At 42.4% G+C, this 72089-nt stretch overlaps 1 protein-coding gene across 2 annotated transcripts; it reads left to right on the top strand.

The window, feature by feature from the left end:
- Positions 1-20432: 20432 nt before the first annotated feature.
- Positions 20433-60163, top strand: TNFSF11 (TNF superfamily member 11). Of its 2 annotated transcripts, none has more exons than XM_049853138.1 (5): positions 20433-20755; positions 28374-28541; positions 54058-54103; positions 54182-54280; positions 58351-60163. In XM_049853138.1, the coding sequence occupies exons 1-5, from the start codon at positions 20531-20533 to the stop codon at positions 58770-58772; spliced, it is 960 nt and encodes a 319-aa protein (XP_049709095.1). In that variant the 5' UTR covers positions 20433-20530; the 3' UTR covers positions 58773-60163. The 2 variants fall into 2 exon arrangements, with proteins under 2 accessions (XP_049709095.1, XP_049709096.1); XM_049853139.1 differs by lacking the exon at positions 20433-20755 and adding an exon at positions 23631-23742.
- The last annotated feature ends 11926 nt before the right edge of the window (positions 60164-72089 follow it).

The following is a 72089-nucleotide window of genomic DNA, read 5'->3' as shown; positions in this document are numbered from 1 at the left end:
AGTGGACCTCTCCACAGCTGTCTCTCTCTTCTGAGCACAATGGTGAAAATATTTACAGTAATTTTATCTATAGCTTTCAGGAAGCAACTCTGTCTGAAAGGTTTTCACTTAATTAGTATTATTCTAGCCCAGAGGCACCTCAGAAGAAAGTCCTGGCAATCTACTTCCGAAAAATCAGCCACTGAAAGCCCTACAGAGCACAGTTCTACTCTGACATACATGGTGTTGCCATGCATCAGAGTCGACTTGATGACAACTGGTTTGGTTATTTATTTATTTTTTTTACTTGTTTCTAAAATACAGTTATTTGAATTATTAATTTAAATAAACATTTGGGAAAAGCAGAAATCATTCAGAGAGATTTATAGTTGTTTTGGAAACATAATAAAAAGATATTTAAAAAGTCTTATTGTATTCCTGTCCTAAATGTTCCCTGATTCTGTCCCTTTTCAGTTTTGTCTAGGAAATTTTTTAAATTATTTCTTCATTCTCATCTCTTCCTTTGCTTCCTTCTAAAACTCCTAATCTCGGCATATTGGATCCTAGCTCTATCTTCCATAATCCTTATTATTTCACTTGTAATTTCCATTTATTTCTATTTTTGTTTTTTTAATCATAAATACATTTCCTAATTTGATCTTCTAGATATTTATTTCATTTTTCAGCAGCTTCTATTACTTAGGTCATCAGTCAGATTTTTCAGTTAAGGAATAAATTTTATTTCAAGAAATCTATTTTGTTCTCCAACTGATCTTCTCCAGTATCTTCCTGGAGCTGATTAAGAATTCTCCTTACAATCATTTTAAAATTTCATGTCTGCTTCTTTATTAAACTGGCCTCTGTAGAGAAACTATTCTATTTCTTTGGATTGGGTTTGTCTTTTAAGTTCCTGAGACCCTTTAAATGACATACGACCTTTCTTTTTCCACCAATGTCCACTAGTGTGAGTCCCCATAGTGCCCGTGCATGCCAGGCTACTGGAGGTGTCTTGGACAATGGCTGACACTCTTGGAGTGAGGGGTCAAGAAGGTGCTTTCTCAACAGGAGGATCAGCAGGATTCTCTGAGAACTAGGAATTTCAAGTAGATTCCATATAGCCCTCAAGATACATAGAGATCACCTGATCACAGCCTCTCCGTAAGCTATGGAATTGTTTCTCTTTTCAGATTTTTCAGAGTCTATTATTTTTTTATTAAGACTAGGGTATTCTCATTACTAGAAGTAATTCAGCCTAGAGCTTGCCTTATGCTCTTCTATTCCCATGCTGCCTCCTCAGAACCTGATACTATTGTGTTTTATTGTTTGAAATGGGAGTGAGAGGGTACCAGAGTTTGCTTACACTGCCATCTTCCCAGAATGCTTGCTCCCTCCTGTCTGTCTCTAAATCAGGCTCTCATTGTTTCCTGCCTTTACTACTAAAATGGCTTCCATATTGTCCTCTTAACCACCAAACTTCTCCTACAGAAACCCATCTTCCAGAATGATCTACGGAAATCCTTCAGTGGCCTATTAATACTTAAGATAAAGTCCAAGTAGCTCTTTAAAATTCCTCCTTGAACTTGCTCCATCTACCTCTTTAGCCTCATCTTTCACCACTCCCCGCCTTGCACTCCAAGTTCTAGTTTTAGAACATAAAGAATAACTTGTAATTTCCCCTATACATTTTGCAATTTATTTGAAACCTCTGTCTTTACTCATGCACACGTTTTTTCTAAAAATCATTTACTGAGCACCAACTCTGAGTCTGGCACTGTGGTAGGCATAGGAGGTATAACGCTGAAGAAGATACAGTTGACACTCATTATTCATGGATTCTGTATTTGGGAATTTCCCTACTCGCTACAACTTATTTGTAACTCCAAAGTCAGTACTCGTTGTGCTGTCATAGTCATTTACAGACATGTGCAGAGTGATGAAAAATTTGGGTTTACCAACATATGCATTCCCTGCTGAGATCCAATAAGACCATGCTTCTCGTTCTTGTTTCAGCTCTCATACTGTAAACAAGTGTCCTTTTTGTGGTCTAGTTAGTGCCACACTTTTTGCATTTTTACACTTTTTTGGGTCATTTTATTATTTAAAATGGAGCCCAAGCATAGTTCTTGGGTGCTGTCTAGAGTTCCTAAACACAATAAAGCTGTGATGTGCCTTGTGGAGAAAATATGCGTATTAGATGAGCTTGGTTCAAGCATGAGTTACAGACAGGGCTGTTCCAGTTAGAACCCCTGCTGAGAATTCACATTTCTAATAACTTTCCAAAGGGCCCTGGTGGCTCAGTGGTTAAAAGCGCTCAGGTATTGACCGAAAGTTTGGCAGTTCGAACCCACCAGCCGATCCATGGGAAAAAGATGTGGCAGTCTGCTTCTGTAAAGATTTGTAACCTTGGAAACCCTATGGGAAAGTTTTACTCTGTCCTTTTTTTGGTGTAGGGTCCTTGGAAACCCTGGTGGTGTAGTGGTTAAGTGCTACGGCTGCTAACCAAAGGGTCGGCAGTTCAAATCCACTAGGTGCTCCTTGGAAACTCTATAGGGCAGTCGTACTCTGTCCTATAGGGTCGCTATGAGTCGGAATATACTCGATGGCACTAGGTTTGGTTTCTCATAGCGTACTCATGAGTTGAAATCAACTCGACAGCAGCGGGTTTTTTGGTTTTTAACAAGCTCCCAGGTGATGCTAATTTATGTATACTAAATTTTGAGAACCACTAGTAAAGCAGTGGTTCTCAAAATTTATTATACATAAGAATCACTTGTGGATCTTGTTAAAATGTAGATTCTAATTTAGTACATCTGGGGTGGAAATGCAAGTTCCCAGCAGGGATTCAAACCAGAATGAACCAGCCCTGGTTACAGAGCTGTTGGCTGTGAGTTCAATGTTAATGAATCAACAATACAGTGCATCCTGGACAAGACAGAGGAAATTCATTGATCTGCATGTGAAGTCACTCCAGAAAGTGCTAAAGTAACATCTATAGTGTGTGATGAAGCTATGGAAAAGACGGAAAAGCAGCTAAATTTATGGATTCATGAGATGACAACTGAGAAGTTCTCAGCATTCCATTGCTCTTATCATAACAAATAGACAAAACCAAATAAACTTAAAAACAGGAAAGGATATATTTTTAAATGGCATCAATGAGCTGATGATGCAAATAAACCTAAAGGAATGGAATTCTATGAGAAAGCCTTTCCTAGGGAAGGAAGGATCAACAACCACTTTCCTCCTTAGGGGCATTTGCCAAGCCTGGACACCAGCAGGAAGAAGATCAAGCTTGCCACAGGCAGAGAGACCCTACTGGGGAAGGCATATGACTGATTAGAATCTGGGGAAAATCCAAATACATAGCTAGTTTTCTCCAGCTACTGATTTTCTCTCCCAGGATTTTTAGCGAGGGCTTGGCAGCTAAGAAACTGGGGAACTAGCTTGAAAACTAAAGAGAGATCTCACAGTGTATAGGAGAGAGCCCTGACGGAGAGAGCGATCTTCAATAATTACAAAACAGACACAGCATCCAAGATACTTGAAGTGAGAGTTGCACTGAAATGCACTAAAGCTCCAACCCAGTTCAGCTTCTGGTGAGACTGAACTAATGACTTCTTTACCTTAGCTGAAAAGTAACATCTACATTGTTTTGTTGTTGTTGTTGCTGTTGAGAATATACGCAACAAAACATACCCTAAGTACACAGTTTCTACATGTACAATTCAATGACATTGATTACATTCTTTGAGTTGTGCAACCACTCTCAACCTCCTTTTTTGAGTTGTTCCTCCGCCATTAACATAAACTCGCCACCCCATAAGATTCCTATCTAATCTTTCAAGTTGCTATTGTCAGTTTGATCCCATATAGATAGTTCTTGGAGCCTTGGTGGTGCAGTGGTTAAGAGCTTGGCTACTACCCAAAAGGTTGGTAGTTCAAATTCACCAGCCGCTATAGGGCAGTTCTACTCTGTCCTGTAGCATCGCTGTGAGTCAGAATCAACTCAACGACAAAGGGTTAAATAGTTCTTAAAAGAGCATAATGCTCAAGATAGACATTTTTTTACTAGTTAAGCTAAACTATTGTTCAGTTTAAGAAGACTTCAGGGAATATTTTTGGTTTAAGGTTCTTTTGTACACAATAGCTAGTATACAATAAAAAAAAAATTACATGACATGATAAGAGCTGAAACATGTGATTCATAATCAAGAGGAAAACATACTCAGTAAAAGCAGACCAGCAGATGACTCAAATGTTGGAATTAGCAGGCAAGGACTTTAAAATAATGATTTAAGTATATTAAAGAAAATAGAAGACAGATAGCCAAAATGAATAAAAGATGGAGAATTTCAACAGAGAAAATATTTTAGAAGTAAATGTACATTCAAGAACAGAAAAATAAAATATCTGAAATTAAGAATTCATTGGATGAGCTTAAAAGCAGACTGAACACAAAAAAAGGAGCAGTAAATTGGAAGGTAGTTCAACATAAATTGTCCAAACTAAAGCAGATGGGGGGGGACCCAGAATATAACCTGAGAAATATGTGGGACACTTAGTCTAACATATAGGTAATTGGAGTTCTGGAAGAAGGAAAAGAAGCAATATATAACAAGATTATGGTGATACTTTTCCAAACTGATTAAATACATCAACTCACGGATTCAAAAAGTCAGAGAATCTCAAACAGCAAAAAAAGAAAGAAAGAAATCCATACCTAGGCATGCCATAATCAAACAGCTGAAATCCAAAGATAAAATCTTAAAGTCACTCAGTAGTTCATATTTTTCCTTTCCCTTTAGATGGAAATCTCAGATAGCTCTCATAATTTCTTTGTGTTGTTGCGTGCCATTGAGTCAATTCCAACTCCTAGCAACCCTGTAGGACAGAGTAGAACTGCCCCATAGGGTTTCCAAGGCTATAATCTTTACAGAAGCAGACTGCCACATCTTTCTCCCGAAGAAAAGCTGGTGTGTTCGAATTGCCAACCTTTTGGTTAGCAGTCGAGCGCTTAACCACTGCACCAGCAGGACTCCACTTTCCAGTACAGTCTGCTCCTAGCTGGAAGTCCACTTGAAAGGGGTTCCTTCAAAAATTATCCTCAGTGAAATAAAGAAATTCATAGAATCCAATGAGAGTGAAAACACTTCCTATCAGAACCTTTGGGACCCAGCAAAAGCCATGCTCAGAGGCCAATTTATATCAATAAATGCACACATACAAATAGAAGAAAGGGCCAAAATCAAAGAATTATCCTTACAACTTGAACGAATAGAAAGAGAACAACAAAAGAAACCCTCAGGCAACAGAAGAAAACAAATAATAAAAATAAGAGCTGAACTAAATGAAATAGAAAACAGAAAAACAACTGAAAGAATTAACAAGACCAAAAGCTAGTTCTTTGAAAAAAATCATCGAAATTGATAAACCATTGGCCAAACTGACAAAAGAAAAACAGGGGAGGAAGCAAATAACCTGAATGAGAAATGAAATGGGCGATATTACAACAGACCCAACTGAAATTAAAAGAATCATATCAGATTACTATGAAAAATTGTACTCTAACAAATTTGAAAACCTGGAAGAAACGGATGAATTCCTAGAAACACACTACCTACCTAAACTAACACAAACAGAGGTAGAACAACTAAATAGACCCATAACAAAAGAAGAGATTGAAAAGATCATCAAAAAACTCCCAACAAAAAAAGCCCTGGCCCAGATGGCTTCACGGCAGAGTTCTACCAAACTTTCAGAGAAGAGTTAACTCCTCTACTACTAAAGGTATTTCAGAGCATAGAAAAAGACGGAATACTACCAAACTCATTCTATGAAGCCACCATCTCCCTGATACCAAAACCAGGTAAAGACACCACAAAAAAAAAAAAAAATGACAGGCCAATATCCCTCATGAACTTAGATGCAAAAATCCTCAACGAAATTCTAGCCAGTAGAATTCAATAACATATCAAAAAAATAATTCACCATGACCAAGTGGGACTTATACAAAGTATGCAGGGATAGTTCAACATTAGAAAAACAATTAATGTAATCCACCACATAAATAAAACAAAAGACAAGAATCACATGATTTTATCAATTGATGCAGAAAAGAAAGACATGTGACAAAGTTCAGCACCCATTCATGATAAAAACTCTCAGCAAAAGAGGAATAGAAGGAAAATTCCTGAACATAATAAAGTGCACTTATACAAAGCCAACAGCCAACATCACCCTAAGTGGAGAGAGCCTGAAAGCATTCCCCTTGAGATCAGGAACCAGACGAGGATGCCGTTTATCACCACTCTTATTCAACATTGTGCTGGAGGTCCTAGCCAGAGCAGTTAGGTTAGATAAAGAAATAAACGGCATCTAGATTGGCAAGAAAGAAGTGAAATTATCTGTATTTGCAGATGACATGATCTTACACACAGAAAACCCTAAGGAATCCTCAAGAAAACTACTGAAACTAATAGAAGAGTTCAGCAGAGTATCAGGTTACAAGATAAGGATACAAAAATCAGTTGGATTCCTCTACACCAACAAAAAGAACATCGAAGAGGAAATCACCAAATCAATACCATTTACGGTAGCCCCCAAGAAGATAAAAGACTTAGGAATAAACCTTACCAGAGATGTAAAAGACAAAGAAAACTACAATACACTTCTGCAGAAACCAAAAGAGACCTACAAAAGTGGAAAAACATACCTCGCTCACGGACAGGAAGAGTTGACATTATAAAAATGCTTATCCTACCAAAAGCGATCTATACATCTAATGCAATTCCAATCCAAATTCCAATGACATTCTTTAACAAGATGGAGAAACAAATCACCAGCTTCATACGGAAGGGAAAGAGGCCCCGGATAAGTAAAGCATTACTGAAAAAGAACAAAGTGGGAGGCCTTACTCTACCTGATTTTAGAACCTATTATACTGCCACGGTAGTCAAAACAGCCTGGTACTGGTACAACAACAGATACATGGACCAATGGAACAGAATTGAGAATCCAGGCGTAAATCCATCCACATATGAGCAGTTAATATTTGACAAAGGCCCCAAAACACTTAAATGGGGAAAAGACAGTCTTTTTAAAAAATGGTGCTGGCATAACTGGATATCCATCTGCAAAAAAATGAAACAAGACCCATGCCTCACTCCATGCACAAAAACTAACTCAAAATGATCAAAGACCTAAATATAAAATCTAAAACGATAAGATCATGGAAGAAAAACTAGGGACAACATTAGGAGCCTTAATACATGGCATAAACAGTATTCAAAACATTACTAACAATGCATAAGAAAAACTAGGTAATTGGGAGCTCCTAAAAATCAAACACCTATGCTCATCCAAAGACTTCACCAAAAGAGTAAAAAGATTACCTACAGACTGGGAAAAAATTTTTAGCTATGGCATTCCCGATCAGCACCTGATCTCTAAAATCTACATGATACTGCAAAATCTCAACTGCAAAAAGACAAATAACCCAATTAAAAAATGGGCAAAAGATATGAATAGATACTAAACTAGACATTCAGGCAGCTAACAGATATATGAGGAAATGTTCATGAGCATTAGCCATTAGAGAAATGCAAATCAAAACTACAATGAGATTCCATCTCACTCCCACAAGGCTGGCATTAATCCAAAAAACACAAAACAATAAATGTTGGAGAGGCTGTGGAGAGATTGGAACACATACACTGCTGGTGGGAATGTCAAATGGTACAGGCACTTTGGAAATCAATTTGGCACTTCCTTAAAAAGCTAGAAATAGAACTACCATACAATCCAGCAATCCTACTCTTTGGAATATATCCTGGAGAAATAAGAGCCTTTACATGAATAGATATATGCACACCCATGTTCATTGCAGCACTGTTTCCAATAGCCAAAAGATGGAAGCAACCAAGGTGCCCATTAATGGATGAATGGATAAATAAATTATGGTATACTCACACAATGGAATACTATGCATAGATAAAGAGCAGGGAGGAATCTGTGAAACATTTCATAACATGCAGGAATCTGGAAGGCATTATGCTGAGTGAAATTAGTCAAAACGACAAATATTGTATAAGACCACTATTATAAGAACTCAAGAAATAGTTTTAACAGAAAAGAAAATATTCTTAGATGGTTACAAGAGCGGGAAGGGAGAGAGGGGGAAGAGAAGTATTCACTAATTAGACAGTGGATAAGAACTGCTTTAGGTGACGGGAAAGACAACACGCCATACAGGCGAGGTCAGCACAACTGGACTAAACCAAAAGCAAAGAAGTTTCCAGAATAAACTGAAAGCTTTGAAGGCCAGCGTAGCAGGGGCAGGGGTTTGGGGACCATGGTTTCAGGGGACATCTAAGTCAATTGGCACAATAAAATCTATTATGAAAACATTCTGCATCTCACCTTGGAGAGAAGCGTCTGAGGTCTTAAATGTCAGCAAGCAGCCATCTAAGATGCATCAATTGGTCTCAACCCACCTGGATCAAAGGAGAATGAAGGATATCACGGACACAAGGTGATTACGAGCCCAAGAGACAGAAAAAGCCACATAAACCAGAGACTACATTAGCCTGAGACCATACGAGCTAGATGGTGCTCGGCTACAACCAATGACTGCCCTGACAGGGAACGCAACAGAAAACCCCTAAGGGAGCAGGAGAATCGTGGGATGCAGGCCCCCAAATTCTCATAAAAACACCAGACTTAATGGTCTGACTGAGACTAGAGGGACCACAGTGGTCATGGCCCCCAGACCTTCTGTTGGCCCAGGACAGGAACCATTCCCAAAGCCAACACTTCAGATAGAGATTGGACTGGACAATGGGTTGGAGAGGGATGCTGGTGAGGAGCGAGCTTCTAGGATCAGGTGGACGCTTGAGACTATGTTGGCATCTCCTCCCTGTAGGGGAGATGAGAGGGTGGAGGGGGTTAGAAGCTGGTGAAATGGACACGAAAAGAGAGAGTGGAGGGAGGGAGCGGGCTGTCTCATCAGGGGGAGAGCAATAGGGAGTGTGTAGCAAGGTGTGTATAAGTTTTTGTGTGAGAGACTGCCTTGATTTGTAAACTTTCAGTTAAAGCCCAATAAAAATAAAAAAAAACCATATGGAACACAGTTCTACTTTGACACACATGGGTTTGCCATGAGTCAGGGTTGGCTTGAAAGCAGCTGATTTTTGAACGGGTCTCTGAGACCTCCAGAATTATTGAAGACCACATTTTAGAACTCCTAACGGAGCACCTAGTGACAAAGGTCTACATAGTGTAGCCTAGTTCTATTAGACATAGTGAATACTCAGTCCAAAGGTATTCTTGGAGTCACTAAAATCTGGGCATCATGAAGCAAAGAAGGGAGTCCCATGGCCCAGAGAAAGAAAATAGGCCAAGGGGAAAGAGTTGAAAAACACTGAGCATTGAGCCCCCTCCAGAGACCCTTTTTTATGCGGAGTTTCATATTCTTGAGCAACCAGTTGTCTCTCTGGGATTGCTTCTCACCTGACTAGTTGATACAGGGACTGGTGGTCTGGCTCACTTAAGCACATCTCATGCTGCTTTAAATCTCCACCTAAGAACTCCTTCTAGAATCATCAGACCCTTGCAAGGACAGAGGTTACTGTTCACATCCCAGCTCCAATCTGACCCATCCAAATTTAAATCTTTTATATATCATGCTTTCTGTTAAGCTTTCCACTGGGAGAAAAACCTCTGTGGCCAAAATCAACAAGCACTCAAGCAAGCAAACTATTTCCAGCAATAACAGAAGTAAAAACAAGTTTAAAATAGGAAGCCACTGTTGCATTTTAAGTGTGGAAGTGGTAGTGGATGGGCAATTTAAATTATCACTCTGGGCCCTGAGGTGAGGTTGGTTTGAGAGGTGACTGACTGGAGACAGGCAGACCTGTTAGAAGGATGTATAGGAATCTAGGTGAGGGATGGTGAGTTAGTGAGGGCAGAGAGGGAAGGCCTAATCCTGGGCTGACTGGAGCAGGAGGCCTCAGGAGAGCCCTCAGTAGAGTGTGGCACTAGGGAAGCTGACTAGAGCCTGTCTGTCTGGGTTCAAAGCACAGCTCTGCCACTGGCTATCCCTGCAGCCACCGGCAGTTTATTTATTTTTTAGTTCTTTTTTGTGTGCGTATGGTATTTCTTTCTTTTTTTTTTTTTTTTTGTACTTTAAATGACGGTTTACAGAACAAACTAGTTTCTCATCAAACAGTTAGTACACGTATTGTTTTATGACATTGGTTAACAATCCCATGACATGTCAACACTCTCCCTTCTCAACCCTGGGTTCCTTATTACCAGCTTTCCTGTCCCCTCCTGGCTTCTAGTCCCTGCCTCAGGGCTGGTGCATCCCTTTTGTCTTGTTTTGTCCTGTGGGCCTGTTCAATCTTTGGCTGAAGGGTGAACCTCAGGAGTAGCCTCATTACTGAGCTGAAGGGGGCCATACTCTCAGGGCTTCTCCGGTCTCTGTCAGGCCAGCAAGTCTGATCTTTCTGTTTGTGGGCAGTTTATTTAAACTCTCTGCACTCTCATTTATAAAATAGGGATGATAGTAGGAGTAGCTACCATCACAGAGTTATGATGAGGACTAAAGAAATGAATATAGATCAAGTGCTTTAGAATCATGCCAAGCGGAGAGTGGGCACTGTATGAGTGATCCTTATTTTAAAAAATATTTAAGAGATAAAATAAGCAGAACTTGATTGTACAGGAGAGGTGGCCAAGGAGAGGGTTGACATTCAGGTCTTTGGTTTGCATGACTGAGTGAATGATAGTGCCGTGAATCGAGGATTTGGTAGTGGTACAGAGGACAAAGTCATTGTGCATCAAAGACCACACTTTACTTACATTTCAATGCTGCTTTTTTTTTTTTTTTTTAGTTGTAGTAGTCTATACAAGCCATTTATCTCTCTGTTGCCATATTTTTCCTCATTTTTATGTAAGTTTTATATCTTCCTTCTATTTATTGCATTTCTTTAATATATGTATACCCATATGTATACATATGCTGTGTCCTAAAGGTTCTGATAGGAAATGTTTTCATTCTCATTGGATTCTATGAATATCTTTATTCCATCCTTAATATCTTCTATAATCCAGTCTTTTTCGAGCAGGATATTGTTCAGTTTCCAAGTGTTTGATTTCTTTTGCCTGCTTTTTCTGTTATTGATTTCTACTTTTATGGCCTTATGGTCAGAAAAGGTGCTTTGTAATATTTCAATATTTTGGATTCTTCTAAGGCTTGCTTTATGACCTAATGTGTGGTCTCTTCTAGAGAATGTTCCATGTGCACTAGAAAAGAAAGTATACTTGGTTGCTGCTGGGTGGAGTGTTCTGTATATGTCTATGAGGTCAAGTTGGTTGCTTGTGGCATTTAGATCTTCCGTGTCTTTATTGAGCTTCTTTCTGGATGTCCTGTCCTTCACCAAAAGTGGTGTGTTGAAGTCTCCTACTATTATTGTGGAGCTGTCTCTCTCACTTTTCAGTGCCGATAGAGTTTGTTTTATGTATCTTGTAGCCCTGTCATTGGGTGCGTAAATATTTAATATGGCTATATCTTCTTGGTATATTGTCCCTTTAATCATTATATAGTGTCCTTCTTTGTCCTTTATGATGGATTTAACTTTAAAGTCTATTTTGTCAGAAATTAATATTGCCACTTCTGCTCTTTTTTGATGGTTGTTTGCTTGTTATATTTTTTCCATCCTTTGAGTTTTAGTTTGTTTGTGTCTCTAAGTCTATGGTGTGTCTCTTGTAGGCCGCATATAGACGGATCATGTTTTTTAATCCATTCTACCACTCTCTGTCTCTTTATTGGTGCATTTACTCCATTTATATTCAGCGTAATTATGGATAGGTATGAATTCAGTGCTATCATTTTGATGTCTTTTTTGGTGTGTTGTTGACAGTTTCTTTTTCCCACTTAATTTTATGTGCTGAGGGGATTATCTTTATATATTGTCCTTTCCTCATATTTGTTGTTGTTGATTTTGTTTCTGCTGAGTGTCTATTTTTTTTCTTATATTTTACTTTGATGAGTAGGGCAGTTTGTCTCCTTTGTGGTTACCTTATTATTTACCCCGATTTTTCTAAATTTAAACCTAACTGTTATTTCTTTGTATCGCCGTATCTTCCTCTCCATATAGGAAACCTATGAGTACATTTCTTAGTCCCTCTTTATTATTTTAACATTGTCTTCTTTTATGTAATTACATCGCTGTTACCCTGTTTTGAGCTTTTTTTTTTTTTTAATCTTGCTTTGTTTTTTTGATTTCCCTGTCTGGGTTGACTTCTGGTTGCTCTGCCCAGTGTTCTAGTCTTGGGTTGTTAACTGATATTATTGATTTTCTAACCAAAGAACTCCCTTTAGTATTTCGTGTAATTTTGGTTTGGTTTTTATGAATTCCTTAAACTGCTGTTTATCTGGAAATGCCCGAATTTCACCTTCATATTTAAGAGACAGTTTTGATGGATATATGATTCTTGGCTGGCAATTTTTTTCCTTCAATTTTTTAAATATGTCATCCCATTGCCTTCTTGCCTGCATGGTTTCTGCTGAGTAGTCTGAGATTATTCTTATTTGCTCTCCTTTGTAGGTGACTTTTCGTTTATCCCTAGCTGCTCTTGAAATTCTTCATCTTTGGTTTTGGCAAGTTTGATTATATGTCTTGGTGACTTTCTTTTAACATCTATCTACCTTATGTGGAGTTTGATGAGCATCCAGGATAGGTATCTTCTCATCTTTCACGATATCAGGGAAGTTTTTTGCCAACAAATCTTCAACTATTCTCTCTGTATTTTCTGTTATCCCTCCCTGTTCTGGTACTCCAATCACTAGTAGGTTATTTCTCTCGATAGAGTCCCACAAGATTCTTAGGGTTTCTTCTTTTTTTTTAATTCTTTTATCAGATTTTTCTTCAAATATATTAGTGCCAAGTGATTTATCTTCAAATTCAGAAATTCCGGCTTCTACTTGCTCAATTCTGCTCCTCTTTCTATTGAGTTGTGTACTTCTGTAATTTTATTGTTAATCTTCTGAATTTCTGATTGTTGTCTATGGAGTTTTTCAGCTTATTAAATTTTTCATTATGTTCCTGAATAATCTAATTTCTTCAGTTGCTTTATCTGTGCGTTCCTTGGCTTGTTTTGTGTATTGCTTCATTTCCTTCCTGATGTCTTGAAGGGTTCTGTATATTAACCTTTTGTATTCTGCATCTGGTAATCCCAGGAATGCACTTTCTTCTAGAATATCCCTGGATTCTTTGTTTTGAGAACTTGTTGAAATGATCATAGTCTGTTTGTTTATGTGACTTGATATTGACTGTTGTCTCCAAGCCATCTATAAGTTGTTGTATTAGTTTATACTTGCTTACTGTCATAGCGTCTTGCTTTGTTTTGTTTTGATATGCCCAAATGGGTTGCTTGAGTGAGCTAGCTTGATTATTTCACCTTTGGAACTCTGACATCCTACCCCCAGATGGCTGGAGCTGTTATCAGGTATATCAGTGTAGGATTCCATTCACTTTTCTTGTATGAATTCAGCTTAGGTGTCCAGGTAGCTGATCATCAAGTGTGTGGTACAGGCTCTGCCTACAGTCTTAGAGGGGCAGGGTTGATTGGTATATGTACCGGTACCTGATTGCAGCATGGGGTCATGCTCTGAACAAGGCAGAGGGCTGAGAACAGACCCCCAAGTGTCTCTGAGGAAAGTGTGTCTCTCTTCCCTAGAGCATGCTCGTGGGTGGGTTCTGCAGATGGATCATGGGCACCCAATGTTTTTGGTTGTAAGGACTGGGAGGTAGCAGGTATCCTTGGACCCCTGTCATGGGTGGCTGGGTGACCTGAGTGGAGCTACCAGTCCTTAGGCCACTGATGTGGGTAGATGAGGACCCTGTTAAATAGGCAAAGCAATGTCAAACATCAAACACCCACCTCTGCACCACACAGCTGAATCGGCTGGAGTCTGCCAACAAAGGCCTATTCTCCTGAAATAGGCTCACACAGGTCCATGCAGAGGGGAAGAGTGCTCAAAGTCCATTGACCATTTATGCCTGGACAGGAGCTGCTTCTGTCCTGAGCTCCCCTGGTTAGTGGAGCTGGCAAATAATCTTTTCACCCAGTTGCAAATTTTTTCCTTCTCCAGGGCAGGAAGGAATGCTCTAGGCGCTCGACAGTGCCTATCTCAGGCCCAGGGAATTCAGCCACTGAAGCCGGCTTGTGGGTGCAGGGGGCACGGTAAAATATACACAAATACCTAGCTTTTGCCGAGAGAGCCGTTCTTCTCTGGTTCCAGAGGTGTGAGTAGGCTGTGTGGCTGGCTGCTTCTCCCTGAGGAAACTGCAGCCGAACGCTAGTACCAGTCTGCAGCCGCTGCTCTGGAATGGTGCCTGAGGGCTCCCTGCAATTCATGTCTGGTAACTCCTCTCCACTTCTAAACTGTCTCTTCCTCCCCCTGCCCCTCTGTTCATTTTCTAATCTTGCCTTTGATGCTCAGGGCTCCTAGCTTGCCATAAATATACCCGTTTCACTTGTTTTTTCAGGTCTTTGTTGTAAAGAGGGCTCGCCAGAAGCATCTGTCTATCCTGCCATCTTGGCTCCGCCTCTGCTCCATAAGGCTTTTTATGGCTGATTTTCAGATGCAGATCACCAGGCCTTTGTTCCAAGGTGCCTCAGAGTTGACTCGAACCACCAATCCGTTGGCTAATAGCCTATCACATTAACAGAAAATAACAAATCATCTGTCTTAGTTATCTAGTTCTGCTATACCAGAAATACCATAAGTGGATGGCTTTAACAAACAGAAGTTTGTTTTCTCAGAGTTTAAAAGGCTAGAATTCTAAATTTAGGACACCAGCTCACAGGGAAGGCTTTCTCTGTCGGTTTTGGGGGAAGGTCCTTGTTATCAATCTTCCCCTGGTCTAGGAGCTTCTCAGCGCAGGGACCCCGGGTCTGAAGGACATGACCTACTCCTGGCACTTCTGTTTTGGTGATATGAGGTCCCTCTCCTCTCTATTCAAGTCTCCCTTTTATGTCTTAAAAGAGACTGACTCAAGACAAAACTTAGTCCTATAGAATGTGTCCTGCGGCATTAACATAACTGCCTCTAATCCTGCCTCATGAACAGCATGCATAGTGGTTAGGATTTACAAAACTTAGGATAATCACATCAGATCACAAAATGGTGGACAATCACCCAATACTAGGAATCATGGTCTAGCCAAGTTAATACACATTTTGGGGGGACACAATTCAATCCATAACATTCCAACCTTTTCTCCCAAAAATTCCTGTCCTTGCCACGTGTAAAATACAATACCCCCTCACCACATTAAGGAGTTTGAAAGTAATTTGATGGACCAGTGGAGTTTAAGGGGCTCCAGGAAGGCCCAGCAAGGGCTGTGAACTGCAAGTCCATGGAATTTTTTTTTTTTTTTCGCCAGCATAATGCTTAGAATGGAATTTGAATGCTTTTGTCCAATTTCCCAGTCCTCAACATTTTCCATAGTCTTGTCTATTGTTCTTCTTCTTCCTGCCCTTTTTCAGTCCTTTTATGACTCCCTGGCCACTAACTATTTTACCAACACTTTGGCCATTTTTGTTTACTGCCCACTCATGTCCTATAAGTCTCTCTCATTTGCTTTTTACCAATTCTTGTTCCTAGAACCCTTAACATGTGATGAAAAAAAAGGATTTTTAAAAATTTGGAAAATTCTGTATACTAAAACCATTTTTTTGAAATTTACAACATACCTTTGCACAGAAATGCCACTGAGAAGTTGTTGCTCTTGTTAGGTGCTGTTGAGTTTGTTCCGACTTAGCCACCCTATGTACAACAGAATGAAACACTGTCCAGTCCTGCTCCATCCTCACAATTGTTGCTACATTTGAGCCCGCTGTTGCACCACTGTGTCAATGCATCTCGTTGAGGGCCTTCCTCTTTTTCACTGACACTCTACTTTACCAGATGTGATGTCCTTCTCTGGGGACTGGTCCTTCCTGATAACATGTCCAAAGTTGTGAGACAAAGTCTCACCATCCTCATTTCTAAGGAGCATTCTGGGTGTACTTTTTCCAAGACAGATTTTTTTTCATTCTTCTGGGAGTCCATGGTATATTTAGTATTCTTTACCAACACCGTAATTCAAAGGCATCAATTCTTCAGTCTTCCTTACTCATTGTCCAGCTTTTGCATGCATATAAGGCACTGAAAATACCATAGCTTGGCACCTCAGTCCCCAACGTTACATCTTTGCTTTTTAACATTTTAGGGAAGTCTTTTGCAGCAGATTTGCCCAATGCAATATGCCATTTAATTTCCTGACCGCTGTTTTCATGGGCATTGATTGTGGATCCAAGTAAAATGACATCTTTGACAGCTTCAATCTTTTCACCGTTTATCATGATGTTGCTTATTGGTCCAGCCGTGAGGATTTTTGTTTTCTTTATGTTGAGGTGTAATCCATACTGCAGGTTGTAGTCTTTGATCTTCGTTAGTAAGTGCTTCAAGTTCTCTTCACTTTCAGCAAGCCCACTGATAACATCTGCATGTAAAAAAGCAAACTAACTATGTTTAACACCACATTTCCCAAGCTAATTTGACTATGGGACTGTCTCTTTTCTTAAATGAATATTGAATAACATCTAGAGTAGCCATCTTCAAAGTGTGGTCTGAGAATCCCTAAGTATCTCTGAGATCTTTTTAGGGGCTCTGTGAAGTCAAAACTATTTCATAGTAATACTAAGACATTGTTTTTCTTTTTTATTCTCAATCTGTCATGAACAGAGTCCAGTAGAGTTTCCTAGAGGCTACATAATGTATGATATTGAAACAACTCAATACAGAAGTGGATATGAGGATCTATTAGGTCAGATATTAAAGAGATTTGAGAAAATGTAAATCAGTGCTATTCTCCTCACTACTTTTTTTGTTGTTTTAAAAAAATTGGTTATTTTTTTATAAAATTGTATTATGTTAACAAGCAAAAAGCTTCTGTGGTTGGAGTTCTCACATGGCAAATATTAATAAAAACAATCCACATAAACAAAGATTCTTTGGGGTTCTCAATTTTTTTAAGAGTGTAAAGGGGTCCAGAGACAAAAAAGTTTGAAAATTTCTGATGTAGCAGAATTACTGATAGTGGACAACGATTATTATTATAGGGATTTAAAGGTACTATTTTTTTTTTATGGGAAGACAACCCATGTTAGGAGAGCAGAGAAGGCCTTCTGGAGAAGTGACATTCAAGCTGAGAGAGGAAGGATGAGTAAGAGTTATCCAGTTGAGGGTAGAGAAAGCAAGTACACTATGCCTACAGACAACATTTTTAAAGGGGGGTGTGCCCTAAGCTGACAGAGAAAAGGAGTTTTAAGCTAGATTGTAAAGAACCATTTGAAGTTCTTATCTTAGGAGTTTTGATGTTATCCTAATAACACTTAGAAGCCATTAAAGGATTTTAAGAATGATGCATCTTTTTTACTTTTAAAAAGATACCCTGATGAGTGTATAAAGAACTGTTCAGAGGAAAGCAAGACTGGAGGCAGTGGGACCAGTTAAGAGAATATCAAAGTTAATTCAGGTGAGAACCAGTGTGGCTTGGACCAAGACAGTAACAGAGGCTCTGAGGACTCTACTCATTTTTTATTCAACCGACATTTACTGTGCAGCTACTAAGTAGTAGGCATTATTCCCGAAAATGAAGAGATGGAGGTGAATAATACAGATAAAATCCTTGAACGTATGGAGATTATATTGATAAATGAATAAATAATTAGAAAGATACATTTACCTTTGAAGGAGCAAGAAGTAGACTGACAGTGGATTTTCCGATAGGGCCTATGGAAGACAGAATACAATGGGACGACATCTTTAGAGTACTGGAGGAAAACAACGGCCAAGCAGTAAAAAAAAAAAAGAAAATATTGGATTCAAGCATACATGAACATGAGTCAAAGACTTGAGGGAACTTCTTGTTATCTGAGGATCAAGATTTTAGGCAATAAAAAAATGTGTATAAAACATTGTTGTATAAAACCTCCTACAGTCAAGTCATTGTGGGTTAAACTGCTGTTATGGATAGAATTGTGTACCCCCCCCCCCAAAAAAAGAAAATATGCATTAGAATTCTAATCCCTATACCTGTGAATCTGTCTTGGAAGAAGTACAGCCAGAATGCTCCTTACAAGTGAGAATAGCAAGACTTCGTCTCATGTACTTTGCACATGTTATCAGGAGGAACCAGTCCCTGAAGAAAGATAAACGTCATGCTTGGTAAAGTCGAGAGTCAACGAAAGAGAGGAAGAGCCTCAATGAGATGGATTGACACAGTGGCTGCAACAACGGGCTCAAGAATAACAATGTTTGTGAGGATGGTACAGGACTGGGCAGTGTTTCATTCTGTTGTACAGAGTCTCTATGAGTTGGAGCCAACTGAAAGGCACCTAACAGCAACAACAACAACATATCTGTGAATGTAATCCAGTTTCAGAATAGGATTCTCTTTGTTGTGTTAATGAGGCCATATACCTGTAGGGTGTGTCCTGAACCTAATCACCAGAGATTTATAAAAAGAGCAGATTAGACACAGAAGTAAGCACAAGGGAATTGCTAAGGAACCAAAGACTACCAGGGTTATAGAAGGTGAAAGAGCCAAGGATCTTCCCCTAGAGAAGATGGGTCTTCCCCTAGAGCTGGGGCCCTGAATTTGGCCTTCCACTTTCCTGAAATGTGAGAAAATAAATTTGTCTTTTTTAAAGACACTCAGTTGTGGTATTTGTGTTGCAGGAGCACTAGCTAAGACAGTTGCTATAACACATTTTAAAAATCTTTGATCTTAGTAAAGACTTATAAAAGGGATGAAATATAGAATGGTTTTCTGAATAAAGGATGAAAAAAACCCTACTTGGTGAAGATGATAAACTGACGGAAAGTAGGAAGGGTGTGCAAGGACTACACGGGATAGAAGATTTGTGTTAATAGTTTCTTTGTTGAAGTTTGGGAGTGTTTTTTCTTTCACTATCAAACTTGATATACACACACATCTAAAAGCCGAAAGCATTTTTAAACTTGAACAAAGCGTTTCATTTGCATGTGTGCTTTTTTTATTCAACCTGGTTGTTTTTTGTCCACACATGCTGAGGTCTAAGTGTTCAATTTACAGGGCACGCTTTAATAACTCTGAGATACACCATTTGTGTTAACTTTTCCCTATGTAAGTGCTCATTAGAGTGCTATGCAGGAACAGGATGCAAAACAGAAAAGCCCTGATAAAAAAGTGGAAACATCCTAAGTGTTATAGGTGTTTAAATCGGCCAGCACTTCCTCCCCTTCCCTCTGAAGATGTATCAGAATTTGTGAGCAATGTTAATATTTTCATTTTCACAACAAGGGGCACAATTCTGAAGAGAAGTTTTAAAAGCTCTGGAAAGTTTTCTTTAGCAAAGAAGCTGACATTTAAGTACACGTTTAGCTTTGTGTGACCTCCTTCTCTCCTGACTGATAGCACAATGAGCCCTCCTGGTTTGCCTTGGAAACTCTGGTGGCTAGTCATTAAGAGCTGTGCTGCTAACCAAAAGGTTAGCAGTTCAAATCCACCAGGCGCTCCTTGGAAGCCCGATGGGGGCAGTTCTACTGTGTCCTGTAGAGTCACTATGACTCGGAATCGACTCCACGACAACGGGTTAAAGGGTTTGCCTACTTCTGGGGTGCATAGTCCTCCTCTTTCTCTGCCCCATTTCCTTTTTAAAATCAGAGTTGGTGTTAATAGGCTCTATGATGACACATTTAAAACCTAAGGCATTCAAAGCCACTTGAGAGTGCAGAAACAGGGATTTGGGAATGGGGCAATGGAATTTTCTGCGTCTGCCAAAATATATAATTCAGAACCTGTATTTGGAACCCTGATAGAAGTCGAATTCTCAGGACTCCTTAAGATACTCCCAGCGGAGTTTTATTTTTTTCGGGGGAGGTAGGTGGGGGGGGGGCGAGAGGGGTTGGATAGGGAGGGCCGAGACATCCTCAAGTTCAACTTTCTAAATCCTAGGAAGGCAGGGATGCAAACTGCCCCGCGAGGAATATCCACGACGTAACCCTTATACTTGACCCTGGGCTGCATCTTTCCCAGCCCATCTCTTAGACTTTTGGAAGGCCTGTGAGGATGGGCAAGAGGAGTTGGGAACTGCTGGAGCAACCCACACCGTCCTCCTCTGAGCGGTTGGGTAGGGAGGAGGCCTTTCAGTGAGAGTGAGAAAGGGAGGGAGGGAGAAAGGAAGGAAGGGGAGCTAGAGCTAGGAGTGGAAGAGGCAGCCTGGCCCGGGGCTGATTGGCTCCCGAACCCCAGCCCTCTCGAAGCGGTTTATAAGAGCTGGGGCGGCCGGGCCCGCTGCCCGCTCACCAGCGCGCCCTAGGAGTCAGCGCCCGGCACTCAAGGCCCCGCCTAGTCCAGTTCGGACTCCGCTGTGGTCTCCTGAGTTTGCGGCCCCCAGATCGAGAAAGGGGGAGCGCGCGAGAGAGGAGAGCGCCGAGCGAGCGGAGCAGAGCGCCATGCGCCGCGCCAGCCGAGACTACACCAAGTACCTGCGCGGCTCCGAGGAGATGGGCAGTGGCGGCTCTGGCGCCCCGCACGAGGGCCCCCTGCACGTCCCGCCGCCGCCGCCCGCATCACACCCGCCCCCCGCTGCCTCCCGCTCCATGTTCGTCGCCCTACTCGGGCTGGGGTTGGGCCAGGTCGTCTGCAGCGTCGCCCTGTTCCTCTACTTCAGAGCGCAGGTGAGTGCCCGCCTGCCCCTGAGAGCGCGGTCGGGGCGCACCGCCCTCACTGTTGGGGAAACTGAGTGTGGCCGCCGAGCTCGGCTCCCCAGACCCTCTGTATTCAGACCGGCAGAGTGACTAAAAGGAAGGGAGAGTGCACTTGGGGAGAGCCGAGCGCGACGCTGCGCAGGGCTGCGCGCATGGGGACAGCGGGGCGCGCTCGCCTCTCCTTGGTACACGCACTCGTGCGCAGCAGCGCGCCAAAACCTGGGCTGCCCTTGTCTGGCTAGTTTGAATTTCCCCCGTGAGACGGCATTGGCCGCTCACCTCTTAGAAGTGTTTGCAAACTTTTTTCGTCCTTCCATTTCTTACTTGGAGGTAAGAAGCAACTCCATGAGTAGCAATTGAGTCAGTGGCAACTGATTTGGCTTGGTTTTGGTTTAACTTCCACTTAGGGGGGAAAAAATGCGCCTTTGCTTAATCTTCAACCCTTTCCTTGCCCGCTCACCACGCAGGGGATTTCGGTTTCTGGGCTGGCTGCTCTTCAGGTCTTCTCTGAGCCACAGCGCTTGAAGTGCATCGGCTTCTGGAGCGCACAGTGCGGAAGGTGGTGGTGCCTGCGGTGCCTGCAGCGGTTGGGATAGTGGGTGGCTATGTCCCAGGTCGCCAGATGAGCCCAATGGCACAGCGCGATCGGAGAAGCCTGGTCGTGGGGCACGGGGCACCGTTGCTGCTGCTGCATAGTCCTCTGGGACTCCTCCGCAGTGAGGGTGAAGGAGGCAAGGTATGGGTGGTGGTGGTGGTGGGGTGTGTTTGGGAGATAGTGGTGAAGTTCTTTCCAGTAGCACAGCCTGTCTACAATCTAGCAAGTACCAGCCTTTTAAAAGACGAGCCAGGCCTGCATGAAGGCTCAGAACTGCAGGAAGATAGGAGAGAGGAAGGGGTAAATTTGTAATATTATGCTTTCTGGTGGTTTATGCCCTTGTGTTTTCTTGGAAATTGCAGTGCCGTTGGTTGGATTCATTCAAGTAATCTTGTCTGGTGCTATGAACTCTTTCTCAGAGGAAGTGGGGGGCTGACTGTGCATTTTTTTATGGGAAAAGAGAGTTGGGTTTGGCCTTCATTTGTTTTCAGGCTCATAGGTGATTACTTAACCAAACTGGAAGCACAAAAACCTGGCATTGCTTGGCTTGTCTAGCTTTTCGTCATGTGCCTGCATCTTGCCATTGCTTTTAATCATGGGATTTTTGTTAAATGTTCATTATCCTCTAGTTCACTTTTTGTAGAGCTGTTTTGATTATGTGTTAAAACAAAAGTAGAAGTGCTATGAGCCGTACTTCAGAAAACCAATATTTGCATATTAATAAGAAATGATCTTTACCTGTTGAGGGAATTTTTTTTTTTTTTTTTTTTTTTTTGCTGAATAGATGACTTTTGAGTGGTTGCCTTGCAACATAGGTTACAGAAATCTACATGGAAGCGATGAGATATTTTCCTTTCATTGGCGTATGTTGCAGTCAAGAACGAGTGGTTTAATTTTTTTTTTCCATCTAGCATGTTGTTTTTTCCTATCAGTTAAATTGATTTCGACTCACAGAGTAGCACTTCTTCATAGGGTTTTCATGGCTATAATCTTTACCAAAGCAGATCAGAAGGTATTTCTCCCACAAAGCTCAGCTCTGGGTGGGTTCCAGCTGCTAATCTTTTGGTTAACAGCTAACTGCTTATCTGTTGTCTGACCAGGGCTCCTACCTGCCTATTTAATGCTATGTACTGAGTGCCTCCTATGCACGACACTATTCAATACTATGAGATATGAGGCAAGAATAATTTATTCGACATACGTTGTGCACCTACTGTGTGCATGACATGGTTCCAGGTAATGAAGTGGCATATAAAGATGCTTTACAGGGTTCTGTCTTTCAGGGGCCTGCAACAAAAGACTCTTAAAATCTTTTAAGCAAAAAGAAGTCAGCATTCAGAAAAGGGTAAGAAAATGCAGTAATTCTCCACCTTTTATCTCCTCCGACACCTTAGGGATATGACATTTTCATAGCAGTAACAGTGAAGTGGGTGTTCAGTGTTGAAAGAGCAGGAGGGAATGAGAGGGTTCTAGAGCAGGAGGGAATGAGAGAGTCCTAGGGACCATGTGCAGTGTAGCTTGGAAGGAACCATGGAATTGGTATGGCCATGCAGGAAAGAGTGACCTGCTGAGCTCTTAGTACAGTTGTTCAGCATTCCTGTAGGAATTCTTAATATTAATGGTCCAGAGGACTACAAGGTCTGGCCTTCTGATGATCACTTATAACTTATCTTCTGCATTAAAGTCAAGAGGTCTTGATGATACATGGATAAAAGGGAAACTCTTTCTAAAGTAAGCCTCGCTAGCAAATTCTCATTTGGAGAGCTTAATGTCACCAGATTTTTGGATACAGTTTTCCGAAATGCCATGAAACTTGGGTTTCTCTAAGACTTACGTAGAGTATTTGAGCCATTACTCTGAGCACGATTTTGCACTACATTTGGAAAGGTCATCTCCCTCAGTGAAGAAGTAATATTAGGAGTGACGTGTTCATGCGAACATACCATTAAAGCTGGTTGCATTTTACCAGATGTTGTATCTGTGCTTGAAACCTAATATCATCACAGCCATTGAGAGATACTTTCTGAAATATTTACAAGCAAAAGACAGTAGTGTCTGGACTTTGTTTCAAAATGATCAGTGGGGAGAGTAGGGGTTAGGGAAGTGGTTAGTTATAGAGGAAACAAGACTGGCCATGGGTTGATAATTGTTGAAGCTGAGTGATCAGTATATACAGGTTGAACTCTAGTATTCTTTCTACTTTCGTATATATCTGAAGCCTTCTTTTAAAGTTCTAGCTAAGAGAACAGACTCAATTTGACCTGTCACTGATCCTGCATTTTCTTTGATATCAGCTCCTTGTGGATCAACTACTTGGAGTTTCTGGATGCATTTGAATGAGAATGAAATCATCTAGTAGCAGGTAACATGTTTGCAGTTTAAAGTAAAGAAAAAGGAGCCAGTTTCATTGTTTTTGATTAAAGGTGGAGGTAAGATGCTGTTCCAATCCTCAAGAAAGAGAAGTTTAATTTTAAGTGCATAAAGAAGGATGCCCAGCAGATTGTAAAAATAGCAGTGACTATTAGTTTTTCATTTCTTCGGCCTCAACTTATGTTTGAAGAGTTAAAAATGAATCAGCCTCCGGAGTGTTTGCAGCTTGCCCGTGCCTAGATGAAAAAAAAACAAATGTACCAGATCCCGCATAGATTGGCTTTTCCCCACCAACCCACCGATGAGAAAATAGCATGTGGGCTTGTGCTATATATTTACCACATAGTATTCATGCTTCGGTTTACAAAGGAAAAAAAAAAAACCCTTCCAAAAAGTTGCTTGTAAAATTCGTATGTGTGTTTAACATCCATAGAATCATATATCAAAGCTGAGAGTTTAGCCACAAGATAAGCTTTTCAGAAAACTCAAGTTCTTTTGCTCTTTCAACTCCTTCCCCCATCTCCCGATGCGCACACGCCAACCTTGAGGGCTGTTACCCAGGAGAGCAGTGACGGCTGACAATCTGATGTAAAGCTGTGCAGGCTGCCAGTTTGAAAACACAGATAACGAAGTAGCACAAACGTCAAGCATCCTGCCTCACTTGATTTTCAAGGAAGTTTAAAAAAAGAGAAAACTGAAGTTCATTTCATATGAACTACATTATCTGATAAATGCACTTTGAAAGTCCGTTTTGAATCTGATAGTCAAGATTTATTTGGTGTTTTCAGACATTTCTAGGTACAATGAATTCCTTCATGACTCAGTTTACTGTGGTTTTCTGGTGAATGTCTGGCTTCCTCAGTGGAGTGTAAGTTCGATGAAAGTAGCGACGGCCTGTATCACTCACACTACCTTATTCCAATCGTGTAGCCCCGTATGTTTAATTTGCTGAGAAGGGTTTTCAAATGATTTACAACCCTATGCATATGTCAGTTTCTAATGTGTAACATGAAATGATCTGATTAGCTATCAAAATAGACAAAAGTATAATTTTTCAGTCGTGTAAGTCCTCTATCCGGATTGCTGTGTGCCAAGGGATGGGTTGTTAGATAGAATCACTCATTTAATCCTCTGTGAGCTTCCAGTGCTGTTCACACCCCATGTTCTGAGTTCCTTCAACCTAGAGGCCACAGGAGGGGAAGTCCTAATCTACCTTTTCCTGGTTGGTCCTGCACCCCGAACCTCCGCTCTTCGCCTTTCTCCTGGTCACCATTTTCTGCAAAGGAGAGCTGCAAAGATACCCAGAATGAGAAAGACATTTAATTGTAGATCAAAAATTAATTTCTAACGGATGATCCTTAAGTAAACAAATGAATGTATCAAAAATAATTGTGTCACACTTGCATGATTTCTTTTGGATAAACAACTGTTAAAGTTTTCTATATGTTTTAGTTCTAATGTTACCTGTCCAAACAGTGGCTCTCACTGCACACTAGAAGTACTGGGAGAGACAGACACCAAGTGGCTCCTACCCCCAGAGATGCTGATTGGCTTGGCCTCGCGGGGGCGGGGGAGGGGGGTCTGGGCATGGGCATTTTTTAAAAGGGAGAAGGGATAAAATCTTGGCATTATATTGACTTGCATCAAATCGTGAACCATTAGCAATTGTAGTATTTGTACTAATTGGTGCTGCTTATAATAAAATTTTAAAATTTGTCTCCAATGAAATTTGGGGTCATTTTAATAGCAGAAAATCTATATTTGTGTATTTGGCATTTAAGGCATGATTTCTCAAAGCTTTTTTAGCATGTGAATCACCTGGGATCTAGTTAAAAGGCAGATTTCCATGCAGTGCTCTGGGGTGGGGCCTAAGTTTTGCATTTCTAAACAGATCCCTGGCCTGATGATACTGCTGGTCCTTGGACCACACTTTGAGAAGCAAGGGTGTAGGGGACTGCTGCTTCAGTTAGACAGCTCTTACCTTGTCAACAGGATTCGAACTTAACCAATTTTAGGGCCTGAAGGCACTCTCCAAGGAGCCCTGGTGGTGCAGTGGTTAAAGCACTTGGCTGTTAACTGAAAGGTCAGTGGTTCAAACCCACCAGCTGCGCCATGGGAGAAAGATGTGGCATGGCAGCCTGCTTCTGTAAAGATTACAGCCTTGGAAACCCTATGGGACGGTTCTACTCTGCCCTATAAGGTCACTATGGGTCAGAATCAAATCACGGCAAGGGGATTTTTTTTTTTTTTTAGGCCCTCTCCTGCAGCTCTGCATTGTTCCTTTAGCTAAGCAGTATTCTGATGGTGAGCAACGGAGGCAGGAGGCCTTTTGCACGGCTCTTTTTTCCTGAGGTCTGAACCCCATGGCTTTTCTGGTTTTGTGGGATACTTATTGACATACACATAAATGAGCTTTCTTTCTCTTTTTTTTTTTTTAATATGATTGGAAGCTTTCTTTATATAAAAACTCACATATCTGATTATTTTAATGAAAATATGAAAAATAAATATGGCTTGCAAATAGTTTTGCTTGGTGGATAGTACCTCTCCCACGATCATGTTTTGTTGTTAGCTGCTGTCAAGTCAGCCCCCAACTCATGGCAACCCCATGCACAGCGGAATGAAACGCTGCCTGGTCCTGCACCATCCCCACAATTTGTTGCAGATCAGACCATTGTGACGCACAGGGTTTTCACTGGCTGATTTTTGGAGGTAGATCACCAGGCCTTTTTTACTACTCCTTCTTAATGCGGGATCTCCACTGAAACCTATTCAGCGTCATAGCAACATACAAAACTCCACTGTCACATGGCTAGTGGCTGTGCCTGAGGTGCACTGGCCACGAATCGAACCTGGATCTCACACATGGAGGGGGAGAATTTTGCCACTGAACCACCAATGCCTCATGCTCTCACGATCATAGATAATCCTTATATTTGCGAGGCTGGAATAACAAAATTCGTATTAGTGGATGCATGTTTGTTGCAAGGCCTTAATTTTGCTTTGGGAATTTCAGGTACTGGTGGGGAACTTCCCAGTTTATTTCTGATGGCCGGTTAATAAACATACACATTCTGATTACTGTTAAAGAGATCAGGAAATGAGAGACTTGGTATTAATTCTAACTGAGCTCTGGTTGTTTTAAACTAATCCAATTTTTCCTTTTTTCCATACTAAATAAGCAAATACACATGAAGTGTATTTGAATTTTTGAAAGAAGAGGACAATAAGTCCAACTATTTTGATAAAAACAGTCGATTGTTAATTATATCTACCCTTTTACTTGGTGGAATCCCTGGGTGGTGCAAACATTTAACACTGAAAGGTTGGAGGTTCGAGTCTACCCAAGGGTGCCTCAGGAGAAAGACCTGGGGATCTGCTTCCAAAAAATCAGCCATTGAGAACCCTATCGAGCACGGTTCTGTTCTGACACACATGGGGTCGACGTGAGTGGGCGATGACTTGGTAGCAACTGGTTGGTGGTTTTGCTTGGCAGTGGAAACTGCTACAAAGGCTTTGCCAGAGCCTGGAGGAGGAGCAGGCAGACCGTTTACAGAGAACAGCAGTGCTTAGAAATACGGGGTAAGTGCCCTAACCAGGCATCTGCTCATAACACCATGGGGACGTTTTAGGTGGGACAGTCCTCACATTATAAGAATTTTAGCGTTGCCTAGCACCTGCAAGTATTTTTTTTTTTTTTTTTTTAGCACCTGCAAGTATAGGCTGGTTACCTATGCAGTCCTTGCCCCGTGTGACCAGCAGATGTCACCTGCATGCATTCCCTGACACCCCCAGACAGACTACCACTGTAGCTGAGAAACACTGAATCAACAAAAGGGAAAGAGTGCTTCCGGGTTCGGGTTTTGTTTGGAGCTAGGAAATGGATTTCTTTTGTCTCTGATTAAAATATACAGCGATTAAGGGAGGAGGCCGGGCAAACAGTGGCCCAAGGTGATGCTGATTTCACCTGATGTATGTAGGCTTCGTGCTTCGTATATCCGAACGGGCTTTGTAATCCTGTCTAGTGTGTTGCATCTCACCTGAAGATGAAACGCTTTCTCTGCCCGCACCCACCATCTGTGATTTCCTTGATGCCATTCCCCTCTATGAAGACTTTCACGTTGTCAGATGATTTTGGTAATTTCACCATGAATCACACAAGTATAATTCTGGTATTTTTGAAAACCCACCATAAAACTTGGCTTTGGGTTGTGGAAGATATGCAGCTGCTCATTAAAATGAGTTAAAAGTCCATGCTTTTGCCAACTTGAGGGTAATTATGGTAACTATTAGCCATTGGGAACCCCAGCGGTGCAGTAGTTAAGTGCTCGGCTACAAACCAGAAAGTCGGCGGCGTGAACCTACCAGGTGTTCTGCAGGAGGAAGATGACGCAGTTTGCTCGCATAAGGATTTACAGCCTTGGAAATGCCACAGGGCAGTCCTACTCTGTCTTATAGGGTCGCTCTGAGTTGGACTTTGACTCGACAGCAAGGGGTTTTGGTATTAGCCATTAGGGAAATAAAGACTTTTGCAAGAATGAGTTTTTCCTTAAGTCACACTTTATTAAATAGCAGAATGATTAATGATACCCACTTGAAGGTTCTTTTTTTTTTTTTTTTCAGATGGATCCTAATAGAATATCAGAAGACGACACCGACTGCTTTAAGAGACTTTTCAAACTCCATGAAAATTCAGATTTGCGAGACACAACTCCGGAGAGTCAAGACACAAAATTACTACCTGATTCGTGTAGGAGAATTAAACAGGCCTTTGAAGGAGCTGTGCAAAAGGTAGGTTCTTACTGGGGTGGATCAGTCAAGGAAGGACCTTGCTGGCTTTACCAGTACTGAAAATTAAAAGAGGCTGAGTACTATTGACTTGGTCCTTTTTTATTATCATCCTAACAATTTGTAAAAGAGCTAAGGATAATTTTTTTCTAAGGACTAACAGGATTCTTTTGAAGTTGGTAATGATTGATTATGGAGACCAGAGACATTCATGCAAATATTTTTTTCTTGTTTCTTTTTAAGAGGAGGGTTTTAAATTCCTACTTGGAAGGAAGACAAGGTGGTTTGTGGTTAGTCAATGGGTCCGTTTGCTAGTTTGAATTCACTGACCTAGAAACCATTTGCTCAGTTCACAGGACTTTCTGGTAGCTATTTCCTTTACGTTTGGTTTTGTGATTGTAGGATCCCCTTGTCCACATCTGTTGATCCAGGCTCTGATGAGAAGCAGTTGTAACTGGTCCTTTGTTGTCATCTATGCTGAGGAAGTAAGCAAGCAGGGCAGGAAATGATGTGGTGGGTGAGATAAAAATTCTGTGTCTAGTTTCTCGTTTTCCAGGAGAGTTGGATGAGAAGGGAAGAGATGGGGACAGAAAAGACCAATGACTGCTTTCACACTAAACAGCGTCAGTTAAGAAACACTGTAATAACTGGCCATTTTACTTCCCTGACAAAACACACTTGAGACTCCTGTAGTTTTGGAATTATATTACTTATTGTTCAATGCACACATACCTGCATGCACATTTCACACCTGGGTATACACTTGCACACATTCATGGATCCACCTCTCCATTCCAACATCTGTTTTGCAGCTTCCTACTAATTGAGAAAGGTTGGCAGCTTGAGCCTGCCCAGAGGCACCTAGGAGGAAATGCCTGGAGGTCTCCTTCCAAAAGGTCACATCTACAAAAATCCTATGGAGTGCAGTTCTACTCTGCAGCCCAAGGGGCCTCCAAGAGTCAGATTTGACTCAATGGCAACTGGTTTTCTTTTCTTCTTTTGGGGATCTCTGGTCATCTCAGAGTAAATTCTGAAATCGTCAAAGCCGGTAAATCTAAATTGAATTTTATTTAGCTTACTTTTTTTTTTTTCAATACACACATAGTAATTGCACTTTTTTTTCCCAAAGAGGATGCATGTTGGAGGTAGCGATAGGTCGAAAAAACTTTTTGTAAAGATAAGTGTAACACCCATAACACTGAGATTTGGTACTTTTTATCAGATCTGAAACACCACCAACTTTCAGCTTACTTCCTTATTTCATGCACCATTAAGAAAGAAAAAATGTTGGCTGAAAACTTAAACATGATCATCACAGATTCTGGTTTGCATCCCGATTTCATAGATATAAAATGTGAAAAAAAAAAAAAGTACCTCGTGGACTCTTACTCTAGTATCTGTACGAAAGCACGTTGTTTATGAAAACTCCTTTTTCATTATAATTAACGTATGTGGCTTAGCTTCATGCAGTCGATGTATGTTTTAAATGTGGGCTTACATTTAGTGATCTTTTCATCTTACGTGCTAACTTCCAAGCAGGGGCATTTCTGCTGATCTGTCTGTTTTTGTTTTTCTTTTTGATATTTCCTTTTGTATCAATCTGCTTTTTGCTCCATTTGTCAAGTTTATCTCTCACATGCTGAGTAATCTAGCTATAAACAACTATTAACATAGACTAGCAGTAATTTATACATATATATTATATATGTCTATATATTTGTATACACACACACATAAAAGCCCTTGCCATCGAGTCAGTTCTGACTCATGGCGACCCTATGTATACATATATATTCATATATGTATATGTGTATCTATATGTGTGTGTTTATATATGTATGTGTGTATATATATGTATACATATACACATGTATGAACTCTTAGGAAATATAACATTTGATAATCTTATTTTTTAACTTTTTATTTGGAAATATTTCCAAACTTACAGGAAAGTTGCATGAATAAAAATAATATAGAACAATTACTTGGTGACTAATCTGTACTCTCTGGCGGTCTTGCAATAATCTCTGTTGCTTTTGTGTGCGTATCTGCCCCTACCTGCCCCATCAGAACTTCCCTGTTCATTGCCCCATTTCATTTGAGCTTTCTTAGTGACTGCCTAGATATTATGATAAACCAATTTGTATTTAAATATGTTAATTGGGCAGAATTTTCACAATTTTAGGAACCTTTTGGAAACATAGTGCCTTGTTCTAAATGGGTAACACTAATTATGAGAGATTCAGTATCTGGTAAGCCAGAACGAGGAAGATTTGTGGGCAGGCAAGAATATGTATTAAAAAAAAATCACCAAAAACCAGTTGTCGTAGTAGACTCCAACTCATGGCAACCCCATGTATGTCAGAGTAGGACTGTGCTTCACTGGGTCTTCAGTGGCTGTCTTTTCAGAAGTAGATCACCAGGCCCTTCCGGGGAGTCTCTTGGTGGACTTCAACCTCCAACCTTTTGGTTAGCAACCTTGAGTGTTAATTGTACCACCCAGGGACTCCACAGTCAACTGCTTTAACTACAGGCACACAGTCTTAATTATACTAAAAGATTATTATAGCTCACAGGATTAATTTCTCATTTGTTTTCATTGTGCTATATATTTTAGCTATTACATATAGGGTCGCTATGAGTCGGAATCGACTTGATGGCACTTGGGTTTGGTTTGTTTTAATAATATTATGCTACAGGTACTTCTTTTTTTTGTAGAAACTTATTAAAATTACTCAGAAACAAAAATAAAAACCAAGCCCACCGCCGTCGAGTGGATTCTGACTCAAATAGATTGTTTACTCATATATCCCACGAGCACCCCATACATCCAGCTGTCTTTCAGTGGAAAAATATATGGTTGCTGCCGTGATTATACGTCCTACATTTCTCCAAATGTGGATTCTGAATCCTTTGGCTCAAAACTCCTTGTTCCATCCACTACAGTAAAAAACTCACTCTTCACACCTTTTAAAGGTTTCCACAACCTGTACCCAAGCTGGTCATCCACAGATAAAAACCTATACTGGAGCGAAAAATAAGGCTTGTCCAGACAAGTCAATGACTCACATTCTCATTTTGACTTCCGGCTATTTGTCTAGTGTCTGCCCATGGCCGGAGTTTAAGGTTCTTTAAGACTGGGGAAGAATAACTTCATGCTAACCAAAGTGCAATCTCTATATTCCCCAAACACGATTTAGGGCACCTCAGCTTATTGGATATTGACTTTTTTTTTTTTCATTAAGGAGCTGTCATAATATACCAATGTGTGTTTAGGGGTGGAAGATGCTATCTCTCCCCTCTAGACAGAGGATCTTTAGGAAGGAGACGAGCATTATCCATACCTTATCATTAGGCTCAACCAACAGCCTCGGAAAGCATATGGGGCAGTTCTGCTCTGTCCTGTAGAGTTGCTAGGAGTAGGAGTCAACTCCACGGCAGCAGGTTTGGTTATTTTTGGTTTTATGTTGTGGGTCTCATGCTAGGCACTTTGCCATACCTTATCCCATACCAAGGAAACCCTGGTGGCATAATGGCTAAGAGCTACGACTGCTAACCAAAAGGTCGGCAGTTCAGATCCACCAGGTGCTCCTTGGAAGCTCTATGGGACAGTTCTACTCTCTCCTATAGGGTTGCTATGAGTCGGAATTGACTTGACAGCATTGAGTTTGCCCTTTTTTTTGTTTTTTTTTTTTAATCCCATACCAAAGGATTTACTCTTCGCTTACCCAGTCAAATAATGTTCTCCTGGGTGTGTCATCCTTTGATGAGGACTGTTGGCTAGGGTGGTATTCTACACATCTTGCTACAATAACCAGGTTTCTCATTTCTCTTGCCAATGCTGAAAATAGGATGGTGTATTAGGCATTCATGAGTAGCTTCGTATCTTAGTGTTAGCTCTAATGTAGATATTGAGTGAACCCGTAAAACAAAATTACATGTGTTGCTGGAATCATTATTGAAAGATCAACCCATCCAGTGGTAACAAATGCTAGACATAAGCATAATATCACGTTCTATGTGTGCAAAAAGTGGTGTTTACCCAGCCAATCTTTGGCCAGACAAGTAATGCTGTTTTTTTCCCCTTTTTTTGTTTGTGGCTGGGTTTTCTTGGCTTTTTTTCCCCTTTAGCACAGAACTTTAAAAGTCTCCTAGCGATCCAACCCTACCAACCACAATTTATAAAGTCTATCATAACAGTCTATGACAATAAAGAAAACACTAGCATAAATATGGTGTCCAGTTTATGAAGCGATTCTTGTTTCCAGCTTTGGCAGCCACCAGTGTCTGCCAGTGTGCATGGTGGGGAGGTGAGTGGTGAGCTGGTCTGAGCAGGGGCCTGCCCTGCTTGACGGTGAGGCCACTTGGACATTGTCCTCCAGGCTGGCCTCGGCGGGGTGCCGTCTGTTTATGTACCAAATATGTATTCTGGGTACTTGGAACTGGAACCCTAACTTGGGAGCCATTGCACTTAATTCTAATATGCCAGGTTGTTAATTCCGCATTCGATACCTGCTTGTAAAAAAAAACTTCCTGAACTTCCTGCAACTTAATTTCAAAGATATTTGAAAAAATGGTATAAAGAAGAGAGATCAGTATCTGTTACAGCATGCTGTATGGGATAGTCTTTAGTATTCCTCCTTAGCCAAAGGGCTTGTTTTGGAACCTAACTGAACTGAAACCCATTGCTCTCCAAAGTGGGATGTTTGATGCATTCAAGATGACCCCCTGGGATGTGGGAATGAAGTATTGAGATTTATATGTATATATTTTTAATATCAGCTTTTAAAGGCATTTGTTTTTCTGAATATTTTGTAATGTATATATTTATATAGGAGTGCTTCTATTTAATATTTAGATAAAAAAGCCTGCACATTTTGGGAACATTCAAAATTTTTTCCCTGTTAGAATTGCACAGTCAGAAAGATCACGGCATGAAGCTGTAAGCTCCGTCAGGACAAAGACTATAACCACTTTCCTTACATTTGAATATATCACCCCAATGCGGTTTCAGAGTCCCTGGGTGGCGCGAACGGTAATGTGCATGGCTGCTAACTGAAAGATTGGCGGTTCAAGCCACTGAGAAGCATCTCAGAAGAATGGCCTGGTGGCCTACTTCTGAAAAATCAGCCAATGAAAACTCTGTGTGTGGGGAGGAGAAGTTTGGATAAGGAGGGAGAGAATGGCTGCCTAACTTGAAGAATGTAATCAACGTCACTGAATTGTACATGTAGAAATTGTTGAATTGACGTATGTTTTGCTGTGCACACTCTCAGCAACAATAACGAAAAAGAAAAAAGAAAGAAAGAAAACAGAAAAGGAAGAAAAGAAAACCCTATAGAGCACATTTCTACTCTGACACACATGGGGTCGCCGTGAGCCGGGGTCGCCGTGAGCCGGGGTCGCCGTGAGTTGAAATCGACTCAACGGCAACTGGTTAATTCAGCTTCAGGAAAGAATGAATGAACAAATGAATGAGTGATGACTTACTAAACCCTGTGAACTAATACTTTTAAATAAAAATGGGACATTAACCAACTTATCAAGCCACTTTGAATGTTATAAGCCTAGTTCTCATTTATCTGATGTTTTTCCAATGTTACAGTTGATAATTATGAAAATTATTAGCCTGAGGCAATACAGGTCATCTTCTGTTAAAGTTCTCTTCAGCTGGACTTTTCACTTTAGTCACATTTCCTCCGGCCTTTTGTTCCTGCCATAGACTGTTTGCTATAGAGGCTACCCTATAATGTGAACTAAAAACACAGCTTTGGCTCTATAATTATGATTTTATAAAACTCTAATTATACTCCAGATTGTGAAAAGCCAAATGATGATAATGAGTACCAATAGGTTATCTTGCTGGCATATTCTTGACTAACCATTTCCTGGAATCAATGATCCTTCAAAGACTTACTGGAAAATGGGACCAGAGAGCCATAATACTGAACAATTAATACTCAGCGGGAAGTCTTTTTTAATTCTCTGGGGATCAGTACATATTTGGCCTTGTCTCCTGCAGGATTCATACTGTAAATGTACAATTTCCACTGATAATTAAGAACAGTATATCCAAAGCTTCGAAGATAATGTTGGTTCAGTGGTAAGTTCTTGCCTTCTATGGAGGAGACCCGGTTTCGATTCCCAGCCGATGAACCTCCCATTTGTCAGTGGAGGCTTGTGTGTTGCTTTGATGCTAAGCAGGTTTCAGGAGAGCTTTAGACTAGGACGGACTAGGAAGAAAGGGCTGGCAATCTACTTCCAAAAATCAGCCAGCGAACACCCTATGGATCCCAATGGTTCCAACCAGAACTGATCATGGGGATCGTGCGAGACTGGACAGTGTTTTGTTCCATCGTACAAGGGGTTGCCATGAGTCAGGGGCGACTTGACAGGAGCTAACAACAACAAAAGCTAGTTGCTGTAACAAAGAGACCCATAAATTCAGTGAACTGAGTAAGACAGAAGTTTTTTTCTCTCATATAATGATCCAGAGGTGAGCAGTCCAGGACTAGTAGGGAGGCTGTTCTATCTTTAACATGTACCTTCCATCTCTGGGTCCAAGTTGGCTGCTTTATTTTGTTGTCATTTTCCAGACAGAGGGAAGGGAGAAAGAAAAAGTGAGAGCACTGCCAGGAGATTAAGACGTCACATTCAGTAGTATCTTACCGGCTGGAATTTACTCATAAGACCACGCATACCTGCAAGGGAGGCTGGACAGTACAGTCTCCTGCTGGGTGGCCATTTTCTCACCATAGCTTGAAGAAGGAGGTTGCCTATAACTAATCGCCACCACTATCACTTTGTCATACTGTGGTGGCTTATACGTTGGTGTGATGCTAGAAGCTATGCCACCGGTATTTTTAAATACCAGTCGGGTCACCCATGGTGGGCAGGTTTCAACAGAGCTTCCAGACTAAGACAGTCTAGGAAAAAAGCATGGTGGTCTCCTTCCAGAAATTAGCCAATGAAAACCATATGGATCACAGCAGAATATTGTTTAATACAGCGCTGAAAGATGAGCCCGTGGGTCGGAAGGCAATCAAAATACACAGTGGCAACAACAATTGACTCAAGCATACCAGTGATGGTGAAGATGGTGCAGGACTGGGCAGCATTTCATTCTGTTGTTCATGGAGTCACCATGAGTCAGAGCCAATGTGACGGCATCTAACCACCACAACATAACTAATAGGAAAAAAGTAGAGGACAGATATGGGGGGACAGTGAGCAGTCTCTGACATTCACTATACCCTATGTAGGCAGGAAAGTGGACTAGCTTACTTTAGGAGCGAGAGTTAACTCTGAGCTATCCAGAATACACAAGTCTATGAAAAACGTTAGAAGCCCTTGGTTAAGTGTTTGGCTGCTAACCAAAAGGTTAGTGGTTTGAACCCAGCCAGTGGCTCCTCAGGAAAAAGACCTGGTGAGCTGCTCCCCTAGATTACAGCCCAAAAACCCTATGGGGGCAGTTCTACTCTGTCAATTGGGGGTTGCTATGAGTCAAAATTGACTCCATGGCACCTAACAACAACAGCAACATGATAAATTTTAATGGTCAAGATTTTATTTTATAGAGGCTAAAGTTTTTAAAGTTCTTCAGGATTATTTACACTGTAGGAGAAAAATTTGAAAGTATATTTAACAGCATTCATCCTTTCGAGGAAATTTCAAAAACTCTGGTTAGGCTGTGATCTTTGAATAAACATTCATAGTTATCTGCACAGCTTTTACTAGATTTTGTGTTTCAAGAACATTAATTTAAAACCAGAAAGTTCATCAGATGAAGTGGCTGCATTTTCTCCATATGTAAAGTTTATCCCTTAGAATTCCAACCTCAGTTATTACAAGATTCCCATTTTAAAAACTAAAGTAAATGAGAAATCCATTAAAATCTGCGTATGTCTTAACTGGTTGCAAAATTTCGATCAGTGGTGGTGTTAGATAGCCATCATTTCTCATTTGTTTTTTAGTTAAAGGAAAAATAATTAAACCTCATTCATTGTCTCTTTGCATTGGTCTACAAGAAAGAGCATGTGTCCAAAGAGAGTTTCTTGTAAACCCACAAGGAAACTTGGGTTTTGGGGCACTGATGTTCCCAAATCAAGATGTTAGTCATATCGTGGTTTTCCAATGGGATTTCATCTCTGTTTGCCATAACAGTTTTGGGAACTGCAATTTAACCCCAATCATATTTAGCGTTTATAAAAGCTGTCTTTATGGGAAATCGCAAGTAAGACCCACAGAATTTTCCTGCAAAACAATGGCTACCTTACAGCTTTTGGCCCAACAATGGGCTATTAGCTGTGATGAGCTCAATCTCAGGGGAGACCTAGGGCAGAAAGTAGGAAGGCTTGCCAGTGAGTGGTGTCATCAGAGTTGGGCTTTTCTTTGTGCTTGAAGTACCCTAGGATGGAAGAAAAGATATTCTGGGATGACATATTTAAAGAAACAGTGAAGAGGAAGGACATGCCCAAAAGAAGAGTTATTTCATTGTGTGGCCTGGGATCTTTGGTTACATTTCAAGAGGTGAATGATACTGAGGGTCCTTGGTTGGAGAGCATGGTGTGAAGGGGTGGATTGGATTGTCCCACCAGGAGTGGTTTATCCTCAGAGAGGTACAAACAACCCATTGCCATCGAGTCGATTCCGTCTCATAGTGACCCTATAGGAGAGAGTAGAACTGCCCCATAGAGTTTCCAAGGAGAACATGGTGGGTTTGAACTGCCAGCCTTTTGGTTAGCAGCCATAGCACTTAACCACTACGCCACCAGGGTTTCCCAGAGAAGTATAGCCTATGTAATTGGAGAGAAACATGTCCTTAGAGCAGTGTTTTCCAACCTGCGTGATTTTATGAATCACTTGGAGCCAGTTTAAAAAAATAATAATAATAAAGTATAGATTGACTAATGGAGATTCTGTCATTCTGGAGTGGACTGTGTGATTTTGGAAATCCCCTGCTAGAGGAAGGACTAGTCTGCCTTTAAAGGAAGGTGCTTCAGGGTAGGTATGGAGTCCTTGGATGGTGCAAATAATTAACACCCTAACTGAAAGGCTGAAGGTTCAAGTCCATCCAGAGGTGCCTTGGAAGAAAGCCCTGTCAGCCTACTTCCAAAAAATCAGCCATTGAAAACCCTACGGGATACAGTTCTACTCTGCCATAGATGGGGTTTCCATGAGTTAGAGTTGACTGGACAACAACTGGTGAATGGTGAGGGTAGGTGTAGAGACCAGGGAGGTGTTTTAACTGGTGTGTATTTGTGTGTGTATGTGATAGGGAGGGATGGAGAGTGAGAGAGCCAGAAAGCTGAGTGAGGCCCAGATGATGCTGGTTTAAGGGAGGGAGAGCATTTGTGAGAAATAAGTGTGGCTGTGATCTCTGGGGGCATGTGTGTGTAAAGCCTGAGATCCACGGTGGGTGAATTGAGGGTGACGATTGGGGAGCGAGTGTGACTAAGTGCGTGTGTGCACAGTGCCGTTGTGGTTGTTTCTGACGCTGGTGGGAGAATGAGTGTGATGGGGTGAGCGTGGCAGGGTGTGTGTGAGTGAAAGTTGGTGAAGAGTGAGCGTGGGAGAGGGTGGATGTGGTCATGATAGGGCTAGCACATCAGGGGGTGTGTGTGTGTGCAGGTGTGCGTGTGTGATTGTGCATGTCGGGTGCTGGCAGGGGACTGCAGTGAGAGGTGGGAGCCACTGGTGGACAGGCAAGCCAGTTGTGAACGAAGTGACTGTATTTACTAAGTAGGATCTAGTGTGTGTGGTGTATAAAAGGTGGGTCCTGGAATCTGAGAAGTGGTAGGGAGAAGTCTGTATCCGGGATGACCAAATAACAGTTTCTTGTTTGAACTTGTTTGGTTTCAGGTGTTAGGAGAGTTCTATTCTCAGCTTTCTCATCACAAGGTTGCTACCCCGTCCTCGGTCTTGGTTCTTAGAGGACATGAGGTGGTAGTGGTGGTGGAAGTGATGGTGGTGGAGGTGATGATGGTGATGGAGGTTGATGGTGGTGGTTGAGGTGGTGGAGGAGGTGATGGTGGAGGAGGTGGTGGCGATGGTGATGGTGGTGGAGGAGGTTGTGGAGGTGGTGAAGGTGGAGGTGGCGGTGGAGGTGGTGGTGGCGGTGGTGGTGGTGGTAGTGGTGGTGATGGTGGAGGTGGTAGTGGAGGTTGTGGAGGATGTATTGGTGATGGTGGTGGAGGTGGTGAAGGTGGAGGTGGTGATGGTGGAGATGGTGGTGGAGGTGGTGGTGATGGTGGAGATGGTGGTGGTGGAGGTGGTGGTGGTGATGGTGGAGGTGGTGGTGATGGTGGAGGTGGTGGTGGTGGTGGTGGAGGTGGTGATGGTGGAGGTGGTGGTGGTGATGGTGGAGGTGGTGGTGGTGGTGGTGATGGTGGAGGTGGTGGAGGTGGAGGTGGTGGTGATGGTGGAGGTGGTGGTGGTGGAGGTGGAGGTGGTGGTGGAGGTGGAGGTGGTGGTGGTGGAGGTGGAGGTGGAGGTGGTGAAGGTGGTGGTGGTGGTGGAGGTGGTGGTGGAGGTGGAGGTGGTGGAGGTGGTGGTGGAGGTGGTGGAGGTGGTGGTGGTGGAGGTGGTGGTGGTGGTGGAGGTGGAGGTGGTGGCGGAGGTGGAGATGGTGGAGGTGGTGGTGGTGGAGGTGGAGGTGGTGGAGGTGGTGGAGGTGGTGGTGGTGGTGGAGGTGGAGGTGGTGGTGGTGGAGGTGGTGGAGGATGTGTTGGTGATGGTGGTGGTGGTGGTGGTGCTGGAGGTGGAGGTGGTGGTGGAGGTGGTGGTGGAGGTGGTGGTGGTGGAGGTGGTGGTGGTGGTGGAGGTGGTGGTGGCGATGGTGGTGGAGGTGGTGGTGATGGAGGTGGAGGTGGTGGTGGAGGTGGTGGTGGTGATGGTGGTGGAGGTGGTGGTGGTGGTGGAGGTGGAGGTGATGGAGGTGGTGGTGGAGGTGGTGGTGGTGATGGTGGTGGAGGTGGTGGTGGTGGAGGTGGAGGTGGTGGAGGTGGAGGTGGTGGTGGTGGAGGTGGTGGTGGTGGTGGTGGAGGTGGTGGTGGTCGTGGTGATGGTGGAGGTGGTGGTGGTGGTGGAGGTGGTGGTGGTGGTGGAGGTGGTGGTGGTGGTGGTGGTAGTGGAGGTTGTGGAGGATGTGTCGGTGGAGGTGGTGGTGGTGGGAGAGTTGGCGGTGGCAGTGGTGGTGGTGGTGGAGATGGTAGGGGTGGTGATGGAAGAAGTGGTGGAGGTGGTGGTGGTGGAGGTGGTGATGGTTGAAGTAAAAAGTAATAATTATAATTGTAAACCTTAAGACTCATATTGACCAGAAAGTGTTGGTGAACTCAGCATCTCTTCTCAATGTTCGTATCTGGGGTGCTCTTTCATGGTGAATGACAATGCCATTACCTCATTACCCCAAACCAGAAGCCAGAGGATGGATGGTCTTATACATTTATTCTCTAACTCTTCACCCCTGAGAGTTCTACCTCTTTACAAAACCTTCAGATACTTCTTTCTACTTTATGTCACTGCCATTGTCACCTTAATACAGACTGTCATCATTTCTTGTCTGGATCATTGCAAATAGTTGCCCACCCATGGTGTCACTTTCTCTGGTCCACATCTCCATCACAAAGTCACTTCTAAAATGTAAATCTGACCATGTCTCTTACTTTTCTGCTTAAAAATCCGTCAGTGGATCCCTGTAATTCTTAGGATAAAGGCTGAGCTCCTTAACATGTAACACAATGTCCTCTGTGTTCTGCAAACCCTCACCCTGACCTCTGCCTCACCAAGCATGACCTACTCCATCTCATTACTCTCACCTCAGCTTGGACTCAGTGGCCCCGCCAAACTAAAGTACTTGAAGTTCCCTAAGCTGCCCTTCACTTCTCAGCCTCTCTGCTATGGTTATAAGGGCAGGGAGGGCATGGAAAACAGCTGTCCTGTAAACACGGTATCCTGAACACCCGCAGAACTCTGGGCCCCTAGTAGCCATCAATTAACTCTGTTGAATGGATGGATGAATGAATTATGCGCCTTTCTGAAGTCTTTGATTCTTATATGCCATTCCAGACTTTTCTTTGTGTAGTTCTGGGGTGGACTCTGTGGTTTTGGAAATAGCTTGGCAAACAGTTAATGTGCTTGGCTGCTAACTGAAATGTTGGTGGTTTGAGTCTCTCCAGAGGTGCACCAGAAGAAAATCTTGGTGATCTACTTCTGAAAAAATCAGCTATTGAAAACCTTATGGAACACAGTTCTATGCTGACGTACATGGGGGCATCATGAGTTCAAGTCAACTCAGTGGCAATTGGTTTCTTTGTTGTTTTTTATTGTCTTACCTCCTAGAAAAAGGGCTGGTCTGTCTTTAAAGAAGGCCTCAGGGTATAGACCAAAGAGGTGTTGGAAGCATTCTAAGCAGAGGTGAGAACCACCAGTGGACAAGGAAACCACAATTTCCTAATTGTCTTTCAAGATTTGGCCCAGGCATTATGTCCCCGAGGGAGGCCAGCTTTGGTGCTTCCTGCCTCGCTTTCGGGTGAGGCACCCCTCCTCGGGTTACCCACAGCGTCTTGTACTCACCCCACCATCATACTCATCACATGCGCTGGGGCTTGTCCGGCTCACTCGGCTGTTTGTAAGCTTTCCAAGAACTGTGCGACATTTCTCCCCAGTGGCCGGCACGTCATAGGAGCTCAACAAAAGTGTAAAGAACACGTGTAATGAATAAACGGATGATCTACACCCTCCCTTTTGTGTGGTGGCATCAGGGGACTACTTCTTTAATATTGCCAGAAGCTAGTCACCTTAGGTGTGTCCAAGGAGATTCATAAAAGCCCGGAGCTCACTCGTAAATGTGGCATTTTTTCTGTTTCTTTGAGAAGGGAGCTTCTTTTTTTGTTAATTAAAACAAATTTTTTTTATTGTTGTGAAAATATATAGAGCAAAACGTTTGCCAGTTTCACATTTTTTACATGTCCAATTTAACAACACTGATTACATTCATCAAGTGCGGCCATCACCAGTGTCTGTTGCTGAATTTTCCATCTCTGTAGACAGGTCCTCAGTGACTCCCCTACAGGAGCCTCTTGAGGCTGGAGACACCTCCTCACTGGCTGGGGACCAGGCTTTGCAGCCTTGCCCCACGATCTGTCCACAGTGGCTTGTCTGGTGCCTTCTGCTTCCCTTTGGGCCTGATTCCTAGCAGTCAGAGACCCTTCTGGGAGAATCTGGGAGGTGAGCCTTTTTCCAAGGGGATGTTTTGTAAATGTAGAAAGCTCTGCAAACAACATAAGGTGGCATTCTTAATTTTCAAGTGGGAGAATAAAGCCAAGACATTGTAAATAGTACAGTTAGCCCAAGATGCCACACTGCAGTTATTCTGCCAAGCCCTTAGATTAAACTTTTTTAAAATGAGTACCATAGTGGAAGACATTTTAAAACTGGGGTCTTTATGAAGACTAATATTGCTGTCACAAGGCTATTTTATGAAAACCCGAGAGGACTGTTAACTGTAGCAGAAGCTTCCTCGTTTAAAGCATGAAGGTTAAACAATAAAAGCTAATTTTCTATTTCTAGCATACTCATCACTGCTAGGAAAAGCATCACTTTGCTTTATGAAAACAAGGGGTCCTGTTCTTCAGCCCTTTGGTGGGTTTAATAGGTTAGCTGTTTGTAAAGACCTGTCTTGTCCAATTGGCTGACTTCTTTTAGAAGAAATGATGCCCAAATGATTGTACTTAGGGGAATATGTTAAGAGTCTGACCTCCATCCTGGTCAGGTTCTTCCCTGAGATTTTTTTGTGGTTGTGGGGTGGTGATTGACTCAGATGATGATGAGATTAGAAGGTTAAGAGTGGGCAGTGGTGGTGGGTGGTAGAATCCGCGTTGAGAAGACTTTGACTTTGGGTGAGTTTTTTTACTGGTAGTTTATATTTAAAAAATAGTTTTGGAGATCAAGATGTAAAGTTACAGACTTGAGTCAGAGATTGCTTTTATCTTCAGGACTAGTGGGGTTGTACCCCATTTCCACCAACCCTCTGTCAGTTTGTCTTCCTGTGGTGCAGTGAGTGTTGCTGTGATGCTGGAAGTTAGATCACCAGTGTTTCGAATACCAGCAAGGTCACCCAGGATGGACAGGTTTCAGCAGAGCTTCCAGACTAAGACAGACTAGGAAGAAAGGCCTGGCAGTCTACTTCTGAAAATTGGCCGATTAAAACCCTATGGGATCACAAGAATATTGTATGGTTTAGTGCTAGAAGATGATCCCCCAAGGTTGGAAGTCACTGCACAATAGCTGCTGCAACAATGAATTCAGACACACCAAAGTCATGAAGATAGCAGAGAACCGGGCAACATTTCATTGTGGGTCAAAGCCAACGTGATGGTAACTACCAACAATAACAATATACCTTCTCTCCTCCCCTGCTACTTATAGGGCCACTGGCCAGCCCACGGCCCCTCTTGGGGATGGTGAGGAGCTACCTCCTCTTGGCCCCCAGGGCTCCTTGCCTCTCTTCCCTGGTGCCCTGTAGAGCTCTGCTCTAAAGAACCTGGACTGATATGAATGGGGCCTACTGCATCTTTTGTAACACGCATTTAGGTGACAGACTCATCCATGGATTCGCTCTTTGCTTTAGGGTGGCTTTGGAGTGATACCACTGGCTTTTATCTTATTTATCAGCTGCATCCAGTTGCATCCAAAGTGTTCCATCAGGTCCTGTGGATTAAAGGTCAGCGTGAGCATCAGAGGGAGCCCTGGTGGTGCAGTGGTTAAGTGCTTGGCTGCTAACCGAACCAGCCACTGCACAGGAGAAAGATGTGGCAGTCTGCTCTCATAAGAATTTACAGTCCTGGGAATCCTATGGGGCAGTTCTACTCTGTCCTGTAAGGTTCCTAGGAGTTGGAGTCGACTTAACGGCAGAGGGTTTGGGCTTTTTTTGGGTGAGCATCAGAAGAGGAAGAGAAGAGAGAGGCTGAGGCATTTGTTCTAAATCCTGTCTCTTTAGTTGCTGCATAGCACCTTGTGGGTGCTCTTAGTGTACTAAGAGTGCAAATAAAAGCTTTGCAATTATAGGTGAGCCCTTGATAAAACACTATGGTATCTCTGGCAAGGAAACTTGTTATTAGCTGCCATCAAGTCAATCCAGACTCATGGCGACCCCATGCGTACAGAGTAGAACTGCCTCATAGTATTTTCAAGGCTGTGACCTTTAAGAAGCTGATCACCAGGCCTGTCTTCCGAGGTGCCTCTGGGTGAGTTCAAACACCTAACCTTTTGGCTAGTAGCCCAGCACTTAACTATTTGTGGCGCCCAGGGATTCCAGTGAGGGAGTGTGTGTAAAAGTCTGTCAGAAAGAGGGGGGCAGGATACTTACAGGAATCTATGGGGTCCCTGAGTGTCCTTAAGAGTTTGTTACTAGCTGCCAGTGAATCGGCCCCCAACTCATGATGACCCTGTGTACAATAGAACAAAATGGTGCCCAGTCCCGTGCCATCCCTGTTATCTCTTGAGGATCAGAGGGTTGTGATCCATAGGGTTTTCACTGGCTGATTTTCAGAAGTAGGCATCCAGGCCTTTCTTCCTAGTCCATCTTAGCCTGGAAGCTTGGCTAAAACCTCTTCAGCATCATAGCAACGCGCAGTCCTCCACTGACAGATGGGTGGTGGCTGAGCACGAGGTGCATTGGCTGAGAATCGAACCCAGGTCTCCTGCCTGGAAGGCAAGAATTCTACCACTGAACCACCACTGCCCTCTTTGGGGATGCAGGGTAAGAATAACAGGAGAGTCTGGAACCAGGACTGGTAGCCAGGCCCAGACATACAGGGTCTTATGGACTCTGGTAAGGAATGTGCACTTGTTCCTGAGGTCCGTAGGCAGGTCCCGAGGGATTTTAAGAAGAGAAAGGACCTGCTCCCATTCGTGCTTTAGGACCAGCACTCCAGCAACGATGAATGGGCGTGAAGAGAACAGGAGACCCAGGAGAAGAGAGGTAGGAAGCTATGATTGTGATCCTAATAAGCAATGATGAAAGCTTGAAGGAAGGCAGGACTGGAGTGGAGGGGACGCATTGCAGAGCTGTTTACAAGGTGGAATCTGCAGGAGTTCTCTGCAGGAATAGGAAACTGGCTATTCATTTTCAGAAACAACCCATGGGTGGCATTCATGTGTTAACTCAGCTGATGAATATACTGTTCTTGTAGCTAGGTTGGAGAAGAATTACATGAAGGGTATCATTAAGATGTTAAAATGAATGCATTACATATGTTAACAAGAGTATGAACCCTGCATTATATCTGGCAAACGGGGTGTTAAATCCTTGTTCAACCAGCCAGATGTCCCTGCAGCTGCTGCTGGTATTGCAGAGGGAGGCAGCCACCTGAGACCCCAGCTATGTGCGGGTGCCAGTGGTTTGCGCAGCATCTGGCTGTACAAATGACTTCTTCAGTGCTCTGATTGACAGACACCACATGGATTGCACGAGGCACATCAGGATGCACAGGAGGGGATTTTCTGTTGGAATAGCCCACGTTCAGATTCCAGCAACTTGACCTTCTCAGGGAATCTTTGCAGCTGGAAATGGCCTTGGTTGTGGCTGAAATCTACTCCTATTATTTTGTTAGACTAAAAAACACTGCAGTCAAACAAACTGAAGACCAATTTAGTAACATTCATTCCTGAATTGGAATGTTATCAGACTCGTTTGGGGCAGAAATTTGGCTGAGTTTGCAAAGGGGGGTTAGCATTTGCTGTAAGTATTTAAATTACCTGAAGCAAAATCCCATAGCCGTGCAGAGGAGCTGAAAGAACTCACACCAAACTAAACCTGTTGCTGTTGAGTGGTTTCCGACTCATGGCGACCCCATGTGGTACAGAGTAGAACTGAGCTCCACAGGGTTTTCTTATCTGTAATCTTTATGGAAGCAGATCTCCAGGACTTTCTTCTGCAGCACTGCTAGGTGGATTCAAACCACCAACCTTTAGGTTAGTAGTCATTTGCACCACCCAGGGACCTTGAAAGCACTCACAGGTTTTTATATTTATTCTTACACAGTACGACCTCGTCTAAATGGCCCTGACTTATCAAGATCAAGTCAGGACTGGGATGTCTCCTTCCTCCCTGTCTGGCAAAAGATCTTAAAACGTTTTAAATGATTTTCACGTGTCTGAACAGAGCCTGGCTCCAGTGGGCTGGAGACACCGCTCTTTAAGTTTTCCCTGTTGTCTCCTGGGAGCCGGCCTTCTTGGATATCGAGTAGAAGAGAAGCGGGCGAGAGACACTGCTAGAGACCACAGTTCACATTGACCTTGTGTGTACTTGTTTCCTGGAGGAGAAATTGTGAAACTCGAACATTTTATATGAGTTAAATAAAAATTGAGATAAAAATAAAACAAAAAATGCCCATCTGTTGTTTTCCTGTCTAAATGTACTATGACAGGGTTGCTAAGAGTCGGAATTGACTGGATGGCAGTGGGTTTGGTATTTTTTTTTTTTTTTTGGTTTTTATGACAGGGTCACTATGAGTTGGAATCGACTCGACGGCAGTGGGTTTGGTTGGGTTTTGGTTTATGACAACCCAGAGTTTTCCAAGATGAAAAGTTAATGCAGCCTAAACAGGGAAACAGTACAAAGAGAGGATTAAAACAGTGTGGTGAAATGTCCTCATCTCTATTGTCTTTGGAGTTTGGAGCAAGGTTGGAGTGCAGTTTAAAGTCAGCCAAGTCTGACTGTGGTGCCCTGGGCTCATCAATGTCGGACAATGTCCACAAGGTGGCAGCATGCTAGAGCATTTCTTTAAGCCTTGAATCAGTAATGGTTCCTTTGGCTGGCTACCAGTAGAGCAATTTTCCTTTTTTGCCCTGTTTAGAAGGGTTAAATGAAGCTATCATAATTTAGGCCCAAATTATGCTTATCTAAAAATGCATAAACTTAGTGGAAAGCTGACTTGTTACACTGTGGTCATAAATAAGTCCATTCATTCATGTGAATTTTCTTCCTAAACTTACGGTAAGTAATAACTGCAGTTGTCATATATAGTTTATAGAAACCAGCAAACAATTCTCTTTGGCTTTTGCATGCAACAAATGATGAGCATGCTGTATTCCGAGAAGGCAGATATGGAATCTTCTTGGGGATCAGAATATTGCGCTGTTCAAGCCGTTGTGGTTGAGTCATGGTAAGCCCATGTTGTCAGAGTAGAACTGTGCTCCATGGGGCTTTCAATGGCTGATTTTTTGGAAGTAGATTGCCAGGCCTTTCTTCTGAGGTGCCTCTGGGTAGACTTGAGCCTCCAACCTTTAGGTTAGCAGCTGAGCTGTGTTAACTGCTTGCACCACTCAATCTACAGGTTCTGTTTAGGAGAGTTCAATAGTTGCTCTTAGCCAAGAGGAGAAGATGGCAGAGAGGGCTGTTTGCTTGCTTTCTCACACTGGAGACTGTTTCTGGCTTCTGCGAGGGAGTGCTGGGAGGTGTGTCAAAGCTGCCTACATTTCCTTCTGTAAATTTACGGGCAATTCTGATATTGTAAAAAAAAAAAAAAAGTAGGCAATGTATAATTATACTGAATGTTTGTCCAGAAAGTTAACAGTTGTTTAATTTACAGCTGGGTTTAAACTATGATAAAATATATGTAACTTTTTTTTTTTTTTAAGATCTCTTTCATCTGGATGATTTGTTCAGAGAAAAGGAGTTAGGATGCTCTTTTAGTGATTTTCCAGTATTAGATGTTCGGAACTTTCTGAATTCAAAGAAACCCAAAACAATGTTTGAATTATAAGATACGGGAATAAAGAACTCTGCAAACTTTTCACACACTTTGGACATGTTATCAGGAGGGACAAGTCCCTGGAGAAGGACATCGTGCTTGGTGTCTTAGTCATCTAGTGCTACCATAACAGAAATACCACAAGTGGATGGCATCAACAAAGTATTCTCTCACACTCCAGTAGGCTAGAAGCCCGAATTCAGGGCACCGGCTCCAGGGGAAGGCTTTCTCTCTCTGTCAGCTCTGGAGGAAGGTCCTAGTCATCAGCCTTCCCTGGGTCTGGCAGCATCTCAGCACAAGAACCTTAGGTCCAAAGGATGTGCTCTGCTCCTGGCGCTGCCTTCTTGGTGGTCTGAGATCCCTCTGCTTGCTTCTCTCTTTTATATCTCAAAAGAGATTGGCTTAAGACACTATCTAATCTTGTAGATCTCATCAGTGTAACTGCCACTAATCCATCTCATTACATCGTAGTGATAGAATTTACAACATATAGGGAAATCATATCAGATGACAAAATGATAAACAGTCATACAATACTGGGAATCATAACCTAGCCAAGTTGACAGATATTTTGGGGGGACTCAGTTCAATCCATGACACTTGGTAAAGTAGTGGGTCAGTGAAAAAGAGGACAGCCTTCAATGAGATGGATCGACACAGTGACTGCAACAGTGAGCTCAAACATAGCAACATTTGTGAGGATGATACAGGCTAGGCAGTGTGTTGTTCTGTTGTACAAAGGGTCATGCTGAGTTGGAACCAACTCAATGGCGCCTAAGAACAACAACAACAATTAATCTGACAGAAGTAGAGGACCAATGTGGATGAAAAGATCTGGAAATGCAAAGCTTAGAAAATAAATGGGACAGTCAGTTGGGTGAAATTTGGACACTCCTTCAGACTAGTAAGCAGTTGCGGTTGAGCGAATTCTGATACATGGCGACCCCACGTTTGTCAAAGTAGAACTGTGCTCCACAGGGTTTCAGTGGCTGATTTTTCAGAATTAGATTGTCAGGCCTTTCTTCTGAGGTGCCTCTGGGTGGACTTGAACCTCCAACCTTTTGGTTAGCAGTTGAGCACATTAACTGTACCACCTAGGAACTCCTTCAGAAAGGAGTTTGTAAATGAAAAACTATTTGAAAGGGGGTATCTGAGAAAGTTCATTGCTCAAAATTTACATAGCAAAGTATCTGGTCTTTGAGGAACATGACAGAATGGCCTCTCCTTCGCAGAGTGGGCTCGATGGGTCATGTTTGGTGATGGTGTCACCCCTGCATCCACAGAGCCTCTGAGGATTAGTTTGGGGAGTTCACCAGCCAGGCCCTGAACATGGTCTCTGAGCCAGTTTTCTGAAGCCCTTTGGAATTCTGTGACCATATTACCTGGTGTCCAGGCTCCATTCCTTTGGCCATCCTGCCAAGCAGCCAGATACCCAGTCTGAGTGTGGCCCTCGTTTGTAGAGTCCCTACTTCAGGGACAAAACCACCCTGCAAGAATTACCTGACAGGGCCATCCATACTTTTTTCCCAGCTTTCATGAATATGTGTGATATTTTTGTTTGTTAAGGGGGCATGAGGTTATATAGCTCTGGAAGAGGAGTTTGAAGACATAGGATCAAGTCCCAGCATTGTTAGGTGAGTCGTTATTCTCTCTGCTTCCATTTCCCCATCTGTCTGAAAAAGAAGGATAATAATAGTTATCTGGCCTCCAATTCTAATAAGAATCGAATACGTGGGAAAACACTTTGGTGGCTACAAATCTGATTATTTTTAAATTTTCAATATGTGGAAGATACCTAAGATGTGAGACTAGACTGAATCTGTGATTAAATACAGGTGTCACCAAAAAACAATTCATGGGATCACTCATTTAGTGATAATGTCTCTCAGTGCCTGTCACATACTAATATGTAATCTCCTGGAGAGCGTCTTTAAACACTACCAAGTCGATATCAGGCCAGTGAGTGCAGACTTGCTGGGAGTGGGCTCAGGGCATAGGGAGCTTGTAAAAGCTTCCAGGTGGCTCTAAAGGGCAGCCAGGTTCCCCACTGGGATGCATCAAGCCCACCTGTGAAAGCTTGCAGTAAGTCCCCAGATCACTAACCTCTGATTTAAGGACAGCTATACTTTTTTTCTTTTTTTTTTTTTTATACTTGCCCTTCTAATGTTATGTAAATTTGTCTTCACTTTGAAACGATTGATCCAACCCCTACTCACAATCAATTATTCATCACAGTCACTTTCGCTTGCTGCACGTGTGGTTTTTAAATCATCGAAAAGGCTTTGAGCCTTTTCTTGCCCTGAAGTAAGGCAAAATAAGAACTGTGTGCACCTGTTTCAACTTACCTACAAATTCTTAAAGACACACTCAGGAACGGATCTTGTTCTCAACTGAGGGGTGCCTGTACTTACAATTCCAAAGACCCAGGGGCCTATCTACAGAAAATAGCTCCTATGGCAGTTAGTTTTAAATTGCTGAATGATCTCTCACAGCGGGCACTAGAAACTGCGATGGCCAATTGAAACTGCTCATTAGTACGTCTACCTGCCATACCTTAGTTACACCTCTGCAGACGCCCTAAAAATGTAATCTTAGAAGAATGTTGTATTTATAAGTTGATAACTATGCAAATAAATAACAGTGATCTTTGTTGTTGTAATAAATAACAGTGATCTTTGTTGTTGTTGGATGCCGTGAGTTGACCCTGACTCATGGCGACCCCATGTACAACTGAATGAAACACTGCCCGGTCCTGCACCATTCCTGTTATCAGTTGCAGATTGGACTGTTGTGATCCATAAGGTTTTCATTGGCTGATTTTCAGAAGGAGATTGCCAGGCCTTTCTTCCTAGTTTGTCTTAATCTGGAAGCCCCTCCAAAACCTGTTCAGCATCATAGCAGCACGCATGCCTCCACTGACGGACAGGTGGTGGCTGTGCATGAGGCCCATTGACTAGGAATCGGACCTGGGTCTCCCATACGGAAGGCAAGAGTTTTGCCACTGAAACACCAGTGTTTCATATGGATGATCAAAAGTTTGTGTGTGGGATGTGCAGAACAAGGGCAGGTCTTGAGCGTACACTTTTTGTAGCCTGAGGTTGTGGGCACATCATACACCCCAGTTTTCACATCGAAACTTCCCATAGGGTCCCTGAAAGGAATCGCAGTTTGTGGATGCCCAACGGTAGATGGAACATGAGAGAAAGGTTACCTCAGAGGTCTCTGAAGAGTTTTAATTCATCCTGGATCATCATAATGGCTTTTTTTTGAAGCTGGGATATTGAAAGTGCATTTGTGAGGTGCCGGTTATTGAATTTGTTGTCACATGAAATGAATCCGTGGCAGCTCTGAGTGGGAAGCAGGGCTTTGGACCAGTTTGTTCCAGCTTGAACCCCCGTTGCAAATTTGCATTTCTAACAAGTTTCCTGCTGAGAATTCACATTTCCACCCTCTATATACTGAATCACAATCTACATTTTGAACAAGATCCCCAGGTGATTCTTGTGTATAACTCCTCAGGAACTTGTGAGAAATGCAGTTCTCAGCAGGAGTTCAAACTGGAACAAACATGTTGAAGCCTGGTTAGAAGCTGCTCATCAAACAGGCAGGAAGTGTTCATTTCCAGGTGGCAGAGAAGACACTTCCCCTGCCCAGTTAATTGGTGGTTTCAGTTGGCAGCTGGTTGGCATGAGCCTGTAGCTTCCAGCAAACCTCCGACTTGCCCATCTGGATGTCTCCTGGAATACGAGTGGATTGCAGTTCTCAAATCGAGGCAGGTCCCAGGTCTGCAGCAGCAGCTCGCCTGTGAGAAAGGCAAACTGTTGGCCCTCACCGTAGTCTGACTGACTGCTCTTTTCTTGTTTTTCTCAGGGGCAGATTAACCAGGAAGCAAGGTACACACGGGCTGACTTGTGCTTACTTACTAATTTATAGTGCACAATTTCACATGGGTTTCACCATATCTTTGATGTGATGGAAAACAGGTGAAATTGTGCACTACAGATTAGTAAGCATAAGTAAGCCCGTGTGTACCTTGCTTACTGGGCAATCCGTTCCTGTGTCTCAATAGTAAGTGTGTGTGTGTGTAGAAAAGTGTGAATCAGGCATTTGTAGCAAAGCATTTGCTTTCCTTCTTCTTCCCTCCCTCTCCCCTCTGACAGGACCTAAGGGTGAGGCAATCAGCACTAGAGGTAGAAAGAGTGGTAGTTTTACATCTCCAAATTACTTTAGCTCAAAGCTTCCTATTTCAGTCTTCAAGAAACAGCACTAAGGTAAAGTTACATTGTCTGTATAAAGATATATACAAAGTATATAGACACATTATATATAATACATTGTGTATATATATAAATTTATAAAAATAGACACACTGTATAAAGACACATTTTGTGTGTGTGTTGTTGTTTTTGTTAGTGCTGTTGAGTCAGTTCCAACTCATGGGAACCCAGTAGAATGGCTCCATAGGGTTTTCAGGGGTGTGACTGTCAGAAGCAAATTGCCCGGCCTGTCTTCAAGGGCCTCTGGGTGGGTTCACCAACACTTTGGCTGGTAGTCAAGCACTTAACCATTTGTGCCACGCAGGGACTCTCTTGATATGTCTTATACATTTTGTTATATATGTGTGTATAAAGATACACTGTATATAAAAGTCCCTTTTGGGAATGCAGGGGAAGCAAAACCAGGAAATTCCAGAAATCAGGGCACCATTGGGAATCCAAAGGCCGTGAGATTGGGAGACTGGAGGTCAGCAGGGGAGAGAAATAAATCTTGGACAGAGCGGAAGAGGAAGGAGGTCTAGAAAGGGCCACTGCACGGCACAACTCCAAAGGGGCCACTGCTTGCCTAGAACACCCCATAGATGGTGCCCCCAGAACTGTGCAGTGTAGCAGCCCCAGGTCTAGGCAACAGCAGGGGTAGCCCTGGGGGAGCCTCTAAGGTTTCTTTGTAAAGTGAACAGCACGGCGACTTCTCTAGGACTTAAAAATAGATAGCTGAGCTCTTTAAAAATAGTCTAGACTCTTCTCTCTTGAGTGTCTTGAAGTCAGAGAGAAGAATACATGTTATTTTATCTCCACATCCCTTCCAGCTTGATAACATTGATGCTGGTTATTGCCTGTATGCCTGTAAGTATGTACGTATGCACGTATGTATGTATATATTTCAAAGTTTTGCTCTTCAGACACTCTAACAAACTTAAGCTAGATGGCTTATCTTTTGAACACAATGGGGGAAATGGTTAGCATGAATGGCCATCCCAGCCACAGAGAAATCAGGTGTCTCTCCAGATGTTTCTAACATCTAGATGTCTAAATTTACCAGGCTCCATGGAGCCCTGGTGGCACAGTGCTAAGAGATAGGGCTGCTAACCAAAAGGTTGGCAGTTCGGATTCACCAGCCGGCCCTTGGAAATCCTATGGGCCAGTTCTGCCCTTGAGCCCTGGTGGTGTAGTGGTTAAAGCACTCAGCTAACTGAAAAGTTGGTGGTTTGAACCCACCAGCTGCTCAGTGAGAGAAAGATGTGGCAATCTGCTTCCATAAAGATTACAGCCTTGGAAACCCTATGGGACAGATCTATTCTGTCCTACAGGGTCACTATGAGTCGGAATCAACTTGACAGCACTGGGTTTGGTTTTGGTTTATGCTAAGTGCAGATTGGACCGTTTTCATCCATAGGGTTTTCACTGGCACAGTGGTTCAGTCTGCAGTCGATCATGAGAATTGTGCAGGACCCATCATGGGGATGGCGTTTCCCAACTCATGGGATGGCCACGAGCTGAGGACCTACTTGAGAATAGTTAACAACAACAACAACAACAAAATGCTAAGTGCTTTCATGCATTATCTTGTTTAATCTCCATGACCACCCTCTCTGATAAAGGTGCTGTTAATATCTGCAGTTTACAGGTAAGGAAACTGAAGTGTTAAATTGGTAGGTGGCTGAGCAGACATTTGAATGGAGGTCAAAGCCTGAGCCTTCATTCACTCCTTACCATGTCCCAAGATGTGACATTTAATGTTAGCTAAGTTTTTTTTTTAAGGTCTTCATTCAGGTGGGCATGTGGTTACTTTACGGATTCTTCGTTTTCATTATTCAAACTGAGGTATGGCAATTACCCCCACTTTTTATGTATTGTATTCTTTCTTTCTCTGGCTTGTGCCTTAAAACCTCTATTTGCAGCAATATTTTAAGTTAATTATTAGTACTCTAAAAGCTTTTAGCCTTCCATACAGTACTTTAAATACAGTGTGATGTTTTTAAACTAAAAAAGAACTAGCCACTGGGAGCTGAGCATCATTCCCTTTCTTGTGGTCTGCGCTCCAGTGTTATGACAGGAATTCTGCAATGAAATAGACATAAAAAGAACCTCCTTGAAGATTTAAGAGGGTCATATATTCTGGGTAATTGTTATTTTGCCTGTTAACTTCATCTTCATTTGTGTACCTGCTACATAGTTTTAATTATGTTCAATTATTCGGTGTTTTGTAAATTACATTGTCTTTTCTTTCCTCTTACTGTCCAGAGTATTTTGTTAGATGGGATGTGAGGTCTAGTTTGTAAGCACAGCAGTGGCATTCTTTGGGGTGAACGTCCTTTGATAACTACCTAGAACATGAAGGAATTTTGCTGCTTATGTACTTCTAGCATCTTTTAAAGGAAAAGAAGGTGAATTTATTATGTATCCAACAGCCCTGAATTCTTCACCGCTTTATAGAGAAAGTTTGAATACATAAACAAGATTTTTTTTTTTTCCATTTCGTTTCAGGAATTACAACATATTGTTGGATCACAACACATCAGAGCAGAGAAAGGTAAGCATGACTCTGTGAATATTTGAAATTCCATAGGGTCACCACTTTCTGAGCTAACCTGGCTTCTCTCATCTCCAGCTATGGTGGAAGGTTCATGGTCAGACCTGGCTAGGAGGGGCAAGCCTGACACTCAGCCTTTTGCTCATCTCACTATTAATGCCACCGACATCCCTTCAGGTAAGTTGCGTTTACATACAGGCTGAAGAGTATTTTAAGAGTCATTTATCAGCCCATTTAAATATATAAACTTATTAGCCTATAAGGTGATAACTTCGTGGATGAGAATTAGCATACCACTGATTCTCACAAAGCTGAGATCAAGTATATCCCTGTGTTCCCACTCTTCCACCATTTCTGACACCAGCCACCCACACGACACACACTCTCTTAGCCCCTAGCCATCCAAAAGCTAAGTCAAATCCTGTAAGCTAAAAGGACACCATACTTGCATTCATTAATTCTCTGGAACTACTCACAGAACTTGCAGAAGATATTATACGTACAACTACCAGTTTTAGGTTTTATTATAGTAAAAGAAAATAAATCAGGGTCATCATAAGAAAGAGATGCACGGGTGAGGTTTGGGAAGGTCCCCAATGTGGAGCTGATATGTCTCAGAGAAGGAACCTCACCCTCCCTTCACCAACCAGGAAGCTCTCTGAGCCTTAGGGTTTCAGGCTTTTATTGGCCAGTCCTGCGTGATAGGCCAAATCGTGCCTTGTGAGGTCAGTTGATATTGAGTCTTTTCTGGTCTGGCCGGCCCCCACTCAGCATGAATGCTCCAGTATGGCCTGGAAATTCTAGGCTTAGGCATCCCAGTGACTCCAAGGGTTATTTCACATAAACCAAGGACAAAGGCCACCTTACTTTGGGTAAAGCTAGGTAGGTGCTTTACCCCACAGGCTGTTACAAGATTTTTGAGAGCCCTTAACTTCTAGAGGTCATTTAGTTTGCAGCTGGTGATCCATGAGTAAGTTGACACCCTGGAGACAGAGATTCTCAATCATCCCAGAAAGGACGTCATTATTACATTCATTTTCAGATGATCAGAGTGGGTGTTTACTTTAAATGACTGCTGGGTGAGTGTGTATAATAGGAAGAGCAGTCCCTTGTTATGCCCACCTGTATTTATCCAAGCTAAAGCTGACACACCCCCATTGCTGATCTTGAGGTGTATGGATTCATCCAGTTAGTCGTATACTCAGCTGTCTCCTGCAGAGTTCCACGTAGGGGCTCAGCAGAGTAACCTGTAAGAGGCTGTAGCTCTGGAAAATGAGACATCCTCTCCCTTCTCCAGGTGCATTTTCCCTGGGAAAGAGTTTCACTCAGTGTTTTAGAGGTCTGATGATCTTTTAGGAATAAGAAAATCCAGAGCTCAGTGCCTACATCTCTTACTTTTAATGCACCAGCTCTTTCATCATATAATCCCCAATGGTTACTTCACCTGGGGATAGGTAGGTGTCAAAAAGATTATAAAGAACAGTATAATAGAATAATAATTGGACATCACTGCTATTATTTTGCAATTACTTGAACACTTACTGTGTATTGGGTGTTTTGCTCTGTGTTCATTATCTCTAATTTTTACTAAAACCAAACCGATTGTTATTGAGTCAGTTGAAACTCATGTGGACCCCATGTGTGTCAGAGTAAAACTGTGCTTCCTAGGGTTTTCAAGGGCTATGATCTTTTGGAAGTAGATTGCCAGGGCTTTCTTCCTCTGTCACTGCAACCGTGTAAGTTAGGTATTATCATTCAGGTTTTGCAGACAGGGAGACTGAAGTTCACAGAGGCTCAGCCGCTTGCCCAGGGTCACAGTGGCAGCAACATTAGAAGTTCAGTGCCGATCTAGTGGACTGCAAAGCCCACGCTTTTTACAGTGTGCACCATCATATAAGCAGGGCACAAGGTGCTTGTGTTCAGTGGACTTTGTCAGAGAGAAATAATCAGATTCAACGCTCTTATGTTCCTCTTTTCATGTAGGAAGTAGATTGACGTAGCGTTACATAGCAGGGCTCTAAAATCCAACTGTATGGGTTTGGGGCCCCTTCATACTACTTGCGGGCTATGTGACCTTTTGCAAATTCTTGGAATCGTTTGTGCCTCGGCTTCATCATGTATAAAATGGAAATCATGATAGTATACCTCACATGGTAGCTATGAGGATAAAATTAGATAATATACCAACATGCTTCTATGACACCTGGCTTTGTGTAAGCACTCAGGGAATATAATTGGCTATTATTTGAGTTTAATTAAATAATTATACACAGTCCACTTTGTTCTCAAAGTGATTTAAGGCACATTTGTCTTTAGTTAAAAAAAAAAAAAAAAACCCAAGGTTTAATAAATTTTTTTGAAGCCATTACCATAGCACCAAACCAGAAACCCAAACTCATTGCCATAGAGTGGATTCTGACTCACAGCGACCCCATGTGTTACAGAGTGAAGCTGCTCCATAGAGTCTTCTTTGCAGAAACAGATCACCAGGCCTTTCTTCCATGTCCCCACTGGGTGGATTCGAACTGCCAACCTTTAGGTTAGCAGCTGATTGCAAACCGCCTGCACCACCCAGCCTCTATGACAGCCCAGGCAGGAGCTGTTCCTGACTGAAGACAAAGGGCACAAGAAGCCAACTGTCTGGGTTTTAGAAGATTTTCCTAAACTACGCACCCCGTCCTAGATACTTGCTTCATAAACAAATTGTATGTGTGCATATGTGTGTGTGTGTGTGCGTGTGTGCACCTTATGGTAGAACTACATATTTTTCTCTGAATGGAAAACTAGCTTGCACGTGAGCAAAGGCAATCAAGTTAATAGTGGTGCGTCAATTGTGTGTGCTCTGAATGTATTCTGCATTTGTCTTTTCAGTTTCCTTTAAATGACATATGATAAATGTTACATTAGAGTGTGTGCCAAAGTCGTTTTGGCAATAGAAAGCATGTTTTAGTTATATAGCTCTCTCTCCAGACGCGTAGCATCAACATCATTGGCAGAAAAAAAAAAAGGCAAAACTCCTGGTTATTTTCTGAGGGTTATTGAGTTTGTGACGGAGTGGAATGAGTTAGTGTATGCTTCTGTTGAAGGAAATAGGATTTGTGGCCCTGGCTGGGCCAGTTATCCCCTGAGTCCATTTATCTCCCAGTTTTGGCCAGTGCTGGATGCTTCAGGGAAAGATAGCTTTAATTCTGCATGTTCGTTTTGGAACTGTTTTATACTCTATTTACACATGAGAAATCAGGATCTGCCTTGTATGGACTATTAGCTTGTGTGTTTTCACAGCTTCTTGAATCCAATGCATTGGCAAGTATTTTGTGAGGCCAGAACATGTGGCTTTCTTTAGGGGCACCCTTAGGCTAAATATTTGCAGAGGCCTCTTTTTCCAGTGGAAGTCCCTGGGCGGCACCAATGGTTAAGAGCTGACCTACTAGCTGAAAGGTTGTTGGTTCAAACCCACTTAGAGGCACCTTGGAAGACAGACTGGCAATCCACTACCAAAAGGTCACAGCCTTGAAAACACTGTGGAGCAGTCTACTCTGCACACATGGGGTTGCCATGAGTTAGAAGTGACTCGATGGAAACTTACAATAACGACTTGTCCAACAACTAGCAGCAGTGACAGTGGGGACTGGGGGCTGTGATAAGAGGTGGTCAACATGCCTCTGTACAGGAATTCCAGGTTTGCAATGTGAAGTCCTTCAACCCAATCCCAGCATACTTTTCTCACCTTTTTCTCCTGCTGTGCTTATACATGCTAAGGCATTAGTGGTTCAGTGGTGGAATTCTCGACTTCCGTGTGGGAGATTCAGGTTCGATTCCTGGCCAGTGTATCTCATGCATAGCCACCGTCCATCTATCAATCTAGACTAAGATGGACTAGGAAGAAGAGCCTGGTGCTCTGCCTCTGAAAATCAACCAGAGAAAACGCCGTGGGTCATAATAGTTCTGTCCACACTGGTCGTGGGGATGGCACAGGACTGGGGAGTGTTTTGTCCCGTTGTGCATGGGGTCGCCATGAATGGGGGGCTGACTTGACAGCAGCTAACAACAACAACTGCTTGAAAGTGCTTAGCAGAAAGCACTAAATGTATTTGAATGTATTTCTCTCTTTAGAAAATAAATTCTGAGAAGCTGTTCTGCCACTGGGGTAATGACTGGTGTGCTGTGTTTTTCTGCAGCTTCAGGGAACCATGAGGCTGTCCTCCTCCCACAGGAGGCTGACTTTAACACACCTCTTCTCTCCTCAGGTTCTCACAAAGTGAGTCTTTCCTCTTGGCACCATGACCGAGGTTGGGCAAAGATCTCCAACATGACTTTCAGAAACGGGAAACTAATCGTTAACCAAGATGGCTTTTACTACCTGTATGCCAACATTTGCTTTCGACATCATGAAACGTCAGGAGACCTAGCCACAGAGTATCTTCAGCTGATGGTGTACGTCACTAAAACCAGCATCAAAATCCCGAGCTCTCATACCCTGATGAAAGGAGGAAGCACCAAATACTGGTCCGGAAATTCGGAATTCCATTTTTATTCCATAAATGTCGGAGGATTTTTTAAACTACGATCTGGTGAAGCAATAAGCATCCAGGTATCCAACCCTTCACTACTAGATCCAGACCAAGATGCAACTTACTTTGGGGCTTTTAAAGTTCGAGATATAGATTGAACCCACTTTGGTGGCGCGTTATCATGTATTTCCTAGGATGTGTGTAAACTTTTTTTTTTTTTTAAAGCAAGCCAAGAAAGATGTATATAGGTGTGTGAGACTACTAAGAGGCATGGCCACAGTGGTACAGTAAGACCCTCTGTCCACGCTCTTGACCTTGTAGAGAGCATGTGTATTTACAACCAATGAGAGATGTTGAACTCTAGGTGTATTACAATCTAAAGGCTTTCTTATTACACAGTGGTTTTTAAATTTTGTAATGAATTCCTAGAATTAAACCGGATTGCATCCGTGATGATTGGCCTTATGAAAAGATGCATTTGGGCTACCGGGACGGGGGTCGTTAATTGTCTGCATCTAGCTCCTGGTTGGGAGTCCCTGAATAGGGCAAACAGTTAAGCACTCAGCTACTAGCTGAAAGTTTGGTGGTTCAAATCTACCCAGAGGAGCCTTGGAAGACAGGCCTGGTGATCTGGTTCTGAAAGGTCATAGCCCTGGAAACCCTATGGAGCAGTTCTACTCTGTATACACAGGGTTGCCATGAGTTGGAATCAACTTGACAGCGACTAACAACAGCTCCTGGTTATGTGCCTCTATGCAGTTGAAGAAAAGGTGTCATCTTCAAAGCAAAGGGACGATCATCTGAAGAGTTAAGTTCTTCTGAATTGTTACATCATGCTGGAACCTGCAAATACTTTTTCGAAGGAGGAGGGAAAATAGATGTATTTTTATATAATGTCTAAAGTTATATTTCAGATGTAATGTTTTCTGTGCAAAGTATTGTAAATTATATTTGTGCTATAGTATTTGGTTCAAAATATTTAAAATGTCTTGCTGTTGACATATTTAATGTTTTAAATGTACAGACATATTTAACTGGTGCACTTTGTAAATCCCCTGGGGAAGACTTGCAGCTAAGGGGGAAAAAAATGTTGTTTGCAGATATCAAATGTATTATATTTCTTCATTCTTTTTAACTTAATAGAGTCTTCGGACTTGTCAAGTCTGTGCAAAAAAAAAAAAAAAAGATAAATAAAATGGATGCCTTGAATAATAAACAGGATGCTGGCCACCAGGTGCCTTTCAAATTTAGAAGCTAATTGACTTTAGAAAGCTGACATTGCCAAAAAGGATACGTAATGGGCTACTGAAATCTGTCAAGAGTATTTATCCAATTATTGAACAGGTGTGTTTTCTACAAGTGCTGCAAGCTGTAAATTTTGTGTTACTTTTAATGGAAACGTTATCAGTGGCTTATAAGCAAAAAAAACCAAAAAAAAAAAAAAAAAACCCGAAAACCTATTTTTAACTTAGTGGATATTATTTTTACTGTACAATAAAAACATTGCCTTTGGATGTTAGTTTTCGGTACAAAAATAAATTTATATGAAAACGTGCCTTAAGATTTTGTGCTTCTCTTTTGTGCCTGTCTTGCTCTGTGATCCCGCTCTCTCCAATATGGTGGTATGGCTTCTATCTCCTTCCAGAGGTTACTGGGGAGAAATGCAGATTTAGTTAAAAATTAGGAACAGATTCAACTAAATTAATGAAGCTTGGAATCTGAAAAATAAATTTGCAAGGGATTTGTATGCAAGAACCTAGCCACATAGAAAAAGAGGCTTCTTCTCTCAAAAAGGAAAAGTAGGTGGATGTTTATATCTTGAGAAAGATGTTACTTTGTTCAAGCTTGTAATGCCCTGGAGAGCAACCATTTGTGCCTGGACCACTTGAAAACTTTACACCTTACCATGATGAAGGAGGATTAAAGTGGTATGGACACTTGTCCTCACGGAAATTTATGTGGTGGGGTGTGGGGAGCCTCCCGTCCAACCCTGGATGGCTACTCACGTGAGAGAGAGCTAGGAAACCAGCAGCTTGGGAAGGAGCGTCGGCCATAATTTAACACACTTGCCATTTGTGGATAAATGTTCATTGATGGTTGTGAAAGAAATGGCAAATGTTAGAGTTTTAAACAGCAGAGCTTTGCTTCCGAGACTCCATCATTGGCTAAAATACAGCTATTGCTTTAAAATTATCAGTGAGTCTGAGGAAGATAGGTATAAAATATGACATAAGTGTTGCATATTCCATTTGCTGAGCCTCGGTTGAAAGAAAAAATAATTTTGATATGTAATTGGAGGGTTAACCATTGACACAAAAGTTTGCTATAGAGTGAGCTTCATTAGCTACTGCAATATGATTCTGTTATTTCTAAAGGTGAATAGCATTCATTTGTTGGCTTGTTGTATATTATTTATTGAGCTCCAGTTATGTGTCAGGTACTGTACCTGGCACTGAAATACTATGACACAATCTCTGCCCTTGAGGAGATTCCATTCTAGTGGGGGAGCTAGCCCTCTAAGAGCGTGGTAAGTTCCAGGGTACATGTACTTTGTGCTATGGGAGCAGAGAGGAGGCTCTCTAACCCAATCTTGGGGGCCCAGAAGGTCTGAAAAGGAAATCAGGCTGAATAGGAGGGAAGTGGAGTGAAAGATTCCAAGTTAGATATAGAAATCCATGACCACTTTTTACTAAGAGGCAAAGATGAGGCAAGACCTATGTTCTCGAAATGGAGAGGACCCAGGAGCTAGTGAGACAACCTATAGCTGCACCAGCCAGTTTGGAAAACTAACATGGCAGGTGGTCTGCAATGCCAAGGAGATCCTCTGTTGAAGACCATGATAACGCAGCCTGACTGTAATGTGAATTTTATGTAAGTTGACACCCTGATCTGTCGAGGCTTTTTGGAGCTTTGCTGGAATGAATCTATGACTTAATGAAATAGTTGTGAACTGGCCTGTGCCTTGAAGGAGGTTCCTGTAGCACGTGGGTGTGCCAGGAGTTGCAGAAAATGTTTTTTCTCTTCTCTCGTGAGGGCAGTGGTGGGTCAGTGGGCAAACTCTCATCTTTCACATGGGAGACCCAGGTTTGAGTCCCGGCCGATGCGCCTCGTGTGAAGCCACCACTCACCTGTCAGCGCAGGCTTGTGTGTGGCTATGATGCTGAGCAGTTTTCCGCAGAGCTTTCAGACTAAGTCGGACTAGGACTTTGAATCATCGAGGTAAGTATATCTACAACACCTGGCAACCTACTTCTGAAAATCAGCCAGTGAAAACCCTATGGATCACAATTGTCTGATCTACAACCAGTTAAGGGGACGGTGCAGGACCAGGCAGCATTCCATTGTGCACAGAGTTGCTGTGAGTTGGGAGCCAACTGCATGATAGCCAACGACAGCAGTGATGCTCAAGGCTTGTCAGGATCTATGTAGCAGGAAAAAATGCAGGATACAACACCCTACTTTTCCACTCACGTGCTACTTTTCACCCTTGCTTTTTCTTCTCATATATCTTTTTCTCCACTCTACTCTTCTTTATGTATTTTAATCCTAGCTCCTTTCCCCCTTCCTCCCTGGCTCATACCTCAGAGGGCCATTTGGACTCTCGGGTGGCCCTTGGGGAATAAGGAGGCTACTGCATCTGATTGGTACGGAACCAGGTCATGTCAGCACTCAGCAGCAGCTGAGCAAATGTGTTTAGGTGTGACACGGTCATGTCAGGAAACCAGCCCATACTAGATGCTATGGCAAATTGAATTGTCTGCTCATTTTAACAAATGCATTTCGATCTTCTTCCTGTTGTGTTGTCGGGAGCTGTTGAGTTGATTTGGACTCATGGTGACCCATGTGACAGAGTAGAACTGCCCCATAGAGTTTTCTAGGCTGTAATCTTTACCAGAACAGATTACCAGGTCTTTCTCCTGCGGAACCACTGAACGGGCTTGAATTTCTAGCCTTTCGGTTAGCAGCCGAGCACTTAACTCTTGTGCCACCAGGGCTCCTATCTTCTTCCTAACACGTTAAGTCTGAAGGGAGGAAAATATGCAAAATTGGAAGTCATCTGTCTTCTGGAATCAACTTTTACAACTATATCGGACTCATGCACTTTTTTTTTTTTTAATTGAGGTAAGTATATATATAACAACAATTGCCATATCAACTTTTTTTTGTATGTACGTTCAGTGACATTGTGTTCATCATATTGTGCAGCCGGCACCACTATCTGCTCACCCTTAATGGGAGCTCAGGCACCTAAGCCATGCACCTTTGCCTCTTTCCAAAGCCCTACCTGTGCAACAAGCCTTGTCCAGCGAGGTTACTTTCTCTGTTTTCTCTTGTTGCCTTTTCCTTCTGTCCCACTCATCTCCATTAGCCCATCCTAGAAAACTCTCCCGAGAAGATGACCTCTGAGGACTTTGGTGGGAACCCGAGCACTGTGTGCCTCATCCTTTCTCTGTGTGTCTGAATTATTGGCTTGGCTTGAGATCATAGCATCGGGTTGGGCTTGTACATTTTGGGTTCACACCTTTGACGCCACTTGCAGTTCCGCATTTCACCTGTGGAGTTATGCGGGGCAAGCCAAGCCTGGGCTTCCTTCACTCTTGGCTTTGTTCATTGATTCTCTAGCTGCCTTGCTATGAAATTGAAATATGTTTCCCAGTAGCTGCATTTATAAATGCTAATTAGTTATCGATTCACATTATTATGATTTAGCCTCACGTCAGTTTTTACAATCCAAATGTGCACACAGTGAGTGTTAGATTTTAGCTATAAAACAGAAATCTATCCTGTTGATTAATAATGCTTTTATGGTGCTTCTACTCTTTTATTCTTGTAATTTAAAAATGCTGTTTCCTAATCTTCTACTCTCATCTTTCCCTTCTTTTGTTAACTGGTTCCCTGTACAGGGCATGTGATTATTCTATCCTGACCAGGACTCTGGCTACGGGGAGTGACAATCTTTTTGGTATTATCAAATGTGGCCTTGTTGTAACATCACTCATATCACCACTTGCTTTCATTGTGGAGAAATCCTGTAGAGTCTTTTGTTTTGAAAATTCTAAGAAGAGTTGTCCGTTCCCGTTAGGCATGGGATGAGTTAGTAAATTGCTGACTCCATTAGTACCCCCAAGGCTAAGAACCTGATGATCGGGGTCTGGTTTCAGAGACAAATTCTCTGAAAGAACTTTCAATCTCCCTTACCAAGATCCTAGAATCACTGGGATGTTGTTCTCCTACGCAAAAACCATTTTCTCCCTTTTCCTATGGTTCTTCAGAAGCTTCGTTTCTTCCAAAGCCTGATCTCAACAACCTCAGGTTGGTGAAACTAACGCTCCTTATGAGGCTTGAGCATCTTTTAGAAGAAAGATCTTAGACCGGGGTGTGTGTCAGACCCAGGACTGGAATCCCAGCTCTGCAGCTCGGTATCCTGTAAGCTTGGCAGCGTCCACCTCTTCAGTCTCAGTGTCTGGCTTGTAAAGCAGGGGGTCTCCGTGTCTTTGTTGAAGTGTTGTGAGGACTGGTCCTCACATGGGAGGGGCTCAGTAAACAGGAGCTGCCATTATTACCCTCCATCCCATTTGGTATACCCTTAGTTTCCTGGGCCAAGCACACAGTTGAGCCTCTTTTTCTCTACCTGTTGTGGAGGACTGATGTCTTAGTTACCTAGTGCTGCTGTAACAAAAAGTACCACAAGCAGGTGGCTTTAAACAACAGAAATTTATTTTCTCACAGTTCTGGAGGCAAAAAGTCCAAATCAGAGTCTTCAGCCATGTTGATTCCTTCTGTGGGTCTTGCTCCTAGTTTCTGATATCTGCTGGCAATCCTTGGCAGTGGTGTCATTAAGGGGCTGGGGGGGGGGGTTCAGACCACACCCAGTGGCACTGTCAGAGGGGCTGACACCAATATGACTGTCTATAAAATGTTTATGCAATGTTTCAGCAGAATTCTTTTAAATAAAAATACCCCTATAGTTAGTTATAACAACAGAACATTTTCTGTAAGCCCAGCTTACATGTATTCATATACCTACAAGGCTAAAACTCCATGCTAATTTAGTTTTTGAACCTTCTAGTGTGTTCCGGTCAGAGCTGTCATTGTCACCCAATTACAATCACACTTCGAATCATGGGGTTTCATCTGCACGAGCTATAAGCACGTGCTATTGTTTTTGTTGCTGCTAGTGTTTTTATAGTTGCTGATTTTGTCAAATTTTCTGGTGTTTTAGCCACAATATTGTGATAATTAGCATGCAGGAGTGATACTATGAGTTACCGCACTGGGTGACACCAACCCTAGTGCCGCCACTGATCCTTGGCCTTCCTTTGTTTGTAGACAGGTCCTCATACGGCATCTGTTTTCTCCGTGTGTGTGTGTGTGTGTGTGTGTGTGTCTATTCTGCTCCTTTGATAAGACACCACTCAGAATTGATTAGGTTTAGGACCCACCCTAGTCTGGTATGAACCATTAACATAACAAAAGAAAAACCCTATTTCCCCTAACAAGGTCACATTCACAGGCACAGAGGTTAGGGTTTCAACCTATATTTTTGGTGAACACGATTCAGTCTATAACAGCCCACATTGAGCTAAGTGCTATGATCTGTATTGTGGGAGATACCAGTATAGATATCAAGGAACTTAGAGTCCAGGAATAAAATAAATATTTAAAAGCCAAACCATAACCAGACGAGAATGAAATAGCTGCCACAACAGAAGTACAAGCTATTGAATTTACCTAATCCACCAGGTGCTCCTTGGAAACCCTAGGGAGCAGTTCTACTCTGTCCTGTAGGGTGGCTATGAGTCAGAATCAACTCGGCGGCAATGGGTTGTTTTTTTCGTTTGGAATTTGTAGAGTTTATTTTCTTTGAAATATGCATGAAACCATATTTAGAGGATATTCAAATGACTATGATGGTTTTGTGTTGGCTGGGTATTTTCTTTTGATTTTCTTGGATTAGAACAAGGCTCTTATGCACGCTCTTATACCTCAACTTTGAAGTCCCCCCCACCCCACCCCCGCATCAGGGCAGACTGGTTTGCTGATGGCTGCTACCAGGATTCATACTTTCTCCTTCCTTCTAATGGTGAATTTGGTTTTGCTCAACGGTTAGGAGTTAAAAGTAACTGGTTTGAAAGAGTTGGTCTCTCTGATAAACATGGGGCAAGATAGAGAAAATGTTGCTTTCTGAATTCTCAGGGTACAGGCGAAGGATGATGGAGGTTCACAGGGCTGGCATTTAGCAAGGTGCTTCCAGGGATGCTGGAATGGAACCACACTTCCTGGGGGCTGCAGGGAGGTCAGGTGTCAGATGGCAGAAAGGGGAGATGGGTTAAGAGAACATATCCATACTTGTGACTCCTGAAGTCTTTGGTAAAGCTACCAACATCCTCATGAGTGTTATTATTTTTCTGGTAGGAGCCTGTGGAAAGGCAGAGTTTGCCCAGACATCACGAGATGTGGAGTGGAATAGCCTGCAGAAGCAGGAGCAGAGGGAAGCCTGAGGACATGGGCTATGAACTTGGTAGTGGAGATGGTAGAGATGCTCTGAGGCACGTTTCCTTATATCTTCTTTGGGCCAGAAGCCCAAAGATGACACCTGGTAAGATTTAAAGCAGCTTAGCCAGAGCAGTGCTAACCAAAAGGTCAGAAGTTTGAGTCCACACAGAGGCACCTTGGAAGAAAGGCCTGGCAATCTCCTTCCAAAAAGTCAGCCACTGAAAACCCTATGGAGCACAATTCTACTCTGACACACATGGGATTGCCATGAGTCAGAATGGACTTGACAACAACTGGTTTTTATTCAAGCTTAAAACAAAAACATTCTAGACCCGAAAAGGTAAAAGGAAAAGCGTTCAAATACAACTCTAAGGAAAACACAGATAATAAACAAGACTTACAGAAATTACCTAAATCAGAAAATAGGTCATGAAATAGGGGAAGGGGGCTTAAAGGAATACACCTAAATCCCCAGACTTCAGAGAGACATTATCTATAGTAGCATTAAAAAAAAAAAAAAAGACACCCACAGAGTGTTGGATCTATTCCAGGGACAGGTGCGGCCACCCTTCCATTTCTTCTCTTTCATAAAATTGCCAATACAGGTGGCCTATAATCCAAAATGGCAAGTCCCATCGGACCCAGGTCAATAGCAAAGGAGCAGTGAGGAGAGTCCGATTCAAGGGAATGAAATAGGAGTGCAACTTGAGGTAAGACCCCCCCCGTTGGTTTAGGCCTGAGGGTCACTGGTAGAAATGCGATTCAGTGTGTGGCCGGAGGCGCAGAGGCAGGGGTTTAGCTCTGGAAGAAAGCAGCCAGGATCCCAGAAGTGGGTCAGATCCCAGACAGCTGGGGTATAGCGGTGCCCGCTGCCAAGACACCAGGGAGCCCTAGGGGTAGAGAGAAACCCCACGTTCCCACGAGGCTCCAGACAGAAGGGGCCAGAAGGGCAGACAGGCTTCCCTGTGCGGTAGCTTCAGGAAGCTGTCATGCAATGCTATCCCTGAAACCATGAAAGCCTGTTACCCCATCTATCAGTTTTCTAGGGCTGCTGTTACAAATTACCACGATCTGGGCGGCTTAAAACAACAGGCCTTTATTCTCTTACAGTGCTGGAGGCCAGAAGTACAGACTTGGCAGGGCTATGCTCCCTTTGAAGGCCCTATGGGAGAATCCTTGTTTGCCTCTTCCAGCTTCTGGTGGCTGTCAATCTTCCTGGCAGCTGCATCACTCCAGTCCCTGCTTTTATCTTCATATGACCTTCCCCTCCTCTTGTCCTTGTGTCTTCCGGTCTTATATGTCTTAAAAGGACAATTGTCATTGGGTTTAGGGCCCACCCAGACCATCCAGGATGCTCCCATTTTGAGGTCCTTAATTACATTTGCAAAGATCCTTTTTCCAAATAAGATCAGATTCACAGATTCCAGGTGTTAGGATGTGGACATATCTTTTTAGGGGCTGCAATTCAGCCCATGACCCCTTCAAAGTATCATTTCCAAACTCCAGCTGCTAATTGGATGGTCACCCCGATATCTTTCCTTCGGGGTCCATGATTTCCAGGGAGGAGGAGAGAAGCCTGCTGGGAAGAGGCTAAGACTAAAGAGATAGTTAATAAGTAAAATCCAGAATGTTATGGGTTGAATTGTGCCCACCACCAAAAATGTTATATTCCTGGCCCTTGTACCCATGGACGGAAACCTGGTGGCACAGTGGTTAAGAGCTTGGCTGCTGATCTAAATGTTGGCAGTCCGAATCCACCAGCTGCTCCTTGGAAACCCTATGAGGCAGTTCTATTCTGTCCTGTAGGGTCACTATGAATCGGAATTAACTTGATGGCAACAGGTTTGGTACCTGTGGACCTGATCCTATTTGGAAATGTTTTTTTTTCTTTTGTTATGCTAAGAAGGTCATGCCAGTGTAGGATGGGTCCTAAACCCAACCACTTCTGAGTTATAAAAAGAGCAAATAAGACACAGAGACACACACAAGGGGAAGACAGATGCCACATGAGGATCATCTATAAGCCAAGGAATGCCTGGTGCTACCAACAGGGAAGGAATCGACATGGTAGATACCCCGATTTGGACCTTTAGCCTCTAGAACCCTGAGAAGATAACATTTCTGCATCTTAAAGCCACCTACTTGTGCCATTTGTGTTACAGATTGGTACAAATCCTTACATCGCTGACTTCCTAAAAATGTGAATGCATGGAGACAGATCCCAGAAGGGAATAGACAAACGTGAGAACGTTACCACTGTACTAGGGAGGTGGGATTAGAGATGTTTTCTTCTTTTCAAAATCTGACTGTTGTTACACTGCCATTGGATTCAATAATAAAGGACATTAAAACTGATCTTTTCAATAGAGAATGAAATTGCAGCTTTTGGCATTAAATGATATGGATGTGGGCCTGTGTGCTTTTTAAATAGAATACCCTAGAGGCCGGGGAAAACTGCATCGGCAGGAAAAATGAGAAACAGCTTTGTAGAATGTGAAGAAGTGACTTTTCCTCAGAGGACTGCCTTTCACTGTTTACAGTCTTTGACTTGTTTTGTATTTGGAATTGTTGTTGCTATTGGTAGGTGCCATCAAGTTGGCCCCCTACTCATGGTGACCCTATGCTCAAGGGAGTGAAATGCTGCCCGGTTATGTGCCATTCTCATGAACAGTTGAGGATTGGACCATTGTGATCCATAGGGTTTCCAGTGACTGATTTTCAGAAATAGACCACCAGGCCTTTCTTCCTGGTCTTTCTTAGTTTGAACCCTGTTCTGTATCATGGCAAGATGCAAACCCTCACTGACAGATGGGTAGTGATTGCACATGAAGTGCATTGGCCGGGAATCAAGCCCTCATCTCCCACATGGAAGGCAAGAATTCTAATTATGAGCTAAAAAACCCTGCACGAATCTGGCTTAACATCCAACATTCCATCATTCTCTCCTAACACTTGTCTTTTCCCACCCATTCTTCCTGATTCTAGAAGACAAGGTAAGTAAGCACGACAGTTTGAAGGAAGGGGAATGTTTTCTTGAACACCCTAAACAAACTCAAGAGGCTCACAGTTTTTTCTTAAGATGATTTGACAATTCGTTCATCTTGTTTTCTGCTGTCAACAAGGGAATAAATACAACAGGCAAAGACAAATTAATTAAAATCTGTGTGGTCCTGCTGCTTAATGATGTGTGGATTTGTTATTATTGTGGTAAATATAGACATAGACATCAAGAAGTTTTCCACTTTAACCATTTTAAATGTAAAATTCAATGACATTAATTGCCTTCATCATCTTGTACAACTATCATCATCACCCATTTCCAAACGTTTTCATCACCCCAAATAGAAACTCAGCACCCCTTCAGCAATAATACCCTAGTTCTCTCTCCCTTCAGCCCCTGGAAGCCACTAATAAACTGAAAAGTTCATTTACCTTTTCTGGATATTTCCTATAAGTGGAATCATAGAGTATTTATCATTTTGTGACTGACTTATTTTATTCAACATTTTGCTTTCAAGGTTCATTCATGTCATGGCGTGTGTCAGGACTTCATTTTTCTTCATGGCTGAGTAATAATCCATTGTAAGCTTGTACCACATTATTCGTTTCCATTCATCTGTTAATAGACACAGGCTGTTTTCACCTTATAGCTATTGTGAATTGTGCTACTAGGAACATTGGCGTATGAAAATGTAGAGTTTTAAAAATAAGATTGTTGAAAGGAATTTCAAGTCTGCTGTGCATTTTTGTTTGCAATATAGTAAGGGTCAATGAGAAAAGCTTTCTTTGAAAACAGAATGATTGGTGTTTCAAAATCTAGGAATTCTTATTTTAAGCCTGAGATATTGGCCCATAGAAGCACAATTTGGCAAGCAACAATGTCTGTAGAGTGTAGATGATGTCTATGCTGGCCTGAAAAGAGTAACCCTCCTGGCCCAACACCATTGTAAAAATTCTGATTGTCTCTCAGGAAAATCGGGATAAAAGGAGAGAAAAGAACAAACACGATTTGCAAAAATCTTTCTTACTTGTGCTTGCTTTTACAATAAAATCCTTTGGAATTCATTGCATTGTTAATATTAGTGCCTATAGCCTTTAAATTATTAAAACAAGCCGTATATGACATAATTTTATTTTTACAAGGAAACTTATGAGGTTTTGGGGCACAGTGGTTAAGAGCTTAGCTGCTAACAAAAACATCAGCAGTTCGAATCCACCAGCTGCTCCTTGGAAACCCTATGGGACAGTTCTACTCTGTCCTATAGGGTTGCTGTGAGTCAGAATTGACCCAACAACAGTGGGTTTGGTTTGGTGTTCCTGGAAGGAAGGAATCTTTCAATACCTTGGGTCTACCAGATGCAGATCCCGAACCACATGGGGCAGATCACTTTAGTCCACTATGAATGAATATTTCCACCACCACCACCACCGTCTGTCAGGTTACTATACTATGGTGGCTTGTGTGCTGCTATGATGCTGGAAGCTTTGTCACTAGTATTTTAAATACCAGCAGGGTTACCCATGATGAACAGATTTCAGACTGAAACAGACTGGGAAGAAAGGTCTGGCGATCTACTTCCAAAACTTAGCCAGTGAAAATCTATGGATCACAATAGAATATTGCCTGACCCAACTGCTTTGAATATGATGTCATCGGCAGGGATCAATCACTGGAGAAGCATGTCATGTTTGGTGAAGTTGAGGGCCATCTGGGGTGAGGGAGACCCTCAGTGAGATGGATTGGCACAGTAGTCACAATGATAGACTCAAACATGCTAGCGATCATGGGATGATGCAGGTCCGGGTGAAGTTTTATTCTGTTTTACATGAAGTTGCCATGAGTTGGAATCAACGCAATGACAGCTAACTCAATCTATCTAAATGGATATTAAAAAAAAAATTTGTTCAAAATTTGTCTAAGCAATGTTATAGGTTGAATTGTGCAAACTACCTCCCCCCCGCCCCACCAATACATTGAAGTCCTAACCCCTGGCACCTGTGAATGAGACTTTTTTGGAAATAGGGTCGTGAAGATGCCATCAGTTATATGAGATCATACAGGAGTAGGGTAGGTCCTAATTCCATTTGAGTGACAGCTTTATAAAATAGAAGAGACACAGAGAGACACACAACAAGCCACACAGGAGCTGGCTCCCCAAAGGCCTCAGGTATGACAGCTCCATTTTGTCTATTTCAGCTTCTAGTAGTTTCCAACAGTCCTTCTAGATGCATCTGTGTCTGTTTGTCTTCGTCTGCTCCCTGTGCGTGTATGTTGGTGTCTATTCTGGTCTTTTTATGACTCAGAAGTGATTAGGTTTACAACCCACCCTGCACTGGTGTGACCTCATTAACATAAAAAAATAAAACCCCTATTCCCAAACAGGATCACTTCCACAGGTACAAGGACTAGGAATTTAACACATATTTTTTGGGAACACAATTCAATCCATAACAAGACGAGAAAAGTATATGAAAGGGAATGAAGCTGGACAACTTGCTGTACTAAATCCTGGTACTCTTTGCCTCCCATCCTTCTTAAGTCTTATCTCTGGAAGAAGGTACAAATTAAAACTGAAGGTCATGTGAGGACCTGAAGAATAGTATCTGGGAGTGTCTCTGGTTGCCCCAGGGAGCTCTTCAATAACCAGTCTGAAGAGCCTGAGCAACACCCTTCTTCCCTTTGTGGAACAGATGCTATACACTCAGAAAATGTTTATTAAGGATCTTTTCTGTGTCAGGCACTTGGCCAAGTGCTGTTGATATTAAAAAATTAAACACAGAGTTTGGTCTCCTTTTCTGGACACCTCAGATTTCATATATTTTTCTCATCTTGTTATGGATTGAATTGTGTTCCCCAAAAAATATATGTTGAATTCCTGGCATTAGTATCTGTGGATTCTGTCTGGAAATAGGGTTTTTATTTTGTTATTTAGTAGGGTCATAGCAGTGTAGTGTGGATCCTAAACCTAATCATTTCT

The sequence above is a fragment of the Elephas maximus genome, chromosome 14, assembly GCF_024166365.1.
Source record: "Elephas maximus indicus isolate mEleMax1 chromosome 14, mEleMax1 primary haplotype, whole genome shotgun sequence".
Lineage (NCBI taxonomy): Eukaryota > Metazoa > Chordata > Mammalia > Proboscidea > Elephantidae > Elephas > Elephas maximus.
The sequence above is the reverse complement of the archived record's forward strand: the minus strand, read 5'-3'. Positions and strand labels throughout refer to the sequence as shown.

Excerpts from the sequence above, each read along its gene's own strand:
- TNFSF11 (XM_049853138.1), top strand. The coding sequence starts at position 20,531 with ATGCGCCGCGCCAGCCGAGACTACACCAAGTACCTGCGCGGCTCCGAG. Across the intron at positions 20,756-28,373 it reads TCCTCTACTTCAGAGCGCAG|ATGGATCCTAATAGAATATC; the intron begins GTGAGTGCCCGC and ends TTTTTTTTTCAG. Across the intron at positions 54,281-58,350 it reads TGCCACCGACATCCCTTCAG|GTTCTCACAAAGTGAGTCTT; the intron begins GTAAGTTGCGTT and ends TTCTCTCCTCAG.